Raw genomic sequence first — 70,572 nt, 5'->3', positions numbered from 1 at the left:
TATGGATCTTCACATTGTAAGTCCCTTGAAACTGGATATTCATTAATTAATATCACTAAGTCTTGAATCTAACTATGTTCTTATGTATAGACACTTAACGAAAGAAACAAAGATGAACAAGTGTAGGGAAAATGGACCTATTAGGCCATGTTTGTGATTTTGGTTATTAATGATAACATTGTCAATGGGACTAACATGTTTGTCACGAATATATATTAGTAGGTCTTATGGATGCCATATATGAAGAAGTCACCGAAGCAGAGACAAAGTTTGGTTGAATTGGAGAAGTCCCAGGAGTTTTGCTCTCACAGGATGGCCTAGTGTTGAATGTGTTGCACACACGGAACAATGAGTAGTATATACAGATAAAGGCAATTTTGCCTTATCAGATGGTCTGGTGTCAAATGGGTAGAAGCATCAGAGCAATTCCAGGAGAGGCAGTTTCAAGAGTTGAAGTTGAAGATCAACTGACTAGATGATCCGATGTTCAACAAGCAATACAGACCAGAGCATTTGGTTCTGCGTAGAAGATTTTGAAGGCATCAGATAGTCCGGTGATGAAGCAAGAGTACAGTGGATAAATACACCAAACAATGAACAGTACAAAGAGCAAAGCTCAAGCAATCGGATGGTCCAGTGATGAAGTCATGTGTAAACCAGAGTATATTTTCCAGAGAGGGTTGCATTTGGCTCGGATGGCTGAGGACTGTTGCATTAAGCACAAGATTAGAGAGTGATTAGTGCTTATAAGCCTAGAGTGTGTGTTGCTAGGTGATTGCTGCTTACAGAGTGGATCAAGGAGTGATCCAAGCTTGTACCTCTTTGTACTTTGACACCTTGGAGTCTTGGTGACTCGTTGGCAAACTTGTTGACCATTTATTTGATGTGGAGCGGCGACAAGAAGCGTGTACGGGGATACGGAGACCCTTATCTCGGTGGCTTAAGCTCCGAAGTGATCACAGCGGCAAGAAACTAGAAGAGATACTAGTGGTGAGACCTTACCTTGATGGCTTGGTGGCTCATCCAGGTGGAGACCTTGTCTTTATGACTTGGTGGCTCAAGAGCTGTGACTAGGTGCTGACCGGGAGTATATCCTTTGTGGAGCTCCAACATGGACTAGGGGTGGTATTCATGCCATCGATACCATCGAAAAAAATCTTTGTACCGAGTTTGCTCTCTCTACTTTATTTACGTTTCCGCATTTACTTACTTGCAATTTACCTTCTTAGATAGGTTACAAGCGCTTTGATCGGTAGAGTAGACACACTATATAAACCTAGAACATATTTAGATAGAAATTGATATAGATTTATCTTGTGTTGTTTTTAAGCCGAAATAGTTCTAAATGTCCTAATTCACACCCGCCTCTTAGGACATCACTGATCCCTACAACAAGAAGCCCATCACATTTCTTGACCGTGAGGCCATTAAATATCAATCATCTAACTTCACCCCGACTATGATGTGGACCATATGGCCACGACAATGGAACAATATTCCAAAATGCACTACCTACTAGACGCCCATAACCCCAGTAACCATTGCATCTTCCTGGTTATTTGTCTCAAGTGGAACTTGGTGTGGTATCTCGACTAGTCAAGACCAGTAGCACTAAAAGGCAAACTTAGACAACATGATTAAAACAATGTAAAAGGACTCATTGACATGTAAGTTCTGCCTGACTTAGTTTACATATTTAACTTTTCTAATATTTAAATGCTCTCTAATTGATTTCTCTTTATGAAGGGCTTTTGACAAGTACCTTCGAGCTCAACCAAAATACAACGTGAAAGACGGGCGCAGACTGACACACAAGACCAGGTTCACTGTAAGTGCTACCAAACAGATTACCAAATGCTCCCTTTTTTTTTTTTTTATCTAACAATAAATTTTCTTTTCAGCACTGCAACCAACAATCACCGGCAATGCCTGCAGATTCTGTGTTGCGTGGAACATGCTCCTCATGCTCCGTATGAAGGATATCAAATCCACTGATGTAAGTTCAATACGATATTATTCATAACTAATTTCAGTAATTAGTTTAATTCTATGATAATATGACATTGGTTATGCATCGAATTATGGAAGAATTTTTAGCTTCTTTTTTTGAAGACGGTGCACTCCTAAAGATTTGATGACGGATCGCCGAGTTCATGGTCTCTGAAGTCATCAGCCCACATGGTAAGTTCTATATAGAATCCCTAGGTTGTGAGGTCTTCTATAATATGAGTTGATCAGAACTTTGTAATATTTATGATTCTGTGATATAGCAAGTTCTTTTATAAGTATGTTTGTCCATATGGATTTAGATATATTGCTGTTATTTGCAAGGATAATACGGCTGCCAAATCCTACATATGCTCCATGACACAGCGAGAAAATAATAAAATTATGCCTGGTAAGCTACACATAAGTGATGTGTTCATATAAGTGACGGGTAACCTTGTTACCTTTACTTATGTGTTCGTATAAGTGATGGTTACCCAGCACTTATGTCTTTCTCCTCGGCACACGGGTGAAAGATATATATAACGGGTAACCTAGTTACCCATCACTTATGTTAGGACATAAGTGACAGGTGAAGAGACTACCCATCACTTATATCTTTCTCCCCAATACATGGGAGATGATGATAAATAACATGTCATGATTACGACCAATCACATATGACTTTATTGGTGACGGATTCTTACCCGTGACGGGTGAAAAGACTATCCATCACTTATATCTTCCACCTAGTACATGGGAGATGATAATAGATGATAAGTCACAGTTACCACCCATCACATATAACATCATTGGTGATAAATTTTTACCCGTCATCAATGACTAGTCATCAGTAACGTGTTTAGGAAGATAGATACTAGACTCATTATCCTTATCTGTAATGATCCGTCACCTTAATCTTTTTTCACGTAGTGCATATCCCGGCCGGCCTCTAGATGCATGTAGCTGTTAGGGGATCGCTATACAGCCCGTGCACTGTGCCACCGGTAGCAGCGAACGATGTCGGACACCAAAACGACGCTGTGAGCGTGCTCTCCGAACAGCTCCTCTCCTGCTCCCTCTTCTTTTTCCCTGGATCTCTCTTCTTTTTCCATGGATCCAGGGGTTAGCAACCGATTTCCAAATTGTTTTGATTGATCAAAAACTTTCGAACAACCGATCAGAACACTTTTTACATCCAATAAAAAACTTTGTACACCTCAATAAAAAATCCTATTTCACAGATAAGAAAACTTCAACAAAAAATCCCCAAAATATAGGGTTAGAGCAAAGTCCTTCCCGCCGGCGGCGGCGCACCCTCCTGGCAGCGCGAGCACCAGCTTCCTTGACATGTTTTTGTGTGTATGAGAGAGAGAGAGAGAGAGAGAGAGAGAGAGAGGAGGACCGTCGGCGAGCAAATGTCCACGGTTTCAGCTAGGAACTGCAATGAAGTGACATGATTAAATGCTTGTATCAATTTGCCAATTGCCATTTTGCCGGCAACTTCATGGACCACGTATCCTGCTCCTTACCTCCATCTGTTCTCTGAAGTGCCTAATGAGCACATCTAGCAAGCTTTATTAATCAGAGAATGATCCAGCCCAAGCAATAGTGCGTCTTAATTTTAATACACATTTACGTACATTACAAAGATCTAGCGCAGCTAAAACAGCTGTAGTAAATCTCATTGTTGCGGAAATTTCAATCCCTTGCAAGTCCATTTTGTCTCACTACTTTTATTTTGGCTTTCCAAGTGTGAACCAGATTTTTCAATCCCAACAGATATTTATCTTACAATTTTACTTTTCTTAATTATGTCACACAGTGAGAACAGTGGATCCCCCAAGATATAGATAGCCCAATTCAAATGAGTACTACATCTAACTGCATTTAGAAATCCGACAATGCACGGATAGGGGAAAATGATATATACTTTGTTAGTGGACCTTAAATTTGCAACTTGTTCTGAAGTCTCAACCACGAACGCATGTAAACCCACTGATACTTCAATAATGTCAATGCCCGGCTCCATTGGGATAGTAATCAAGTTGACAACGAGACGTAGCACCAGAGCTAACTCTTCTCCTTCCAATCCGAGCTAACAGCCAACTGTATCAGTGCACTTATTGAGCGTTGAAACATCTTGGCACGGCCCCGTCCATTTAATTATCTCGACGATAGGCTCGGATGCGAGCAATGTGCGTGCATGCGTTGCTGCCTCTATAGTCTATAAATAGCACGCTGCGGCAGTCCTATCTCTTCACTCAAAGCTAGTTTCAGCGAGAGGGGGAGAGAGAGGCGTAGAAATGGCGGTTAAGTCTGTAGTTCTTCTCTGTGTCGTCCTGGCCTCTCTCCTGCTCATCTTCCAGGATGTGGTGTATGCTAGAGAGCTCAGTGAAGCCAACGGTTGGTTTGCGCCTCTCTCTCTCTCTCTCTCTCCCCCCTAGCTAACTTATATTCAGCATTTGTGAAACTAATGCTATACAGTATATATGCAAATACTACAGTGTACAAAACATTGATCATTAAAAAACATCTTTTTGCATGTAGAGTCTGAGGGAAAGAATGTGAAACCAGCAGGAGGGGCTGGACTCAAGGATGAGAAGTGGGGAGGCGGATACAACCGTGGTGGAGGATATGGAAACGGCGGTGGTTACGGTGGAGGATATGGAAATGGCGGTGGGTATGGAGGAGGATATAATCAGCCTGGCTACAGTGGTGGATATGGGCCTAGATATGGTGGAGGATACAACCATGGCCATGGTGGTGGCTATGGAGCTGGATATGGTGGTGGGTATGGTGGCCCTGGATACGGTGGTGGGTATGGTCAACCTGGCTACGGCAATGGATATGGAGGTGGCTACGGAGGAGGTTATGGTAATGGTGGTGGTGGCTACGGCGGAGGTGGGGGTTATGGAGGAGGATACGGTGGTGGAGGACACCATGGTGGATGGAATTAAGAAGAACAACTACATATGTTTTTCTATGTCAAATAAGTCATGCTCAGTGACTGCTTGAAGAATGTTGTATAGTTTATTTATGGGAATGATGTCCGTGGGACCCTAAATATGGACTGTTCACTTGAATCAAAATATGGTAAGAAGAGCTGGCCTTGTATGGTATCTTATGCCTTAGCTTGCTTTTAGAATTTGTAATCATGATGTGTCAATCCATACATATAAATAAAAGGATATCCAATTAATTTTGGAAACAAAGACAGATGTCATGGACTCATGGTACATTGAAAATTAGCATTCTATGTCCATGGTATATATAAAATGATTACAGAAAGAAAGATGTTAGGCATTCGCGGCGCTGGTGGAGCAGCGGTAGGATAGCGGTGGAGGCAGAGCTCCAGAGGAGTGTCTAATACTCGACTCGGGTCTACGTAATCAGATCGAATGATTTCTGAGAAGATGCACCTGTAGGCTGAGTTAATTCTATTACTATAAATTAGGTTTATATATCGGTCCATCAGTGTCAATTTCTAATAGGCTGGCAGTGATGACATCACTGCCGGTTCGTAAGCCACGTGGGAAGAATCAACTATCGTGGCTTATAAACCGATGGTAATAAATTACATCACTACCGAACCATGGATTGAGCCGGCAGTGATGCCCTGCTCCCTTATCACTACCAGCTTAATCTACCAACCAGCAGTAATAGCATAACATCACTACCAGCTGATTAATTAGCCAGCAGTGATGCCCCCTTCCCCACCTTCTCAAAAGCTCAAGCTAACAGACAGTTTGATCAGAACTTTCTTTCCCCCTCACAAACTCTCACATGGCAGCATCCACTTCATTCCGTCTTCCTCTTTGATTCCCCCACCACTCAAGCTCATTTTTGGTCAAGAAAAAGGTCTAGATGAGCTCTCTCTAGCTATCCAAACAAAATCCATTCTTTCCTCTCCATTTGCTGATTTGTCTTTTCTTCGTTTTTTTTGGCAAGTGGACACTTGATTTTTCCCAAACAGCAAGGAAGCTTCTAAGAGCCTTTTGAGCTCAAGTATGTTGAAATCCCCAAATTAAATCCTATATTAGCATTTTAACTCAAAATATTACCTTAAAAACCAAAGTTGATATTATCCCTTATTTTGATTTTTAATGAATTAGAAAATTTTGTCATGATATTGAGGTATGTAGAAAGATTCAATTGTATTTTTGATATTTTATTTAATTAGCAAGCCCCAATATAGAAACTTTATGTATGAGTGTATTTATTTTTCATATTTTCTTAATGAGTCATAGATAAGGGGCTGAATAATAATAAAATTCTAGGGATGACACCAGCAAATACATATCAGAAGCGGACGTGAAAGCATGCAAAAGGCGGTTCCTCCAACCCGGGCCAATTGTAAGTAGGAGATGACGACATAATTTATTTGTTGGTGATCGTAAAATCTTCTTGATGTTATGAATTTGGATGTACAATAATGAAATAATTGTAGATGGACAGAAGATGGATGTACGATCTGAGCCGTGTGAGCGTAGAGTATAAAAATGGCGTGGATTGTTTCCTAGTACAAACCGCGGCGCACAAGTCAAATACACAGTCTCAATATATGTGTTGTCCATATGTTGATTGCGAGAACAAGAAGTAATTTTCCATCACCCAACAGACACATTCCCACTTGATGCCAAGGGGCTTTATGCCTGGCTATTCCAGTTGGACTGAGCACGATGAAGCCTTGTGCACCAACATGCCAGTCAATGAATATACCGATATGCCGCCTGTTGAAGATATATGCTAAAAACTAAAAGCTGATAAATTGATTAAAAGTGACTTTTCTAAAAAGCTATATGCTAAGAGCTAAAAATTAAAACCATAAACTAACAACTTTTCTCAAAAACTATAAACAACTTTTAAAAAAATAGCTTTTTAAAAATACCTATAAATTTCAGTTATACCCAATATATAGAACACTAATCTTGTCTACACTCTCTCTGCTCCCTCCCAAAATTATTAGTCCTTCCTCCCCTGCCATTCATGTGCCCCCGACCTTCCTTCTCTTTTTGGTTCCTTGCGCCCTCCCTGCCTCTCTCCGGATCTTATTTTACTACTCCATCTCCTCTCCTGTTTGGTCTCCGAGCACATTGCATCTCTCCTTTTGATGCATCTCGGCATCGGCGCCAGCTCACCCGTTATCTAACTTGGTCTCTATGCCTCTGAGCTTCCTGGTTAATTAGATTCTTGGCAGAGGCAGTCGCGAGATGTCGTCTGACCTGTGCACCATCCCTTGCTCCGCCAAGGAGGAACCACCGGCCCCCGAGGGGAGGGAGACGGAGCTGGAGGCCGCGGAGGAGCACATGGAGGCGATAGACCGGAAGCTCAGCGAGGTGTCTCTGTGCCGCCACACAGAGGAGGAGGAAGCGGAGGACGACGTGTAACACCCTACTTCACAACTAAGTCTATTCATAAGAAAATAGGAAATTTTGGCAGCATTTCCTCTATAGAGAGGTATAACTGATCAAAGAAAAGTTTACAGGCAGCCAAAAACAGATATAACCAGTATATATAAAAACCGTCCGGACGCTACCAGCGTCTACCACAATATAAACAAAAACAAACGACAGACCACCACAAGCACATCTTTTAAACACCGGCTGAGCTATCAACATGGTGATGAGGTAGTGTGTGCAGCTACCCAAAATCATCCCCAACAAGTACGTCAGCATCTAAACATACCTGTAAAAGATTTAACAGGGGATGAGATGAGCTCAGCAAGTAACAGCTATGAATATAAACACATCTCACTTAGCTCAAGAGTATTTGGGAATAAAACATTCTTCTCACATCAACAAGCAAAACACATGGTTTTAAAGAGATTATCATTTCAGAATATTTGTCGAGGAAACAACGACAAACTCCAACCCGTTCTCCCACACAATATGGCATTCAGCCCCTAGAATTCTGTATTCTCCAGATTTCATAAAAAGAAATGTATGAATGCCATGATGCAACTCCATTTGAGAGCTGGACGATGCCAACATCTCATGCAACTCCATTTGAGAGCTGGACGATGCCAACATCTCATGCAACTCCATGTACCGATACGAATCACGCGCGATGGTAGTGATCGGCCTTTTATCACCATATGAAGTGCATAAATGCATATGTATGCATGTGAATTGACGTCAATTCTTTATTCTTTTTTAATAGCTCATGATAAAAACCACAACCGATTCATGAAGATAAACTGATTCATGAAGACAAAGGTACAATCCAAATCAATAAGAAAAGCATTGATTTAAATAATTGAATGCAACGACATCCATGATTTAAATGGATCAGAAAAGAAAACCATATACTTCAATTTTATTTGCAAAAGAAGTAAGACATGAATATAAACATAGCATGAAATCACACCCCCACGTTACTTGCCTTTTACCAAAAGCGACAAAGCAAAATCGATCACGGACGCCCAGAAGTGGTACCACCTGTACAGGTATGCTATTAGCACTAAAACACATTTAAAGCACATAAAATATGAAGCGTCAACCCTACGTCGGAAAACGTCGCGTCTACGCCGATATTCCGAAAAACTGAACAGAGAATTGTATCACATGAAATGATACACTATTTCCAATTCAGAGTCGAACTAAACTTCGCACTAATTAGACTTCACTTCGATGAATTGAATACTTCAACTCGGATGTTGTATCTTCGAATCAACAACGATTATCAAAACGAAACAGACTATTGATCACATGAAATGATACGACACGAATTGCTTGATTTGATTTAATCCAACCACAAACATCCAGAAAATTACCGAGAATTCGCCTTCGAAAGGTTGACGACGAATCCGACGAAATTCCGAAATTTCCAACTTTTTCCCTTTTCTTCTTTTTTCTTTCTTTTTTCTTTTCTTCTCTTTTTCCTTCTTCTTCTTCTTTTTTTTTTCTCTTTTCTTTCCTTTTCTCTTTCTTCCTTTCTTCTTCCTGGCTCCTTTGCTCGGCGCTAGCTGTTGCTTGCTCGGTCGGATGGAGCTGCTGGCCTGCTCTCCGGCCAGGCCATAGAGAGAGAGGGAGAGCGGCAGCCGGCGGCGGCGCACGGCAGCCGGCGGCGGCGCACGGTGTTAGCATAAGCCCTGAGCTGTTTTTCTTTCCCGTTTTTTGCTCTTGACAGGAGTAGATCACGGCATGGCCCAGGGAGCTGGGATGGCAGCCCCCAATCACGAGCATGCCAAGTTTAGCATTGCCTAGTTTAGCGATTGCTTTGTTTCCTAGAATAGCTTTGTAATCCTCTTTATAATGATTATCAATCAAAGGAAAAGCTGCCGCTTTGCAGCACCCAAAACCAGTGTGTCCACTTCGTGATCGCGTGTGTTTTCTTCCTCCTCTCGTTCGGAAGTCTATCAACTGGTATCAGAGCTCAGTTCCACCGTAGCCATGGCATCAAGGTCGCCTTCCACGAAGGGAGAGACCGGTGATGGCTCCGGCGAGAAGAAGGTCCAGCCATCTCACTCTCCACCACGTCGCCGTGGCCGCTCCAACGACCGACGCCGTCGTTCGCACACCCGAGACGCCGGGTCGCGCGTCGTCGAGCGCGTCATCGAGCGGCCGTCCGCGAACGTCGCGTGGCCGATGCTAACCCGGATAAATTATCCGGAGTGGGCGTTGGTCATGGAGGTGAACTTCCAGACCCTCCGTGTCTGGGACGTCATCTGCGACGGCGCTGGTGACGATCCGGACGAGGAAGAGTACCACGACGATCGAGTAGCGATGGCGGGGCTTCTGCGCTCGGTCCCGTCCGAGCTCTGGAGTACACTCGCCGTCAAGCGCACGGCCAAGGAGGCGTGGGACGCAGTCAAGGCACTGCGGATCGGCGACGAACGCGCGCGCGACGCAAGCGCGCAGCAGCTTCGCCGAGAATTCGGCAACCTCACCTTCAAGGAGGGCGAGGGTGTCACCGAGTTCGGCATCCGCATCACGACGCTCGCCACCAACCTCCGCACCCTCGGTGATGACATCACGGACGCCGAGGTAGTGAAGAAATTGCTGCAGGTGGTCCCAGATCGGCTGTCCCAGGCCGCTGTCTCCCTCGAGATGTTTCTCGATCTGAACAACGTCACCATTGAGGAGGTGATCGGGCGGCTGCGGGTGTTCGAGGAACGCTCCAAGCCCAAGCAGATCACGGACGCCATGGGGCGCCTGATGCTCTGCGAGGAAGACTGGGAGGCCCGCCGAAAAGCACGCCGTGAGGACGAGAACCCCGGCGGCAGCACGGGATCCAGTGGTCAGGGAAGGCGCCGAGGGCGCGGCCGCGGCCGTGGCGGCGCAGGCTCCTCATCGCGTGATGGTCGCGATGGCCAGAGCGCGGGCGCCGGGAACGCTGGTGGCGGGAGGCCACCACCTGGCGATCGCTGCAAGAGCTGCGGCAAAACTGGCCACTGGGCCAAGGATTGCCGCGGGAAGAAGAAGGGCGCGGCCCATGTCGCTCAGGCTGAAGAAGAGGAACGGGCGCTAATGTACATCGCTGCGGAAACAGAGGTAACCGCACCGCCCGTGCCATCCTCATCCCCAAGGTCGCCGCCGCCTGCTGTCATTCCGCATCCTCCGGTCCACCTCGTCGAACGGAAGGTCCTCCTCCACCTCAACAGTGAGGAAGCAAAGGAGGCCGTGGGTCCTCGCCGCTGGGTGCTCGACACCGGCGCGACGAACCATATGACGGGCACGCGCAGCGTCTTCGCCGAGCTGAACACCAGCGTGACCGGCACCGTCAGATTCGGCGACGGGTCGGTGGTCAACATCGAGGGCAAAGGCACCGTCCTCTTCGCCTGCAGATCAGGTGAACATCGTCGACTAGACGGGGTGTACTACATCCCGCGCCTCACCACCAACATTGTGAGCCTCGGTCAGATGGACGAGGATGACTTCAAGGTCGACATCGAGTCTGGCATCCTGCGCCCCTTCGACCTGCGTCGACAACTGCTCGCCAAGGTTCACCGCTCACCAAGTCGCCTCTACTACCTTGACATGACGATCGCCGCCCCGGTGTGTCTCACCGCGCGCGTCGGCGACGTTGCCTGGCGGTGGCACGAGCGCTATGGGCACTTGAACTTCCAGTCGCTGCGCAAGCTGGGGCGTGGTGAGATGGTGAAGGGGCTACCGGCGATCGACCACATCGAGCAAGTCTGCGAGGACTGCGTCCTCGCAAAACAGAAAAGGACGCCGTTCCCGCAGGCTACCAAGTTCCGGGCTCAGGAGGAGCTCGAATTGGTACATGGTGACCTCTGCGGCCCGATCTCGCCATCGACACCGGCCGGCAACATCTACTTCTTGCTGCTGGTCGACGACATGAGTCGGTACATGTGGCTCACGCTGCTGCGCTCGAAGGCAGACGCACCGGCGGCAATCATGACGTTCCAGGCGCGAGTGGAACGTGAGACCGGCAAGAAGCTGAAAGTGCTCCGCACTGACAATGGTGGTGAGTTCACGTCGGTGCAATTTGGTGACTATTGCGCAGGAGAAGGCATACAGCGTCACCATTCTGCGCCGTACTCGCCACAACAAAATGGTGTCGTGGAACGCCGGAACCAGATGATCGTGAACACGGCAAGGAGCATCCTGCGTGCACGGGGCATGCCTGGTTATTTTTGGGGAGAGGCAGTGCACACCGCTGTGTTCCTCCTCAACCGATCGCCTACAAGTGCGCTCGATGGCGTGACTCCGTTCCAGGCATGGTATGGCAAGAAGCCTCCCGTGCATTTTCTCAGGGTGTTCGGGTGCATTGCCTACATCAAGCACCTCCGTCCACACCAAGGCAAGCTGGAAGACCGTGGGCTGAAGGTTGTCTTCATCGGCTACGAGAGCACATCGAAGGCATACCGCTTCTACGACCCCACGACAGGGCGCGTCCATGTCTCTCGCGACGTCGTCTTCGACGAGAGCGCGCACTGGGACTGGGGGGAGGTCTCGGCGGTCGACAACGAGCACCCCTTCACCGTGGAGAACGACTACGACCTGCGGCGCCATGTCGAGGTGGCCGTACCAGAGCCGCCGTCTCCTACGCCATCTTCACCAGCCACACCGTCGCCCACACCACGAACTGCGACTCCACCGGTCACCTCTCCGCCACTTGCGACGCCAGCTGCAGGGACGCACATCGAGTTCGCGACGCCACTCAGCAGCGATCCGAACCTCGACGCTGATGACGATGAAGGGGAGGAGCACCGGTACCGGACACTGGACAACATCCTTGGCATGGATGCAGTGCCCGGGCTGGCGCACCGCGACGCCGAGGAGGCTGAGCTGCACGCCGTGAGCGTGGAAGAGCCCCGAACACTGAAGGAGGCTGACGGTGACCCAAACTGGGTCGCTGCGATGGAGGAGGAGCTGTCTTCGATTCGCGAGAACAAGACATGGTCACTGGCTGAGCTCCCGCGCGGACACCACGCCATCGGCTTGAAGTGGGTGTACAAAGTCAAACGTGACGAGAACGGCGACATCGTCAGGTATAAAGCTCGCCTCGTCACCAAGGGCTACGTGCAGCGTCCCGGGATCGACTTCGAAGAAGTGTTCGCTCCCGTCGCTCGGCTGGAGTCGGTGCGGCTGCTCCTCGCCATAGCGGCGCACTACGGGTGGGGCGTCCATCACATGGACGTGAAATCAGCGTTCTTGAACGGGGAGCTCCAGGAGGAAGTGTACGTTCAGCAACCCCCTGGCTTCGTTGACGACAAGCACAAGTACAAGGTGCTCCGGCTTCACAAGGCGCTGTACGGACTTCGCCAAGCTCCACGCGCTTGGAACCAGAAGCTCGACGCCGAGCTGCTGTCGCTCGGGTTCACGCGCTGCGTCGACGAGCACGGGATGTACACCCGTGGCAAAGGAGGAGGACGCCTGATCGTAGGCGTGTACGTCGACGATCTAATTATCACTGGTGGTGATGTAGGTACTGTGGCGAAATTCAAGCTGCAAATGCAGAACATCTTCCGCATGAGTGATCTTGGTCTCCTCTCCTACTACCTTGGCCTCGAGGTCACTCAGGGAGCCCAAGGGATCACGCTGCGCCAAAGTGCCTACGCCACCAAAGTCCTTGAAAAGGCGGAGCTGGCTGGATGCAACGCCAGCGCCACGCCCATGGAGCCAAAGCTGAAGCTGCTGAAGGATGGCACGACGCCGAGCGTGGACGCCACCGAGTACCGTAGCCTAATTGGCAGCCTGAGGTACCTGTGCAACTCCAGGCCGGACTTGGCGTACGCGGTGGGATATCTCAGCCGGTTCATGGAAGGGCCGCGTCAAGAACATCTTGCAGCTGTCAAGCGTGTCCTCCGCTATGTGGCGGGCACGGTGCACTGGGGCTTGCACTATCATCCAGGGAGGAAGAATGAAGGCACTCCCAAGCTGCTGGGCTACTCCGATAGTGATCTGGCCGGAGACGTCAACGACCGGAAGAGCACCAGCGGCCTCATCTTCTTCCTTGCAAGCGGGCCGGTTGCGTGGCAATCGGCGAAGCAGAAGGTGGTCGCGTTGTCTTCCTGCGAGGCTGAATACATTGCGGCTGCTGGAGCTGCGGGCGAGGCAGTTTGGCTGGCACGCTTGCTGGCAGAGCTCGTCGGAGGAGCAATTCTCGCGCCCAAGCTCAAGGTGGACAACAAGTCCGCCATCGCTTTGATGAAGAATCCTGTGCACCATGACCGGAGCAAGCACATAGACGTGAAGTTTCACTTCATCCGGGAATGCTGCGACAGGAAGCTGATCGACGTCGAGTTCGTCGGGACTGAGCTGCAGCTGGGCGACATTCTCACGAAGGCGCTCGGTCGTACTCGGTTTCAAGAACTCTGTGGTATGATCGGCATGAAGAGTTTAGCTTAGATGCTCACGGGCTTAGGAGGAGAATGTTAGCATAAGCCCTGAGCTGTTTTTCTTTCCCGTTTTTTGCTCTTGACAGGAGTAGATCACGGCATGGCCCAGGGAGCTGGGATGGCAGCCCCCAATCACGAGCATGCCAAGTTTAGCATTGCCTAGTTTAGCGATTGCTTTGTTTCCTAGAATAGCTTTGTAATCCTCTTTATAATGATTATCAATCAAAGGAAAAGCTGCCGCTTTGCAGCACCCAAAACCAGTGTGTCCACTTCGTGATCGCGTGTGTTTTCTTCCTCCTCTCGTTCGGAAGTCTATCACACGGCAGCCGGCTCAGCGCGACGTCGGGCGGTGGCGCGGCGCAGCGGCGCGCGCAGCAGCAGCAGCAGCACGGCGTGGTGGAGGTGCTGTGCGGCGTAGCCGGCGGCAGCAGGGGCGCGGCGGCCGGCGGCGGCGACGCGCGCTGGTCCGGCGCGGCGGCGGGGGTTGCGGCGGTGGGAGCTGCGGCGGCGACAGCAGGTGCGGGGGCGACGGCAGCCGGCGCTCGGCGCGACGCGGCGGCGTGCTGGTCCGGTGGAGGAGACGGCGGCCGGCGCCGCAGCACTGCACAGCAGCGGCAGGACAGAGCGCACGGCGGTGGGAGAGAGAGAAACGCGAATATGAGCGAAGAGTCTGGATGGTCCAGTACTTATCTCTCCTTCTTTTTTTTAAAAACGGACGATCTAAATTTATTAGACTCGCTACATGTCTCAAAGTGCCCGGAACGGACGTATAAATAGTAAAATGGGTTCGTCTCGACGAGATGAACGCAACCACGGTCTCCGATCGTCGATACGAGCCACGGATCAAAAAATCAAAATTTGGTCAACATCTTCTCTTTTTTTTTCAGAAATTCAGTATTACACAACGACGATGAGGATGATGAGAAGGAGGACGGGAAGGCGGCCGAGGCCATCGAACTCGGGCCCAGGGTCAGCATGAAGGACCAGCTGGGGAAGGACAAGGTGACCTCGCTCCTTTCTTGCTTCTCCTGTTCTTGATTTGTTTCGTTCTTCCAGGTTACTGTTTAACTATGCAGTAGTATAATTTAGTTAGTTTCACGTAAATATTAGTTCTTTCTCCCGTTCAGTTTCAGGTTACTGCTTAATTATGCAGCACTAGTTAGTGAATACTCTGCTTAATTAGTTCCCGAACAAAAATACTCTGCTTAGTTGCGTCGTCAATTTCTCACAATCTCCTTGGCGTTGTCTTGTTGATTAGGATGCTGAGAGCCTGAGGAGATGGAAGGAGCAGCTCCTGGGCAGCGTCGATTTGAACTCCATTGGAGGTAAACCGAAAGCTGCGCACACTTCTGGCATTGCTTTTCGATCCTTTTTCATGTCTGTTCTTTTGTCTGTTCCTTCAATTTGGATGGAGTACGTGCTTGTTGCTGATGCATGACCGATAGTGCATAGGACGCGGACGCAAACGCACACGCACTCAAGAGTTTGAATCGCATGCGATCACATACCTGATCTTTCCGTGGTCTGGTGAACTGCTTGCTTGATGCTTCCCTCATTTCTTCGTTTCTCGTTACGACCCTTTTCTTGGGCTCCCGTCGTCGGTGCGGTTGGTGCGTGAGAACACGCTCCCTCAATTTGCTTCGCAAAGAAACTGAAGAGCGAGCACATTCTGAAATCCTAGACGGATGGCTGCCATTATCGCGAGGATACACTGTCGAGGACTTGTTCGGAACATGGCAATTTCGCGGCAGGAGTCCTATGAAACTCCAAACGATCGCTTAATCAGTCAGGAGGTTCTCGTCACCCGGACGGTGCGGAAAAGTGAAATGTGCGTTGCGTCGGGTAGCACGGAAAAGACCGTGGGGCGTGCCACGGCGGCGACCTTTTATGCCAATCATTTGCAACGAAACATTTCAGGCCAAGTTTGTAACTAAAAATGCCTTCCGTCGGCACTTTGCAGTGCCGTCTTCATTCTGATGCCTTGGTATGTTATACTGTACTAGTATATCTATATAGATTGGTGGTCAATGACAATGTTCAAGGCATCAGCGCTGTGAAGGGCAATGATACAATGTCTTCCAGCAGTGGCAGAGGAGAGGACGCACGCAGCATAATGATAAACTACCTTTCTCTCATCAGGGTTCAGTGCCTGTATCCATCCACAGAAACCATCCATGGTTTTCATCTCATCTAAGCTTTCTGCATTACTGAATTCTTCTTTATCTGATTTGTGCCCTTAATGAAATGAGTGCTGTCGCATCTTTACAAGGACATAGGATATATATAATTGAAACATATTGAGCTCACATTTTGTCACGCGCCAAACGGGATGCAGAGACGCTGAGCCAGACGTGAGGATCACGAGCCTCTCCATCCTGTCGCCCGCCTGGCCGGACATCGTCCTGCCGCTGCCTGCGGAGCCCAACGGCAAGGGGCCGTGGTTCACGCTCAAGGAAGGCAGCGCCTACAGGCTCAAGTGTATCTTCTCCGTCCGCGCCAACATCGTCTCCGGCCTCTGCTACACCAACACCGTCTGGAAGACAGGCATCAGAGGTACATGCCCTGTCTTGATCACAGTTTCTTCTTGGCATGGCTACATGGTTCCTTTCACCGTATCAGGTTTAGGCGAATAGTCCTGAATCCTGACCACTGACTTTTTTCTTTTTTTTTCTGATATTCGTGCTAGTTTTATACTTGCCTCTGCACGATGTGCTGGGGATCAAAGGAACTCAACTATCTCTGATTTCAAATTGCTACTTCTATTTAATTTTGGGAGGAAAGAAATATGAAGGGGAGAAACCAATGGAGTTACAAACTAGTGTAGCTTTTCATTCATTTCACAAAGGTTGTATTACAAAGAGATATACAAGCCCTTATATAGGCTCGTGAACCGTCCTAAACAAAACCGACTAAAAGCTAACACACAGCTAGCAGCTAGCCGAGTCAAGCATATACGAACTAGCACACTCTAAATCTTGTACTACTCGTGCTGCCCTACATGCTGGATAATTCTAGCTGAGCAAACTACTTTTACAGCTAGTAGTAAAAATCAAGTAGGCTCCTCTTTCTTTACCGCCATTGGCTGAAGTTCATCTCATTCTGCCGACTTGACCCACCGACGTAAGCTACAAGAAGCTACTGCCAAGTTCCACTGCCGACATGCATGCATGCAAAATCTATTTCTACTTTTACAGTCAAGAAAGCAAATTTATATCCAGCACGATGCTGGAGAGTGCCCTGCATCTGAGCCGAACTTGTTCTTCTCTCATGATTGCGATATGGTTTGATTTATTTGGATCAAAGGTCAATTGATCGTCTTTACAGTGGACAGCAGCAAGGAGATGCTTGGCACGTTCAGTCCTCAGACCGAGCCCTATACCTACCTGACGCCCGAGGAAACCACCCCATCCGGAATATTTGCTCGGGGATCGTACTCTGCAAGGACAAAAGTAAGCAAATCTGGAACATTGATACACGACCCAGCAATGTTCACTTCACCTGCATCTGCATAATATTGAGTTCAATGAACGATATGTTCTGTTTTCTAACTTCACCAGTTTCTCGACGATGACCGGAAGTGCTACGTGGAGATGAACTACACATTCGACATCCGCCGGGAGTGGCTGTGGAGCTGACGAGCAGCGTGCTTCGGAGTCCTGACTGATTCATCTGTTCAACACGGGCATGGACGCTTCTGCTCACTTTCTTCAGGTAGTTTCAGACTTTCTGAGTGTAGCACTGCAGCCTTATTCTTTTCGTTCCATTCATCAAGTCAGTACGCTAGTGTGAGGTGCATCTTGTTTCCCTGTGAACTTCGTATTGATTCAGAGAAATGTAGCTGGATTTCCTCGCAATGCATTCTAATTCCAATATACCAATGTGTAAAGTGATCGGTTGGGGTAATGAGTTGACAACATGCACAACGGTATCTGAGTCAATTCACAATAAGAGAAATTATCATAAGGAGGTTCATTAATAAATGTCATTATGTTATTACCCTTTCTTGTGAGTCACTTTAGGAAATCAGCACAGTCTCTCTCTTAATGTCCTTTCTTATGACAGAAGTGGCATTCGTCATCCTCAATTTCTTCAGTGTCAGAAGCAGAAGGAGTAGGTGCCTGGGGCGCCCTCTGCACTATCTTGTCGTGCTTGGCCACGAAATGCAACATCTTCTTAGACTTATAATACGCTTGTTTCTTTTTGTTCCTATGGCTGCTTACTTGATTAATAAAAATTTTATTTTTAGCCTTACCTCTCTTCCTCTTTGGCACACATCATGATCAAGTCACTTATGATCCATTTCTTCTTATGAGTATTGTAGTTGATCTTGAAGGGAGACAACTCAGGAGGGAGAAAAGTCATAATGAAGTGGACAAGAAAACTCTTAGAGATTTTCATATTCATACCCTTTAGCTTGGTAGCCATGTCTGTCATCACCATGTTGTGCTCTCTTATATTGTCGGACCCATTATACTTAGTGTTGAGAAGTTTCTAAATAAGTGTACTAATATAAACCTTAGAGGTGCCTTCGAATTGCTCATCCACAAACGCCAAATATGTCTTAGCTTTCTCTAAGTTAGAGATTGCTTCCCTTATATCAGCTGATATCGAGTTCTCATTATCATTAGTGGCATGTAGCTGGATCACTCCCACTTCTTAGAAAGTGCATCATAATTGTTCTTAAGTTCTTTATAATTCTTCGCGCCAACGACGGGAGCAGTGAGAGTGTCAACCCTGAGTGCACAGTCAAGATCTAAAATGCTAAGGACAACTATCATTTTAGCTTTCCAAACGGGAAAGTTGTTCCCCGTAAGTTGATCGATACCATCAATTGTGGTGGCAGGGGTGGAAGCTTTAAGAGCCGAGGAAAAGATTTGGCAAAATTAAAGAATCATCATTAAATAATATTTGTATGAAATTAATCTATATTGGTCTGATTAAAAACATGCAAAACTCAATTTTAATCCATATCACCGTAGGGCAGAAGACGAAAAAGAATTTAATAAATACATAAATGACACATAATTATAATCAACATTGGTTACAAAGTAATTATTGACCTTCATAAAAATAATCGTAAAATTTAGCATATGATTACAAACAACGTTGGTTAGTATGCAACCACGGCCAAAAAGACATCAAAATTCTCTAAATAAATTTTCCCGAGGTTCCAATTTATCCAGAGAAATTTTCATAAATTTTAGAGCATAAAATTTCATAATTTTGGGCCACATTGTTCAACTAAACCAGTTCATAAAAGAAAAGCATTAAGTTCACTAGAAAAATCACTTTAGAGAAATAATCATGAATTTTGTACATTAAACATTATTCATTTGGGGGCACAAACCGATGCACAAAAGGTTAGAGATTAAAAAACCAATGGATAACCTAATAAAATGAAAATGACCCATAATCCTCAGGGAAAATCGACCCACCCGACATCGATCTCTTTCAGCCCATAAGCATGCCCGCGTGGCAGTTCAGCCTGTTGGCACCACGCCGGCCTGCGACCATCGAGGTAGATACGATGAGTGCCTGGACGTTGGATGCGGCCCGGCCATCTCTCATGCGCGCTAGGTTGATTTGCCAGCCAGCCCTTCTAATCTAGCCCATAACTGATGTTGAACACGACGAGTTCCTGGCTGTTGATCTCGATCGACAGTTCATCGCCGTTCTCTCTGGGACAAAACCACCACTCGCTCTGGAACCTTAACCCTCACTCCTTCGTCTCTCTCCAAAAAAAACCGTGGCCACAACGAGAGCGAGAGAGCGAGAGAGGTAGCCGCCATGAGAGGGGAGAGGTCGCCAGAGCTAGATTTGGCGAGAGAGAAGAGTAGCAAGGCAGGGTGCCGCCATGGGTCGGCTCAACAGCATGCACGTGCGATAACAGTTGTGCGAGGCTCCATCAAGCCGGTCTGTGGAGGTCTCATGAAGGCGACGTGTGCACGCGGTGTAAAGGCGACATTCTCTGGCAGATCAACGATGCACGCAAGAAGACGGTGATGGCATGAGGAGGGTCTAACCGGAAGATTCATGCACGCGTGACTGAAGAAGAGGAGTGGGGGTCCCGCCGAAGAAGAACATGAGGCTCTGACGGGCGTAATGGCGATGAGGAGCACAAAAACCCGTAAGTCTTTCTCCCACTCGCTTGCTTATTCTAGGGTTCTAAATGGGAATTTTGCTTTTGGCTTTCGGATTGGGGAATAGGGACTTTCTTTAGAGTTTACATTAGGGTTTCTCTGATTTCCCCCGATTCCCCTCCTTCTAAGTGCTTTCCCAAGCTAACTACGCCCAAACCGATCCTATTTGGTCCACACAAACACACATACATGCATAAGTATCATCTATCCAAGCCTAATTCTCATAAACATGTACATAAACACAAGATATAAGCCTAATTCATGAATACATAAGCATAAGAGCCGCCTAATTGAATTGACCAAAGATCAATTAGTGCTAAACCATATTGATCCTAAACTAATTCACCTTGATCTCATACCAACAATGCTAACTAATGACCAATTAAGGCTCAAAATATTATAAATTGTCACCAATTGTTCCGACCCAAGCTGAATTGATCTAATTCATGAACATGTATACATGAATTCATCTTGATTTGATTAATCCGAGCCATAAACACACATGCATGTCATCAACCATCAATATTAAGCATAAACCGAAAAGAAATTGGGCTTAATGGCATCTAATTCGAGCCTTAATTGATTATGAAAATAGCTAATTCATCTAAACCGACACTAATTAGGCCCTAAAATCAAACACACATTAGATGCAGAACCATGAAGACTGACCTAAGCCCACAAATGCCATGAAGAGGTTGATGATGGCTTAGTGCATGTGAAGATCATGATCGGCATCGGCGCTAAGTTGTGATGTGATCGTCGTAGGTGTAGCAGTGGCGACGATGATCTTCACCTAGTCTCAGTACCTTAAAGATTGGATTAGGGTTTTAGATATGAGGAGAGGCGGCTTAAACTTGCGTAAGTTGATTGTCATCCCGTCGGACCCCTTGTCTATTTATATTGTTTTACATGGGGTGATATTGTAACCAATGTGTTAGTTACACCCTCATCAGAGCCCTTACGCGAGGAACGGGCTTCCCTACTTCTCTCGGTTCTGTTAGGGTAATCATCATGTAACTGAGATCAAATCCAACATGTATGTACCCAGCTTTTAGATTATTAGGATCACGATGAAATTCTGTGCAACGAAGGGGACCCGTGGAAGTCTCTGCTACTCTTTGTTCTGTGTAGAGAATAGATATTAAGTTCTTGTCAACTTCTGTTTGATGTTTGTACAACAAAATCTAAACATGTAATTCACAAAAAACTCACTCAGTGGAGACTACCAAAACAGCGCTGCACAAGAAGGTACTTGTTCTAGCTCAAACTGGAATCAAGTGTCGTCTTCATCGGCTTCTTTCTCCGCAACAAGCATAAGCGCCTCCAACCGCTTGTCGAACAGAGCTGCACTCTCATCCCTCTCGTCTAGCTCAGAACCCTCTGCTATCAACCACTTCTCGCGCAAATCATCAAGAATGTTGCCTTGGTCAGTGTTGCCTGCAGTCCCAGGTGCACTGGGACGACTAGTACGCAATGAGTCGTCTCCGGATGGTGGTGGAAGTGTCAAAAGCAAGGCTCTGAACTCCCGTGTGTCTGCGAACATCTCGAAGTTGCAAGCGATGATATCCAAGCAATACTCCCTTATTTTCACAACACCATATCTGCATTCCAAAGCAAAATATTGAGATTCAGTAGCATACTAAATAATCTATTCGCAAACAAAAACAAGAATGGAGAGCACATACATATCTGACAACATTAACCAGTGGCACAATTCTTCAGGAGAAGCACATTCGAGATGTGGCAACAGCATATCAGCTACAACTCGCTTAAGGGGAAACAGCAAGTATCTAGATGCAACATCAAATAATTCTTCAGCCTGGAATAGTTGTACTTGAATTTAGTTTCATCAAAAAGGGAATATATTCAATATACATCAAGTATCTAGATGCAACATCAAATAGTTCTTCAGCCTGGAATAGTTGTACTTCAATTTAGTTTCATCAAAAAGGGGATCTATTCAATATACAACAAGCATCTAGATGCAACATCAAATAGTTCTTCAGCCTGGAATAGTTGTACATGAATTTAGTTTCATCAGAAAGGGAATCTATTCAATATTTATCACAAGAAGAGGTGACTAACTCATGTTTTGTACACTTACCTGATCAGGATCCAAATGCTCTAGCTTATCGGTATACCTAAAATCAACACAAAACCCAAATAAGCCCGAAAATGGCAATAGCAAGAACATAGTGGTCAAGGAAGTAAACTGCAGTGGGATCTTACATGTATTCAAGCATATTTTCAAATGCTTCCGCACTCAAGTCATGCTCCTCAAGAAGTGGAAGATTCTGAGCTGCTTGAAATCCACAGTTACCTTCAAGGAAATCAATAGCTCGAGATAGCCTGGCTCTAAAGTACTCCGATCTCGAGGCTAAAATGACCTGATGACAATGGAAAAGCTTATCACCTACTTTTATATAAAGATCGGCAAGATCATCATTCTTCAAGTTTCTACACTTCTCAATTGATTCCTCATTATAATAGTCTTCTTCTCTTGAGTTAGCTAGACAGTCTTGTAGAATACGCTGCAGCGCTGATGGAAGGCGATCTCCCTCCGGCAAGGACTGCGCTTGTACAATGAATCGTTTCTGTGAATTGTCCAAATCCAGTTCTCTCGCTGACTTGTACTCCGCATACTTCTGATGCACAACTTCTTTTTCCAGTATCTTTTGCAACTCCTCACAGTTGCAACTTTTGCACATCCGCGCCAGATTTTCCATGTCATCCACAGCTACCTCGAGTCTATCAGAATAGAAGAAATGGATGAGGCTGTACAAAGCGCCAAAAGACAACTTTTGGTTAGAAAATCTCACTTCCTTCCTGTCTTTCCAGTCTGTCTTGAATTTTATTTGAAAGAAAAGAGATCGAGCACAAAGAATGACCCGATGAGCTTCAATAGGTTTTCCATCCACGTAGAATGTAATGTCAGGAGGAAACAGACAAGCACTTGATGGATCATCCTTTGGCCCAAATCCTGCTTATTCAGAATATATGTTACCACAAAACTCCACAATGTACCTCCTGTCTACACTAAAGCTTGAAACAAGCCACAAAATAACAACTCAGAATTACAAAAAAAACATGGCAGAACTACTACCTTAATCATATCTTCTATCTAACTTTTGAACATTATGCTAGACCAAATAACCTAAGCAGACATATCACCTCACATTGGCATTTGAATATAGATAGATGAACTCGCATTGTTAGACTCTGAAACCCTTGATTATGCGCAGCGCAGCAGCCCCCAGATACGGATATGATATCGTGAGTAGCTCACTGAGTGTGCACAATATCAAGAACGATGTAGATGGATCTTGTAGAAGAACCCAAATAATGGAGTTCGCATCATGCATTTCAGTAGGTACGAATACAAGCTACAGAAATTCAGGTTTTTTCTACTCCCAATCATCCCATACTGACATTTGCATGTACACGAGATGAATGGCTAGCATTAGGAACATTAAGAAAATGAAGTATCCTTCCTATGATCAATTTATACGAGTAATAATACCCCAATTGATAATCCTATTTCAAGCATCCCAAAAATCACAATTGCACCAAAAAATCCGATCTTTCCACCTGCAATCAACATAGCTCAAGAACGAGCAATCAAAGAAATGCGAGCAAGCATCACTCACCGGCGGCCGCGGCGAGGTCAGCGGCTTCGGCGCCGGCGCTCCCCTGGAGCATCTCGAGGAAGGCGGCGCGGTTGGCGGTGCACGCGAGGAAGGTGGCCCGGAGCGCGGCGGGGAGCGGCGCGAGCGGCGGCGGCCTTGCCTCGAAGCTCTTGAGGAGCCAGCGGAGGCGCAGATTGAGGGCGGCGTAGTGGCACCGGTCGCCGTCAAAGGTGCGCTCGGCGCAGACAGCGCCAGCCTCCAGCAGCATCCGCGCGGCCTCGGCGTGGCCCGCGAGGCAGGCGTAGTAGAGCGCGACGGAGTCCCAGCGGTCTCGCGCGTTGACATTGGCGCCGGCCTCGAGGAGGATCGCAAGGCGGTCGCAGTCCCCGGCGCGCGCCGCCTCGAAGAGGTCGCCGCCGGGGACTTTCTTGAGGGGCACCGACGGCTGGAGGTCCTCCGGGTCGAGGTCAACGTCGATGTCGAGGCCACGGAGCTCAACGTCCGGGTCTGAGTCCATGTCTGTCGGGATTGGCAGCGTGGCGGCGGCCGGCGGTGAAGGGTAGCCGACGGAACGGGTACGCAAAAATATCTCTATGCGAACCGAAGGCCTGGAGCCGAAGGCGAAATTTCTTACAATTGGAAAAAATAAGTCCTTGAATGTCACTCAGGCCTTGTTTGCATGGGCCGATGTCGAATTTCGGCCCATCCTCGTTATGGGCTGGGGATTCAGTAAGCAAAAAGTAAAATTTTCCTTCCTCTAAAAAAGTAATTTTTTTCTGGAAGTCTATTTCTTTTCAGGTGTTAGGCTGCAACAAATTAGATGTAGGTAGATAAGTGAAAACACCCGAGTTGCAGACAATTTTTTGCAATTTTCTCTTACAGACGGAGACAAATACAGTGACAGGGGAAGGAAAAGATGAATGGTTGCTTCGTTCGGCGGTGGCAGCTGCTAAGACTGAAAGACGACTATGATCCAAAAGAAAGAAATTTGCAAGAGGACTGAAGGGTTTGATGAAATAAAATTAACTATTGTCATAAATTTGTAGAATTTTGGGAGTTTTTCTTATTTTTGCATAAATTAGTATGTTTTTTGCATAAGTCGGTATAGAACAGTCGCAGTATACTTCAACAAAAGAGAAACAAAAACCAGGTTCTACGAAAGATCTCTTTCCTTATAATGACATGTGTTCTTTCTCTACTCTTCAGCCCAGTCGTTAGATCAGAGGACATATGGTTAGATTAGTATCTCACATAAAATCTTTCATAAAAAGATCCTATAGAATTTGCTTTCTAGCAAAAGACTCGCCTAGTTATGATTCGAGAGTCTGAATGAACTATCAAACACACTGCATACCTTTTTATTTTTTCTATTAGTTGAACGTGTGAGCGCACACCTCAAACTAGATTTGAATCATCTTACAGTTTTCAGGTTGAATTTGAGTTACTCTCTTCTTTTCAATTAAACAAACTACATGGCTCCTGCCTTCTAGCCAACTAGTTAATTAACAACCATCGGAACAGATCAAAACAATTTTGACAACAATGAAGAGCAGAAAAATATAGTCTTCCCACTTTGTTTATTTAATTTCACGCAAAGAAAAAGAAAAGATACATTTGGCACAACATATAAAAGCCAATTATTCTTGACATACACATGGTGCTATCTTCTCTAATTTCTCAACCACGAGATAAATGCTTCACACTAACAAATAAGACAGTTTTAGGCTAAGACACACAACACATATCTTATTTTACACATATAACTGTTATGTAATTTTATGATTTAGTGCCATCCTTCATAGTATCCACCACCGCCGTATCCTCTGTATCCACCACCGCCACCATATCCGTTTCCGTTAACGTATCCACCACCATGGCCAGGGTAATGACCATATCCGCCACCATACCAGCCATGTCCTGGTACGTAGCCACCATAGCCACCACCGTATCCACCCCAATACCCGCCACCACCATATCCCCCTCCATATCCACCACCACCGTAGTATCCATGCCCATGTCCCCACTTCTCGTCACTGAGTTCAGCCCCACCGGCAGGTTTCACATTCTTCTTCCCGTCGGATTCTGCATGCAAGCTAAGCTTTGAGTCACCAATTCACACCACACCGACGTATATAGGCCTACTTGTCAAACAAATCTGAAACAACGAGTCAGAGAGATGTGCATACCATTTGGTTCAGTGAGCTGATCTCTAGCAGCAGCAGCAGAGACATCGTTGGAGATGAGCAGGAGAGAGGTCAGGACGACACCAAGCAAAAGTGACGACCTAAAAGCCATGCTTGTTTATGGAATTTCTTGAGCTAGATGGGTTTGAGGCAGCACTGCATCTTGTGCTGTATTTATAGCAGCTGCGGGAAAATAGGCATGCACGCACGCGTATACACTATCACTGCGCTGATACACTTTTGGTCGTTGGATGTCAGGATTGTAGCAGATCGAGCTTGTTAGGTTTCCTTGTCGCCGTTATTAGCCGTGTGGGATGCCGGTATGGACCTTCAACCGTGTGGATTTCTGTGGGACTGGGAGTTGGGAGTGCATGATAAAAGCTAATTAAGATCAACTAACAAAGTTGAGTGTTGTTGTGCATGCTTGTCAGATTTTTTTTATAGGTGTTTCATGGCCCGTTTGTTATTAGCCCGTTTATTTTAATTTGAAATTCTGAAAAATATTTTACAGATTGTAGATTTTAAAATACTAAATTGTAAAAAACTGATGATTGTTTGACATCTTGGATTATATGGTGAGTTAAATGTTTGTTTTGGTTGTGTAATATCCGTAGTACTTTTATTTTTTTAAGTACATATTTATATCTATTTAACCTTTTATTTCATTGTTTTTCATAATTAATTCTAATTATATAATAATTAAGCTGTGCGGTGTGTCTGTATTAGTAACTACAATATGTTTTCCTTGTGGAAAGTAGATGACCCGGCTCCCAACCACAGGTAGAAAGTAGAGTTCATGTGAAGCTACTATTTATACTTGACTACAGACAAGAGGAGGTTCAGTGAATATCAATAATGCTATAACATGTGAGCAATGACTGGAACATTCCCGCGAGACCTCTGGCATCTTGGATGCGGAGAGCTTCATCTCCCAGCACCGACACAACCCACGCCAAGAACACCAAGCTCGATCCGTTGCAGCTCGAAGGACTGACTACGGGAGCCGCTCCTCTTCAGCACATCACCATGCTCCAACAGCAATGCCTGCCTGCTTCCCCTGCGCCCAGAATATCTCTTCCTCTGTTGCTGCAGCCGCCTCCTCCAGCTAGCGTTCCCCTTCCCACGAAGCAGCAGCCAGCTCCGCTTGAAGAAACCCCTACCCGAACCCCGGACCATCGCGGCAAAGATGCGCCATCGCCGACCTCATCCTGCCCGAATCCTGAGCTAAGCACTCTCGCCAAGCACCACTTCAAAGTTCCAACCTTTCCCCCAAGAACCAACGAAAAGTGCCGAAATGTGCATGGCTTGATCCAAGAAGCTGTGTTTTTGGCAGTCGACCGAGCAAACACGCGGAGAAACCGAGGCAGGCGGCTGGCCCCGAGCTCATCATATCAAGAAGCAGCTTGCCGTAGCAGCCCCTCGAGCTTAGCGCTAGCACTCACGCCACCGAGACCGCCGTAGGGACACACCGGAACCGTCCACAAATCGACATTGCACAGCCGACCCAAACCAAGCACGCGCCCAGAACTTCCCACTCCAGGCAGCGCCACGACGGCAACGTGAGCCTTAGGGTTTAGGGTTTAGGGTTTCGAGAACCCGCCCGCCGAGCTCAGGGAACCTCCCACTCTAAGCCGCCCCAAACCAAGCACAAGCTCAGAACCTCCCACTCCAGGCAGCCACGACGGCAATGCGAGCCCCACAAGGTCGAGAACCCGCCCGCTGAGCTCAGGGAACCGCTGACCGCGGCACCGGGGGATGGTCATGTCCAGCTCCGCACCGAGCGGCCTCCCATTCGCCAATGGTGGCCGAATCGGGCGACGCGACCACTAGGCGGGAGCTGAGAGCGGGGCGGAGGAAGCGGCAGGAGGCGCCTGGTGGGGGCGGCGGGGAGGTGGCTGCGGCGGCGACCGGCGTGTGGAGGGGCGCCAGCGGCGGAGAAGGGGCAGCGGGGAGGGGAGCCGCGTCGGATATGGATAAAAAATGGATAGCATATAATATGTCAAAATATGAATATGGTTATCCGTATCGTTTCTAAAACAGGTAATAAAGAAATGTTTATTTAGATTTCTGTTTTTGACTTTTTTTAAAAACTGTGATTTTAGTTGTTTTAAAAACTATTTTTAATTTTAGCTGTTGGATTTTACAATAACTTTTTTAACTTTTTAACATATTACTTAAAAAAGCTACTCTCAGCTAATTTTTTAGCTTCTAGTTTATTTTCTCAGAAGTAAACTTCTGATTTCTCCAGAAACTATTTTTTAGTAAACTCGTTTGTTTGGGTTTCTGGCTTCAGGGCTTTTGACAAAAGCAAAAGTTAGAAGCAGTCTGAAATAAACAGACCCTAAAATAGATGTATCTGAATTGCTTTAAATTCAGATGTGAAAATGGATAATATCTGTATCCATCAACCATGAAACCAAATTTTACTAATATTTTAGAAATTTCAGAGGTGAATAAATTTTATATATTCAGACCCAATCAAAGTGGAACAAATTCACTCAAATTTGAATAAATTTCAGTCAAATTTGACCAAAAAATTAAATTTCCGACATAAATTTCAAATGAAATTTCTAAAATTTCATAATTCCAAATGTAAATGAACTTTTTGCGCACCAAAATAAAAATTCTTGTCGTTAAACGTGTAGGATATTTGTATACAATCTGATCGATTAGATATTCGAATGCGGATTCAGATTTGAATTATCCGATTTGTATTTGCATTCGAGGATATTCATATTTGTATTTGTATTCGTATTAAAATATGGATAATAATATGAAAAGTAGACTATTCGATTCGTATTTGAACTGTTTTCATCCCTTATGTTGGGGTATAGAGACACCTGGGAGGAGTGACGGCTGGGAGGAGAATGAATAGAATAGAAGGATAGGGAGGAAAAAAAAAGAATGATTCAAGGATAGTAATGCTATTGGTAGTCTAATTATCTTAGATTTGTGTCGTCACTTTTATTTTCTTATGGTTGGTAGGAGACAGTTTGTGGATTGTAAGTAGAAACGGAGACTATTTTTTAAAAATCATATTGTACAATCTACTCATTTATTTTTATTGAAATTTTTTTAAAAAAAATTTCAAAATCCCAAGCTAAAATAAATATGCCCTCGGTAGTCAGTAATACTAATTTATCGTGCAGCGTACTGTTTCAAAGAGCTTCGCTATTCTTAAGTAGTCGAGAATCCAAAATATCCAATATTCCCCAGATTGTTATATACTGCGTTGCCATCATACACATGCAATAAAAAAACAATCAGAAGATTCTAGAGAGAGATATTTTTTCATGCATCAAATGTTTCCTGATATATATTAGAAGAGTTTTATAAGCAAGTGGTGCACTAGGTTATAAATATGCAACTGGCCAGCAATGATTTTGATAACTATGGCATGGCTATGTTGCTATTCTCTAGTGTTGTAGTGTTTCATAACTTCCCCTTTGGGATATAGGAAAAATTTATGTTCTTGCAGCAGTTGAATCTTTTTCCCATTAAATTCCTATGAAATTATTTGAATATCCTCTTCTACGAGTAAATGTACATCTTTTTCCTATTCTAATGTGAAGCTTCTATGTTTTCAAAGTCTTTTTTCTCTTCTATCATGCTCAAGTTCAAACTGAAAGGGAAGAATACAGATAAATATGTTGCACCTCAAAAATGAGTATGCTGACTTTATGCATGTCACTGCAATTGCTATGGGTCTCATGGCCGTCTCAGACAATTGTTGGGCCCTTTGCTAATTTTTGTAAATGTGACCTTCAAACCAATTAAAAAAGACTTAATTTAACACTAATTAAAGTACACATTTTTCTTTATAGTATTAAGGACATTAGACTAAAAAAACATGTCTTCAGTGACCACGGAACAAAGAAGATGAAACACCTCGACTAATGCGGCAAATATAGCCATCAAAATTCTTTTTGAGACAGAAAAGTCATGCTTTGACAACAAGGCCACACAACTCAGAGCCAAATTCATCAATTGATACACGAGATAAGAGGAGCCACAAGATTGCGTGAAAAATAAATATACTCTTAAGCTCAAAAGAAGTGCAAAATAAATAGATGAGTGTGGAAGTAACTGATTCATTATTTTGAGAAATCTCACATTTGTTGCGAGGGGGAAAATGCTCAGCTTAGAGGGAGGTCTGGATTAAAAAATAGAATTATGAGGACCACTCAATACTTAACCAAATTGCAAGTGACTAACTCTTGTTTGTCAAAGCTAATTTCTAGCAGCAGTAATCAACATACACGTCAAATCTAGGCTCTAGCTAATTTTTTATGGGCTGTGTGGGGCTGCTTAGCTCGCACATGGCTATTGATGACCTGATGGGCCTATGTTTTGGATGACTTAGTTCGGTGCCTAGGCAACCGGCCGGGTAGGGAGGCCGAGTTTTTTTTTTATTAAAAATTTAAATAAATAGATTCTTAGTGGAAAAAATTACAAAACTAGTCATCTGCAGCCCTGCAGCCCTGCAGCCCCCTGAGAGGGCGATTAGGCTAACTGCCCTCTCAGGGGGCGGGTAGGGCTTGGGAGGGCGGTTAGCAACCTAGCCGCTCTCTGAGGGGGTGCTAATGGTAATTTTTTTTCTCAAAAATTACAATTTTTTTTGTATTTTATCATATATTAAAATAGATCATTAAGAAAATTTGGAATTAAAAATATTGAAGAGGAGTGAAAACGGTATACTGAGGAAGCGAGAATTTGGAGTAGGTTATGTAATAGTTGGAGAATAAAAAATCAGTAATTAGCACTCGCAGCATATTACGTGGGTATGCGGTGCGAACAACGACAAACATAGTATTAAACATAGGGTGAAAACATTACATAAGACTGTAACCATGACGACACAGCGAAAAAACGAAGGTGGCATGTACAATTCGCACTAAGACCTACTTATTAGTGCGTCGCTCCTAATCATAACATGCCTTAGGGAGTGGAAGTATGTCGGGTTACATTAGATACTCTCTACTGAGTACATCTAGGATATTTTTCCTTTCGGATGGCATCGGGACCTACCGCCTTAGCACAGTGGGCTCTCTCCCGTTTCCTTACTCTCTCAGCCTTCCGAGGTTGAGCCACGGTATTGTCGTGCGCTGCCTTCCTCATGCGCTCTTCTTCCTCCTGCTTTAGGCGAAGTTTCTCTTGCTGTTGCTCGTACTTCCGACGTGCGTACGCTTCCCTTCTCCACCTCATGTTCATGTCGACCCACTGCTTCTGTTCCTCATTTTGCTCATTGTCAAGCCATTGAATAAAATCACAGAGCGGTGGAGGGGACTGAACAAATAAAACAAGATGAACGGTTTAGTAAAACAGGGTGCGAAATCGACAGAGATATGGCTGATATCTGTTGTTATACCGGTGGATACTCATATGTTCCATGTTGAGGCTTGTCATATTCGTAGTTGGCACACATGAAGAAACGCAGCCCATAGGTGTATGAGATGTCCTGCGACTCGCGAAGCCTGCAAAGGTCACCACAGAAGCACATCGGTGGTTCGATACCTTGAGGGATGAAAATCCCCCAATGTTTCTTTGGTGGGCTTGGTGGAGCTGAGGAATACATTGCACTTGAGAGATATGAGAAATGAGTGATGCATCAACGTATGGAGGTTCGGCTATTTATGGTTGGGGGAGGCAGGAGCATTGGATTCACTCTTGAAGAAAGGAGTGAGTGCAAGGGCTTAGATGGTGGCAGGAGCATTGGATTCTATCTTGAAGAATGAGAAAGTTGTGTCATTGATGATGGGCAGAGATTCTATGTTTATTGGTACCTATGTTGTCATTTATTGTGTGGTAAAAGCTGTCCGGTGTTGTCACTTCTTGTCTAAAGCCTGCTTAAGGAGGCATGTGTTGTCATGTCATGGTTAAAGTTCAGTAGTATAGTCACTTCGTGATTAAAGTTACACTCCTGATAGAGTAAGCGAGGTGTCACTTGTTGCATAAGTAGCTTTGTAAGATATACATTGGTGAGGATGATACACTGTAGCGTGAGGTCATGTCGGATTAAGAAATGCAACTAGGATGCCATTGTTTTGGAATAAGAAATGCAGTTACGACATGCTAAGTGGACCATAAAGAGTACACGTGTCTGAATACGTAGGAGTACATCGCGAATCGAATATGCATATGTAAGTTACAAAAACAAATCTAAAATTCTACTGCTGTCTCCCCCGCTATCGCCGGCCATGCCCCCCATCATGGTCCTGATGCCCCTGGTTGACCCTCACGTGGCCCCTGGAGTAGGTGAGGGGGTCGGGTGGACCAACCTGTCTGGTAGGCCTAGTAGGGAGCACTGGTGTCGAGGCCTCGTCCTGCGTGGGCTGTGTCCGAAGGGGAGCACTGGGTATCTGGGACAGCTGGAGGACGTTGTAATCAGGTGTGCCCCCGAAGAAGTCACGAACGAGGTCGTACGCGGGGTTCGGGCCAGCCTCATCCTCCTGACTAGGGTACGAGGACTGTGAAGGCTCTCCTGGCGTTCATGTGTACAGGTTGGAGGGGCCTACGAACAAATAATTATGTTAGATATGAACAATGTGGAAATGAAAGTAGTAGTAAAAAATGTACAATTGTACCTGCGTGGTATGCCGGTGCAACAGAAGATGGCCAGGCAGGCGTGCCATAGTATGGCTCGAACGGTGCTGGTGCGGTAGGGTGTGGGGCCGCTGAAGACGGACCGGCCTCATCACTGAAGTAACATGTGCACAATATTAGCTTAATTTGCTGAATATATTAAAAACGGGGATGAAGGTGGCGCCCAATACCTGAGGGTAGACGCACAGGGCTCGGTCTACGAGGTTGTGTCGAGGCTTGTGTAGGTGCACCTAATGAAAGTTTAATAATCAATGCACTAGTAAGAAACAAATATATTTGAATGTCGTGCGAATTAAAAATTCGTACCTATTTGCTCCGAGCCTGCATGACGTGGTAAAAGGAGTCGTGTGGGTGCCGACACTGATGAATGGCGGTGTACATCTGACTGCCGAGACAACTCGGTGTGGACCCCACTAGACCTAAGAGGCACTCCAGCTACATCTGTGGTGGATCGGTAGAAGGTAAGCTTCAAGGCGTGCGCGGTCTTGTCGAAAACCCGCTTGATGAAGCCTGCAATATCCGACACACTGAGGTGCTGGCCTTGCCGGAGGCGGTCCATGGCACCAACTGCATCCCTATGGACATCGTAAATGATATCGGCATGCGGATACGAACAAGAAAAAAATAATTAAGCTCACAAAAGTATCCATGACTAGCACGGCTGAGGACAGCTTTCAGCTTCAGCTCATGTTGCTGCGGATCCAGTTAGAAAAACCGCATGAGCCATTTGCACACACCCACAATGGTCCTCTCATTAGCTTTACTAAGACCCTTCATGACATGACGAAATTCAGACAGATTTACACCGTTAGGACCGTACCTAATTTCACCCTCACCATAATATATCCGAAAAATTAATTTATCTGCCATCCCTGAAAACACTCGCAAACATAACCAATGTTAAGACCGACAAACTATATTTCTTATTATCGGAGAAAATAATTTACCGACACCAATTCATACATAAGAATAGGTTTTCAACAATAGTCCTACCCAAACTTACCTACAAATATTACTCTATACAATCTACATTTACTAGCTATTCTACCGTGTGGAAATTAAACGCTACCATTTTCTAAACGCTACATCCTAGGTTCGCCTATTATCATACAGTGCTAGCTCCTAGGTCGCACAATACAACCTTACAATTATTATTCTATAAAATCTACATTTCCAAAACTAGCATAGTAAAAATAATATTCTATATTTCACTACTATCATACCATGTTCTAAGTAAATTTGACAATTTTCTACTAAAAATAGTATTTTTTAAACCCTAGGTCATACATGTCTAAAACCTATGTCATACATGTCTAAAACCTACTACTGCACTAATTAACAACAATAAAAAGAAAAAAAAGGACTTACCGAAAAGTGATCTTCAAATCCGTGGATCAAATGCAGCAGGGCTTCGCTGGGCTCTCTTCCTCCCCCCCTCATCTCCTCTCTTCTCCTCCCTCTTCACAATTTTTTTCTTTTTTCTGAATAAAATATGATTTTGGGCTATTTTTAGCCCCTTTTATAGAGGATGGCGGAGGGGTGGAGGCCGTTTGGTGCGGGCGGGCATGCCCCCTAACCGCCCCCTGAGAGGGTAGCAAGGAGTCGTACCCGCCCCCTCAGGGGGTGGTAAGGACTGGGTACAGGCGGGCACCCCCTTGCCGCCCTCCAAGGGGGCGGTTAGCAGGCCTAACCGCCCTCTCAGAGGGCTGCAGCCCTCTTAGGGGGCTGCAGACGCCTAGTTTTGTAATTTTTTCTATGAGGAATCTATTTATTTAAATTTTTAATTCAAAAAATATAAAAATAAAAAACTCTAGGGAGGCCAAGGTGCCTTTAGATAAATATGGACAATATAATGTACTTTATCTTTATGCACAACTAAGGAGAAAGGTTCTAAATGAAGAGAAGCACAGGTCAGTTGCTATGTTGGCTCTTATGTTATCAAAACGGTTCACTCCATCCATATTCATCTTGATCCGTATATTCTTTATTTCATTTCCGAAGTTTGGAAAGGCTACGTCTATGTTCCTCCACTAAATGCATTAAAGTGTCTTAGCTTTCTATCCTAATTACGCTTATCCGAATACCAACACCATTATTTGGCCTCCTTTGGGTTAGCAAACAGATGCTCAAAACAAGGTATTATTGGCATATACCACATCACCTTAGCAGGAATTTCTTTTTCAACTCAATTTCCTCACTGCCATCAGATTCTTTCTTAGGCTTGTATTGGGGTGCTTCGCACACAAGACATTCAGTAAAGTCAGCATACTTTTTACGATAAAGAAAACAACCACTTGGATCTTATGGAGCAAAGGATCTTCTTCGTTTGGTATGTGGTTTTGGGCAACACATGTCCCTTTGAAAGTAAGTCTCCTAAGAGACATAACATATCCATAAAACTCTTGTCGGACCAACAGTTGCTTGCCTTCAATCTCAGTAGTTCAATCAAAGTATACAAGCAGTTGTATCCTCCTGGCAGTCCAGGAACAAAGGTGTCTTCAAGTCATTCTTCATGTAATTGAATTTACCAAACTCTATCAAAGTTTCATAGTTAATTCACTCCTCCATGGTGAAGTATTTTGTCCATATTGCCAAAAATCATATAATCAGGATCATCCTCATCCTCATGAGAAGGATAATCGCCGTTGTCGAGCCCATAGTCCTCTACATCATGGTCAGCCTATGCGACTTCCTCTTTACCATGCTCGGTCCAACATATATAACTTATGTGAAGCCCTTTTGAATCAAGTGTTCTTGTACCGGTGATGACACCTTCCACAACATTTTGTTGTCAATATCAATGCATGGACAACACATAAATTTCTTTGGAGTAAATTTCTCAAAACTACAGATACTTTGACAAAATTATCACAAAACTATAGACTTAAGTAATAGTTTAATAAAGCTACATATTTAATGCCAATTTTATCGCAAAACTTCAGATACTTTGACAAAATTATCGCAAAACCACATATTTAAGCAATACTTTCACAAAACTATAGATTTAGTGCCGATTTTATGGCAGTAAGCTTTTCGGCTTAAGGTATCTGCCACAACATTAGCCTTGCCTAGGTAATAATCAATTTTCAAGTCATAATTCTTAATTAGTTCCAACCTTCTCCTTTGCCTTAAGTTCAAGTCTAGTTGAGTGAAGAAGTATTTCAAGCTCTTATGATATATATAAATCTCACACTTGTTTCTAATCTAGTGGTGCCTCCAAATCTTGTGGGCATGAACTGTTGCTGCTGGCTCCATGTCATGGGTCAGGTAGTTCTGCTCATGGGGTTTAAGCTACCAAGAGGCATATACTACTACCTTGTCATCTTGCATTAGGACACATCCCAGGCCGTGTCTTGATACATCACAATAAACTACAAAGTCTTGGTGGATGTTGGGTAAGACTAGCACTAGGGTGGTTGTCAGTTTATCCTTTACCTGAAAACTCTTTTCACATGATTGTGTCCATTCAAACTTCTTTCCTTTCTGAGTAGCTCGATCATAGGTCTAGCTATCTTGGAGAACCCTTCAACGAATCTACGGTAATACCATGCTAAACCAAGAAAGCTTCTGATCTTTGACACATTGGTCAGTTGCGGTCAGTGGGCAACTGCTCCTACCTTCTCTAGGTCTACAACAACTCCTTCTGCTATCATGATATTGCCAAAGAAAGCAACTCTAACATCCCAAAATTCTTAAACATATCATTAAGCATGCATGAGCATCATTAGCATCATGTTTAATTGTTTGAGCAATTTTTTCATGCAATTAAAATTAAACATAAATTGTTAAGTTTAATAGGAAGTGATGCATTCTAAAGGAACTCACAAATTTTCTGTGTAACTTAGGGCTTGAAATAATTTCAGAAATTATTCCATGGCATATGAAGAGTATTAGTGATTTTTCCAAGAGTTTTAGGATTTCATTTGAGGCCTTAAGAATTAGAGCAAGCTAGAAAAGGTTGCAAATTTGAAGACTTTTATTTCAATTTTGGCTCAACCTTTTTGGGCCAAACTAGTTAAAATGGGTTGCTCATGATTTATAGTATCCTACAAAAATTCTTCTAAGAATGTTGGAGCATGGGAAGACCTGCCATTGAACCAAAGAAGGGAAGGGGAAGGGATATTTGATTCATGTTAGTCACTGTTCATGGTGGGTCCACATATCATCTTCTCCACTGACCTCCCTCTCTCTGTTCACCATTGGACTTTCACGCTACTCATCGAGCCACATCGCCAGCCACCGAGCTGCTTCTAGACGGCGTTGAATTCCTTGACCAAGCAAGGTTAGCACTGCCTTATCTCTCTCTCCCCTTCACTTGTCTCTCACTACCGTCGAGAGAAACCGAGTGCACACACTGCCACCTCCCAAGCTCTATGCCATCAAGCTTGAATCTGCCTAGCCATATCCCACGAAGCCAGAAGGAGAGCCACCAAGAGTCGTCACCGACAATTCACGTGCGAGCCCCCTCCTTTTTCAGCCAAATCAAGCCTCTTGGCCCTCTCTTCCCCAACTCTAGCGGCTCTTTTTGCCCCTCCGCCATCAAACCACCACCACGCCACTTCTTTGGCCCAACTAAGAACTCGATGAGCTTCACCTCAAATCGAGCATGCGTTTGCACGCGCCATTTTTGCTTTGGCCTAGTGCTAGCATGGCTCTCCATGGGAGCCAAGCGCCGCCGCCGCCTCTAGCCGCCAACCATGCCACGACCAAGCACTTGGCCTAAGGACCGCCTGCTAGTTTTGCCTTAGCACACAACAACTCCCCTTGTTTTTAGCCGGCCAAAACACATGCCGCTTCGGCCTGTTCCCATGCGCGCGCTGCTGCCATGTGCGTCGCGGGCCGCCTTCCGATCATCGCTGTCAGCCATGTGTTCCTTGAATGGGCACATGTGTGTGTGCCTCGGCTACCCTCCCTATCCGAGCTCCGCCACTCCCACGCCGTCGACGTGCCGGACTGCACCCACCATGCAAGCCACCCTATGCACGACGCTGTGTAACCATGGCCTCAAGGCCATTTGACCGGAGTCAAAAGCCCGGTCCCATCAACCCATGGGTGTGGCTAGCTAAGCCTTGGTACAAAAAGATTTGGTGCATTTAGATTTTTGTCAATTCAGTTATTTTAGAAAATGCGAAATATAATTATTGTTGCACCATTAACTCAGCTAAAGCTTGTAAAATTCGTAGGAAAATGAATATAGCTCCAAAAATAGTGAAACCAATTTTGTTAACTTTGTATGATTATGCTATACTTACTAAAAAAATGCTACATGAAATATATACTAAATTTCCATTAAATTCATGAAATGTGTTTAAGCTTTAATAATTGATAATTAATTATTGGTAAGTCCAAAATTGGTGAAACCAATTTTGTTAATATTATTATATTATGCTCACCCTCATGATACAAATAATTAACTTTCTATTAGGATTAAGCTTTGGTTTAAAGCTTAAGTCATCCAGGAAAATTGTAAAATGATAAACCAAATTAAAAAATCATTGATAATATAAAACTCATGACATGATGCATTGCATCTCCACTGTTGTCCTACACTATGAAGCATCTCTCATCGCATATCATCCTTACTCATTGCGATGCATCGTTCTTTTAATTAGAAAATATTGTTTCGGAGAGTCGTGTGCTTGAGCCCGAGGACGAACTAGTGGAAGTTGTGAGTGAAGAACAAGAAGCACCACTCAAGCATCTATCGTCTTTCTCCTATATTTCAGTGAATTGTCGGTCAATTTGCTAGATATGCTATAAGTCCTATATTAATGTTTTAGCAAGTCGATGTCGCGAATCGGGTAGAACCTATTTGATGCATGTGTCCCTACCTTGATATATTGATGATCTTCGTCCTTGTAACCTGGGTATAACCATGTTAATGTCTAATTTAAAAGAAGTTTGGAATGCATAGCAATTCATAGGTCACCAGTAGAAGTCGAGTGGTAGTACATCCATCGTTCGTGAGCTATTAGGCCTTCGATTACTGTTTTAAAGGAACGACAAGTTGGGATGATGAGTTGGTGAATTGGAGATGAGATGTGGGTAGTGTTAGGGCAGTTCGGGAGAGGAGACCCAGGTATCATAGAGTTTGAGACAAGATGTGGGCGGTGTCAGGGGCAGCTCGGGAGAGGAGACCTGGATGCCATAGACCACTTGCATCACTTAAGCACCGATCGTTGGTGCCGTTGGCTTAAGTACTTTTTTGTACTAACAACATATCCGAATATGGTAAAGATGAGCCGAATACCTTATGTTGATGTAACCCTTTGGCTTGAATGTCTACAGTTTTGTGGGCTGGCGGGTTTGTAGAGGTATCTAGGTTGCTCTGGGAGTGGATCTATTTGACCTCCGCACCAAGAGGTGCATGTCCCAATAGGTTGGGGCTTATTTGTGATAGGTTGTCACGGGTACCCCCTTGTGTAGCTAGTAGGTTGCACAAGCTGAATGGTCTCATTTGTGTGGGTAAAGAAGCACTCCTTTGTAAGGGGTAAGAACAATTTGAATTGCCATACCCCATCAATCGTAGAATTTCGTTTAGGTTGGGAAAATGAAAAGTATATGGGCATTTAGGAGAAGTATATGCTAATGCTTATTTGAGTTGAGCAAGTTTACATTCTTGGAGGTTTTGGTTATTATCGATTAATAATAGTTGATCATGTCATTATATTGATCAAAGTGCTTTTTGCTGAATCAACTTAACTCTATAGCCATTTCCTTGTTATTCATCCAAATGTATTATCCTTGGAGTCGGGACTAGTATATACCCATATTGTGTAAGTCTTGCGAGTACCTTCGTACTCAGGGTGCTGCTCTTAAGTTGATGCAGGTAACAATTAATTAGTGTACGGATATTTCTAACCTACCGATGCCGACGATGGGCAGGAGTAGAGGAGGTATAATCAAGTTAATCTCGGTGGTGCCTTTTGGGCAATAGCGCCACTGATCTTTTGTTTTTAATACTATCCACTGTGTATGAAAACTCTGATATTAAGTAGAAACTGGTATGATGAATAAGGTATGTAATAAAAGTTTAATCTTTGCACTCTATTTATATCTTGTGATGAAACTATGTTGTAAATGGTACATGATATGATATTATGCTTTGTTGAGCATATATCGGGACTGTAACACCCTGAATTTTAGCATATAAAAATATAGCAAAATTGCTCCAAATTAAAACTTTTTCTAGTTATTAAACTAGTATAAAACCAAGGAAGTGTATATTTGATGTATATATACTTGTATGTATATATTCAAATATATTATTTTGGCTAAGTATTCCAGAAAGCATCAAGTTGATTTCTAAATTAATCATTGCATTGAATTGATCATATGCATTTTGATTTATTGGTTCTTATGGTTCATTGTGTGGCGATTCAATATTGAGGTTCTCTCAAATTCGAATCCATTTTAGTTATCTTGGCAATTCCCTAATCCAATTTCAGATCTGAATTCAAATACTCCTATTTGAATTTAATCCCAAATATCTCCGAGCCAAATTCATATTTAAATCCTCATTCTGAAATCATGTCAATTGAATCTCATTTTGATTTACTCCGATCCATATTCATCTAAATCCTAATCGAATTGCATTCACATGCAATTCGAATCATTCGAGTTATAGTCCAATTCAATTTCTCAATTCATTGATTTACCCAAATCCCGATGCTTCCCGTTCAAATATTATTCCTAATTCAAATACCCTTATTTTAATTATGCCAAACTCCATTTCAAAGCCAAATTCGATTACTCTTTTTTTTAATCAATCTCAAATCCGGATTCATCAATCATTATCGATTTCGTACCCGCATGCAATTCGAATAATTCGCGTTATATTCAATTCATGCCAAGTTCAATCATTCGCAATTTCAACTCAATTCTATTCAATTGCATTCAAATTGAATCACTCAATCTCAATTTGAATATTTCCAAATCCTATTACCAATTCAAACTATTCAATTGATTCCTTGCAAATACAAATACAATTCAAATACATCCATTTGAATTATCACACATTTCATTTACAAATTCTAATACATCTTTTGCAATTCAAATACACAAATATCTCTCACCATCTCTCCCTCTCTCAGATCTTTCCCTCTCTCTCTGTTCTTCTCATGCCCATCCCCTCCCTCTGTGCTCTCTCTCCCTCTGATCTTTCCACTGCGTCGGCCACCCAGGGCAGGCCCATGCTCCTCTCTCTCTCTTCCTCTGATCTTTTCACCACCATGCCCCATGCCCTCACTGATCTTTTCGTCTGGATGGCAACAGCCATTTGCTCTCCTCCCTCTTGCCTTCACCTGCAAGCCATCCTCCACACCGAACAACTACATACATACACTCCAGCCTACACAACACAACAGCAGCAGCTCTCCGTTGCTTCTCCTCTCCCTGCAAGCATACACACACGCAGGCATACACATCACAGCACAAGCACAGCCGCCCACGAGCTCCTCCGGCGCCGTTCTCTCCTCTTCGCGCCATGTTGCAGTTCCCACGTGCTCGTCGTCCCATGCCGGCCTTCGCTGTTCCTCTCCGCCGCCATGACCTCCTCCTGCGTGCGCCGCCCATGCCGGTGAGCCCCTCTCCTTTCCCTGCCCTCCTCTGTTCGGCACCGCCGCCCAGCTCAGCCGCCGTGCGCGCCACACTCCTGGTCGCGCCGCGTCGTGCCGCCTCCGACCCGCGCCGCCGCGCCGCGCAGCCTGACCGCCCAGTCCACCGCGTAGCCGGCCACCCCTCCCCGTTGTGCGCGCCATCGTCGTGCAAGCATAGCCGCCGCTCGGCCCACGTCGCGTCAAGCCGTCCTGGCCACTGCCGCACGCGGGCCGCCGCCCTCTATGCCGCGCTCTTGCGTTTCCCGCGTGTGCCGCCATCTCCTCCGGTGCCGCCTACATTGCCTCGGCCGGCCACCATCCGTCCGGCAAGCTCCAGCCTCAACCCCCCGGCGTCCTCTCTCTCCGCCGGCCTCACATCTCCGGCTCCTCCTCCCTCTCCGACGCCACCAACTCCACCGGCGCGTGCCGCACAGCTCCGCCGTGTGCCGTCGCCGGTGAGTTCCACCGCCGCCTCCGTCTCCTCTCCAGCCGACTTCTACTCTCTCCCCGGCCGCTCCCCTTCTCCCTTCTCCCCGGCTGACCGCCCTCCGCGCTCGCCTCCCTCCACCTCTCTCTGTGAGCCGCTCGGGCAAAAAGGCCGGGAGGCCTTATCCCTTCAGCCCTCCCCTCTCTGCCGTGTGGGCCCACGGACCGGTCCACCGGCCTGGTTCACGGTGGACCGCACACCCGCAGCCCACACCGGTCCACGGACCATGAACCGAGTCCATCCAAGTCCGGTCCACGGTGCACCACCCTCACACCCACTCTAGTCCACAAATTCCGTAGACCGAGTTCGCGAAACAGTAGTCCTTTTTAATTTCCAGATTTATCTTTTCGGTAAATCTTCCGATAGCCATATCTCCTCCAATTCAACTCCGATTTCGGCGATTCTTTCGCCAATGTTCCTCTAAAATCATAATCTACCTCCATGCCAAATCTTGTAAATTTTGGAGTTCGTTTAATTTTCTCGTTTGGTAATTATTTGTATTGCGGCATTTGATCTAGATTTAGATTTTCTCCTTTAACAAATAAAGTCGAGTTTAGATAATTCCATAAGTGTGTTTGAGATATAATCATATTTAAGTTGCTTATATTAATCTCGCTTAAGTGTAGGTTAATCATCATATGAGTTAAAGGGTAGGTTTTAGATTAATCTTTTAATCAATGTTGCAATGTATTGTTATTTCATGTGATATTTCATGTGATGGCTTACAATTAATCTTAGCTCAATTAAGGTAATCAATTAACTCGTGTAAATGATAGATAAATAGATATTAGTCATTAGAATGTGATAGAATAATTTAACATTGGTAATTAATTAATTGAATAACCTTTTGATAATTAATTAATTAGATTCAAAGAATAGATTAGCCTAATTAATTAATTGCTTGTATGCTTTTATGATAGCATTAGAGTATAACTTAATTAGTGTGGCAATTAAACAACACTAGGTAATTAAGGTTAGTTGCTAAACGACCATGTTTTAGTGCTATAAATTAGAGTGTTTAATCTTCACACTTAAGCACTTATAATTGTCTAGAGTTATACTTATGTATATATGTATACATACTCACATACATATAGACATGAGTATTACACATATATTCATGTCGATACACGTGCACTCACCTACACGTAGAATCTTTAGTTGTTGTCCTTCGACAGTTAATCTAATAAGAGTTCACCTAGTTAATCGTGATTTGTTCAGGTTTTCTCTTAAGTTGATAAAACAACTAGGTTAATAGCTTAGCCTAGCTTCGCTAGATTATCCCGTTATTCTCTGTGTACTAGCTTCGTTTTGATTAGAGTTGCCGATCGTCTTCCGCTAGGTTTAGCTTTTGTCGTTTTCTTCGTCGTTCTTCTTCCGCTTTGATATTTCATTTGGTTTTATTCTGGTGTTCAACTGCTTAGTCGTTGTGCGCTTTTTGTCGTTAATCTGCGTAGACTCGAAGTCGAGGTTCTAAGCAAGAACGCGAGGAAGGAACTGAAGGAAAGATCCAATGATGAAGAAGAACCCTGGGAAATTCAAGAGACAAGACCAATCTTGAATTGACCCTTCAAGAAGGTAAGTCCTATTTCCTTGATCATACTGAACCTATGTTTTCAAATAATATATATGATCAACTAAAATCGGACTTATTATCGCATGTGCTATATATTGCATTTCTTTCAAACTACTTGTAGTAGTTAACCCTATCAACACTGCCATGCCATACATGTTATCATCCAGAATACATATCACCCTAGGAATACCTGTTGTTACATATATTAACAATAGACGACACCTTGATATCTAGCATGCTTAGGATTGAATACATCTCCTCGGAGATGTCGCTTTTAAAATACGTCTCCTCGGAGATATTGCTTTTAAAACACTTCTCTTGGAGACCAATTTGCTATTATCAACAATAACTCATATACCATGATTCCTTGATGGTTGTGAATTCCGTGATTGTGGTGAAATCCTTGATGTCGTGTGGGACATGGAAGGTGATGTGTAAAAATGGGTGAAAACTGTTTTGGCGTGGGCAGGTAGAGTAGTCCTCCGGGGAGGATGCTCATAGGGGCTTGAGTTACATGATGGTATTCATTGCCCATGAAGATGCCTAGCCCGGCCGCTTAAGGACCGAGTCTTGCGCCGTCATGCTTAGTCACCCCGTGCAACCATACGTCCTGTATGGGCAGGACTTGATTTTCCTTCACTGGACTGAGTTGGGCATCATACCAGGAGGCTGAGAGCAACGAGCAGCCAGGGGTCTATCTGTCCCGCTGTTTGGAGGTTCAGGGACCGGCTTAGGCTTAAAAATGGAGGCTGGCCTTCGGAACATGCAGCTCTGGAACTTGGCGTGTCTCGTGGAAAAGTCCGGCAGGAAAGGTGTTTGGAGAGTCTCGGTATGATTCGCTCCTCCGCTTGCAACGGTTGGAGGCTGAGCATATCGTATAGGTAAAGCTGTACAACCTCTGCAGAGTGTAAACCTATTCGAATAGCCGTGTCCACGGTCATGGACATGCAAAGCATTGACCTCACTTGAATAGACTCCGGGTGCGTGCGTCTTGATGTGTGAGTGTGTGGACTAGATGTCCGTGTGATGTGGTTCCTGGCTCGATCCGCCAGAAGCTGTGTGGTACTAGAGGTACACCAGATGTGATAAAAAGGACTGCGGAGTGAGGTATAGCCCCTCCCAGGACTGAAAACCCCCAGATACAACTTGTTACCTTGGTTTTGGTTTTTAAAACTATTTCGACAGTTTTGCTATCAGGTCACCTTCTAATGCGTTGGGGACTTGAGGTGATACTCAGTACCAACAGAAGTTGCCTGATCCGTTTTACTTCTAAACCGTTTTGAAAGCTTTGTTATCAGGTTACCTTCTATTGCGTTGGGGACTTGAGGTGATACTCAGTACCAACAGAAGATGCCTGCCTTTGTTTTCAAAAGCTTTGTTACATTTATTTCAAAAAGGTTAACAATGGAGAATATAACTGGATACCTGCATAAAACCTGCTTTACGCTTAAAACTATGCCGTAAAGCCTTGTCCTTGAAATATTCATTATGCATCTATCAACCCTTTTGAAGTAGTATAGGACTTGTTGAGTACCTTCCGTACTCAGTCTTGTTGCTTTCAGATTGTTGAGTTGGAGATCAACCTCAATCCAGATGAATTCGAAGAGAAGAAGTCTAAGGTCGTGTCCGCACCCGAGTTGCCTGTGGCATTGGGTTGCATCGCCGTTTCGCTCCGCTGCGCTGTAGGCTCTTCTGCCTGGCTGGTCTGCTGTGGATTCTTCTCCACCAGACCATCTTTTCTCTTTTCAGGTATTTATTTTACTTATTTGTATTCGAAGTATGTATTTGATATCATTCTGTTGAATTCTGTGCGTATCAGCTACTTGATCCAGGGACTGATACAGGAGGTACAGGGGAACCCGGGTTCGGGGTCCTGACAGGGACTGCTAGAGTTACTCTTATTTTAATCAAATAGTGATTGTGATGGATGTTTTTAGATAATTGTTAGTGCTCAACACGTCAAATGATGGGTGTCTGCTAGCTCTTATCTTTATAGACAGATGTCACTATCGATTAAGCTGAGTGTGACTTGGACGGGTCTGACAACATGGTATTAGAGCTAAGGTTGATAGAGTTAACCATAGCTTAGTTAGTAAGTGGGTAATTAAAAAGTTGATAACTTTAAATTAAAAAGTTGATAACTTTATTAATTAATTTCAAGCTAAAACTCAAAATTTAGTATGGTTGCTCTATTTTATTCCTCCTCTATCCTAGAGCTATTCTCGTCTTGATGTTGAACCATTAAAATTGGAGAAAATTTGCTCTCTAACTTGCCTCATTCTTTCATGGGTTGAGGATGGATATATGCATGTGAGCATGTCTTCCACGTTAAGGAAGTTGGACCGATTAGTGAAGCTAGTCAAACTTATGGAATAGGAGTTAGGAAATAGTTCAGTGGATGTAAGCTCGTAGAACGACTACTCTAATATATTATGCCCTACAGGTGATGATGTAAGGCTTATTAGGTTTTGTAATGATTGTCGAAATGTGAGTGACATATCAATTAGGGTCATAAGCATCTTCATGTTTTTCCTTGTGCATGCATATCTATTGTGTTAGAATGATTCTTCCATACACATCCATGTCATTATATTCATCCCCCCTTGCTATCCGGAATTCCTTATCTATGTTACATACTTTTCATCACAAACTTTGGATGGATGATAATATGAGGACCCGTAACCATCTCGGGAATGATGACTCAGAAAGCTCAGGTGAATGGGACCCACCCCCGGCACCGACCATGGCGGAGCTACTGATGCCAATTGAGCAGAATCATCAAGACCAAACCCAACTCCTCTAAGCTTTGGTGCAAAATACGGCTCCTCATGGTGGAGGTGGAGCAAATCATCATGATGACTACTCCGATTTTCTTCGTACTCATTTGCTCATCTTCACTTGAGCTGAGGACCTCCTCGATGATGATGACTGGCTTTGTACCATTGAATAAAAGCTTGCTCTTATTTGGTTTGAGGATCATGAGAGGACCCTCTATGCTGCGGACCAATTTCAAGGAGCAGCTGGGGCATAGTGGACGAACTTCCTCACCATGCAACGGGTCAATCATCGCATGTCTTGGACAGAGTTCCGTGAAGCTTTTCACACCTATCACATCCCTACATGTGTGATGGATATCAAGAGGTGAGAATTCGTGGATCTTAAACAAAGGGGCAAGTTCATGATGGACTACGGTCAAGAGTTCAACTATTTGGTCCAATATTCCCCTAAGGAAGTCAACATCGATGTCAAGAAACAAGATCACTTCATAAATGGGCTGTCCTGCAAGATGAAAGATAGACTTGCAGCTCTTGAGTTCATCGACTTCAACAAGCTAGTAAACATGGCTATCACAGTGGAACACAAAATGAAGACCCATTAAGAGGAGAAGAAGTGCAAGAGAGCTCCGTGATGGGAGTATGCCAGATCTTCCAAAGGTAATATGATAAGTCGATTGGTGGACTTTCGATATTGATGATCCAAAGGCTCCGATCAGAATAGATCGAAACCCTCGTAACCACTACACCACTACTTCATGGTTATCAACCACGTCAATACATGGTTGACCTTATAAAGAAGGCTTTTCCTGCAAGTGAATCGAGAATACAAGCAAGAATAGGTAGATGCAATCTGAATATTGCTAATTACCAATGAAATACATGAGCTGGGGTTCCACAAACCTAAGCCATAGAAAGAGACGCACACATCCTGGACTCCGACCACGACACGCTTATAAGACCTGACAAGGCCCACAACGGTAACATAGCACTTATTTCATCAACTCTGACTAAACTATAAGAATCTATAGTTGATACTAGATCCATTGGAAAGGTCTCAATTGGACTCCGTATGTAAAAATTATGTCCGTTTAATTGACGTGGTGTCTTGGGACTCGACCTTGAGCTTGAGTCCCACTAGACTTCTAGTAAACTTTGAAGTTCGACTAGGACTTGACTTGGTGTGCGAGTAGACCTGACCTTCAAGTGATGACGTACAAACAAGCTTGAGATGCTTCTCCCATATTCCTAAGCAATAAAACATCAAAAGAATTTAGTAGCAACCCATCTAAGAAAGTATGAACAACGAGGAACAAGTTCATTTGGTGGTTTAATTGTTGTGCACGTGCTCTTGTAATTGGTACTTGTATCTCTTAAGGAGTAACATTGCATGTATCTGAAAGAGTGATGTCCACATCATCCTCCCCCTCTTGAATTGGAGTCGTCCTTGACTCTAGTTCATCTTCTTCTCCCAAGTAGGACTTTAAATCTGAAATGTTAAACATGGGTCTCAATGCAAAATCTGCAGGTAGGTCCAATTTGTATGCATTGTCATTTAGTTTCTCAAGTATCTTAAATGGACCATCAGCTCTAGGCATCAACTTTGATTTTCTTAATTCTGGAAACCTATGTTTTCACAAATACAGCCAAACTAAATCACCCAGGTCAAATATTTCTTTCCTACCTTTACTTCCAACAATCCTATACTTTTCAGTCATGCTCTTTATATTCCTTTTAGTTGTCTCATGCAGCTTGAGAATAAATTCAGCATATTTCTTGACATCAAAATTAAGTCTTCCAGAAGTAGGCAAAGGTAGTAAATCAATAGGAGCACGGGGATTAAGTCCATACATTACCTGAAATGAACTTACATTGGAAGTGGATTCTACCAACCTGTTGTAAGCAAATTCAATATGCGGTAAACACTCTTCCCACATATTCAAATTATTCTTTAAAATAGCCCACAACAATGTCGATAATGTGCGGTTGACGATCTCTGTTTGTCTATTAGTTTGGGGAAGACATGTAGTAGAAAACATCAGCTTTATTCCAAATTTGTTACAAAGTGATCTCCAAAAGTGGCTCAAAAACTTTGCGTCACAATCATAAATGATAGTATTAGGCACTTCATGTAGTCGAACGATTTTGCTAAAAAACAAATCAACTATATTTGTAGCATCATCGCTCTTGTGACAAGGTATAAAATATGCCATTTTAGAAAATCGATCCACAACTATAAATATACTATCCCTCCCCTTCTTTGTTCTAGGCAAACCTAAAATAAAATCCATAGAAATATCCTCCCATTGTACACTAGGAACATGAAGAGGCATGTAAAAACCATGTGGATTTAAGCGAGACTTAGCTTTATTGCAAGTAGTGTACCGAGAAACGTAGTGTTCGACATGGCGTCTTATCTTTTGTCAAAAGAAATGGGATACCAACGCATCTTTAGTCTTCTTTGCTTCAAAATGTGTCATCAATCCTCCACTATGCGCCTCCTGTAACAACAAAAGACGAACGGAGTTAGATGAAATGCATAACTTGTTAGCACAATAAAGCAAACCATCATTCAACACATATTTATTCCATGTTCCCTTCTTTACAATGTTCAATTACTTCTTTAAAGTCTAAATCAGCATCATATAAGTTCTTAATGGTCTCTAAACCAAAAATATTATGATCAACTTGATAAACACGGTATAACACCTAGAAAGCGCATTAACAATATCATTGTCCTTTCTTTTCTTATGTTTTGTGACATATGAAAATGACTCAATATTTTCTACCCATTTAGCATGTCACCTCAGTTTAGCATTACTTCTAATAATGTTGCAACGATTCATTATCAGAATGTATAACAATTTTTTTGGCCATAGATAATGTTGTTAAGTTTCAATTACACAAATTAAAGTATAGAATTCTTTATCATAGGTAAAATAATTCAGACTTGGTCCACTAAATTTCTCATTGAATAAGCAACATAAACAACCTTCTTTAATAAGCACACATCCAATTCAAATCCCGCTAGCATCACTTTTTAGCTCAAAAGTCATACCATAATCTGGGAGTTGTAGCAATTGAGCATGGGTGAGATTCTCTGTCAACAACTTAAATATTTTTTCTTGTGTAGGTCCCCATTTGAAAACTACACATTTCTTTGTCAATTCGTTCAATGGGTAGCAATGGTGGTGAAATCCCACACAAAACATCGATAGAATCCCACAAGATCATGAAAGCTTGTCACCTGTGTGACAGTCTCATGGGTTGGCTAGCTCTTTATGGCTTTGATTTTTGCCCCATCCACCTCTGTCCCCTGTGAAGTAACAACATAGCTAAGAAAAGAGGCTCGATCCATGCAAAAGGTGCACTTTTTGAGGTTACTGAACAAATATGCATATCTCAAAGCCTTAAAAACAACACGTAAATGATCAAAGTGGAGTTCATGTGATTTGCTGTAAATCAAAATATCATCAAAATGAACCACCACTGATCTTCCAATGAAAGCACATAAAAATTTGTTCATCAATCGCATGAAAGTACTAGGTGCATTAGTTAACCAAAAGGCATTACTAACCACTCATACAAGCCAAACTTAGTTTTAAATGCAGTTTTCCATTCATGTCTAAGTTTCATTCTATTCTGGTGATATCCACTTTGCAAATCAATTTTAGTGAAAATTATAGAACCACTCAACTCATCAGGCATGTCATCTAGCCTAGGGATAGGATGTTGATATCTTATGGTAATATTATTGATGGCTCTACAATCAACACACATACGCAAACTACCATCTTTCTTAGGAAAAAGAATAGGAACAACACAAGGACTAAGGCTTTCTCGTATGTACCCGCTGAAAGGTCTTGGACTTGTCGACTGAAATTCCTTAGTCTCCTCTGGGTTGGTCCTATATGCAGCACAGTTTGGCAAGGTCGCTCCCAGAATCAAATATGTTTTTTTACACAAAACTGTAGGAAAAATACCCATAGTGCAAATTTTCTATTAAGGGTTAGAGCGGGTTAGAGGTACAGATTACATTAGTTAAGAAGACCTTACCTAAAAAGCAAACCTAAACAAGAGTCTAACAAAGAGACAATAGAAGGCCGAATTACATGTTTTACATGAACTAGATCTAAGCTATTTCCCTGAACTTCAAGAGCTAGTGGTTGTGGGAAAGAGTCACATTCTCAAACATGAGACCATTTGTTTGTTTCCAAATCTCCCAAGATGCTATCATGAAAACTTCCATAAAGAATTGAAAATAGAATCTTTGTTTGCCCCAAAGGATCTTGATGCTGATGTCACAATGTGAGCACCATTCTATGCCCAAGGCATGCTAGCATCTCCTGTAAAAGGGCAATGAAAGAAGAGATGGTCTCTTGTTTTTTCAGTTCTGCAAAAACATAGCACACAGTTGTAGTCCGATGTACCAAAAAATTTTCTTCTCAGGATACTTCTTGTATTGAGTCTGTCCATGAGCAAAAGCCAAGAAAAAAAATTGATTCGAGGAATGCATATAGACTCCCATATCTAGAGGAAAGGCTTGGGTGGACTTAAGTGTTGATAGACTAGGGTATAAAATTTACTCGTGGAATATGTCTGATTGCCCCATAGGAAGAACTGATTGTCATGTTGCCGACTATCTAAATGTACCTGTTGCAACTCCTATAGGAGGCTGTCCAGCTCGTCATAAGATTGTAGTGTGAGGGGAATATTAAATAATGAAATGATGTCATCCTTATCAAGCACAACTTTAATAGAGAGTCTATCATCCTTTACAAAAGAGTGTAGTCAAGGGAATTTCTGTTGCATGGGTTCATTGAGCCAGACATCTTGCCAAAATAGAACTTTGTTTCCTGCACCCACTTCACATCGAGCAATACCTTGGTAGATGACATTTAGTCTTAAGACATCTTTCCACTAGAAAGGTCCAACCTCTCTAGATGCATGTGGAACTTCTGATTGGTAATATTTGTGCCATATAAGATGAACCCATGGGATGTTTTCCTTTTGATAGAATTTGTGCAAATGCTTCAAAAGAAGGGCATCATTCTTCAACCTAATATTGACGACTCCAAGGGCACCTTTCTGTTTTGGCAGGCACACTTTGTTCCATGCTGTAAGATTGCCACTTTTCTTATTAATAACATTTCCCCTCCACAAATAGTGCTTTCGTGTGTTATCTATATATTCAATGACCCGAGCTGGCAATTTCAAAGTGCACATAGCATATGTTGGCAGCGATGATAAGGAGGTGTTGACTACTTCCAGTATCCTAGGATACGAGAGAAGAGTTGTTGTCAGAGTTAATCTCCTTTTCCACCATGGCCATGATACGTGTTAAGCTTTGCATTCTTGGCTTTGTTGTTCCCATGGGAAGACCAAGATATGTGAAAGGAAGTGAGCCTACTGTGCAGCCAAAGGTCAAAGCGAGCCTCTGATTTTTATCTTCAGGCACGTTTATAGGGATCATGAGAGACTTATGATAATTCACCTTCAACCTTGCTGACTCCGAGAAAGAGTGTAGTAAAGCCTTAACGTGAAAGAGCAATGGAGCGTCAGCCTGCATAATCACTAGAGTATCATCTGCATATTGAACAATTGGAAAGTCCACTTCACTTGGCTGAGGTATTGGAGCTTTTAGCAGATCCTGCCTAAATGCCTTGTTCACAATGCTTTGCAGTAAGTCAGCTGCAATGACAGATAGAAGAGGAGATAGTGGATCTCCTTGTTCTCACCCTCCTTTTGCAGTGAAATTTCTTGCCAGGTACTCCATTTAACAGAACACTTGAAGTGCCAGTGCTCAGAACGTTAGTAATCCACTATAACCATTTTATAGAGAAGCCCATATGTTGCATAACTTGCAAGATGGCACTGTGCTCAACAATATCAAAAGCTTCGGCAAAATCTAGATTTAAAATGATAATCTCTCTTTTCGATTAGTGACATTAGTGAATAAATTCAAAAGGCCAAGCCAGGCAATCTTGAATTGACCTTGATTTGTTGAAGCCATATTGATTAATGTGGATCAGTTGTAAGATCAGTCTTTGTAATCTATTAGAGAAAATTTTTGTCAACAACTTGAGACTGCAATTGAGGAGGGAAAGGGGTCTGAAGTCATTCACTGTTTTAGGATTATGCATCTTGGGCACTAGGACAATAAAGGAATTGTTGATGCTCTCTAGACTGATTTTCACATCATAAAAATCTTGACATAGATTATAGAAATCCTCTTTGATGATATCCCATCACTTTTTTATGAAAAGCCCATTGAATCCATCCGGGCCAGATGCTTTATCAGAAGGCATGTGTTTGACAATGGCATCAATTTCCTCCTTGGTAAAAGGCTCAATGAGACAATCTAGATTCTGATGAGAGCACCCAATTTAGTGTGCATTTAGTTGTGACACTGTCTTTCTCCTATAGGACTTTGTTGCCATTGCATGAAAGAATTTTGTGCATTCATCACCAAATACCACCCAATTTAGTGTGCATTAGTTCTTCCAATATATCTTCTGATAATGCAGGAGTAATAGCAGATGATTTTTAATAATTGTTCTGAAATTCAATTCTGGCCGTAAATAGCATTTTCATCTGTAAATAGCATTTTCACCTTCTGCGATGATGTCATCTTGTAAATAGCATTTTCACCAAGAGTATTACTCCCTCCCATCCAAAATAAGTGTCGTTTTGGGTTTCATACAATGAACTATTTCAACACGCAAACTAGATAGAGGTTTACTTTAAACTAACAAATTGATTCTATTCATTAAAGCAATTGCTTAGAAGGCTAAGATTATTGACGGTTATGATTGTATTTAAACACAATTATTACAGAACATAAAGATATCCAAGCCTTAGCTAGATATACAATAAGTACTATCTTAGTAGCAAATAATTATGGTTCATAGAATAAAGATATCACTGCATAATATACAATTAGCTTCTTTAAACCCATTAATTCCATTCGATTATCACCTACTAAGCCCTTGTGGTTTGCCTCACCAGGGTGCACATAGGTAGTGTATACACATCCTCAGTTATTCGTTGAATATGACCTTGAGAATGACCATCGTGTGTCAAGTTTACCTAGCTTAGCTCATACCTTAACTACCATGCTATTTTCAACTAATAGATATAATCACCATGATTATATCTACCCGCTAATCTTCTAGTCATGAACTAGACAAAGGATAAAGAACACATATGATAATCAGGACCAAAATAATATATGATTGTAGATCTTTAATATAAAAGCTATTGATACTTCATAAAGCATAAGATGCAATCACCATCGTAGCATACCTTGATGGCAGCAGTTCTAACTCTGAACCCAATCTAATTAGAGCTTCGCAGTCTGATTAGATTGTCTAAACTATCCTAAACTAGTCTAGATAACTAAAACTAAAGTTAAATGCATTTCTCTGAGATTGGCTCTGGACTCGGGATCTTCGATGTTGAAAACATTGAGAGGGCCATCTATATATACCGCTACAAGCTCAAGAAAAAGAACAATAGCAAAGTGGTTGCACACATGGTTGGGAGAAAGGATCAGGGGTGGAACCAACCTATTTGGGTGTCGAAGGAAGTCTTCACCAATATGAAAGGGTCTCAATCGGTTTGGGTTCCAAAGAAGACTTAAAATCCACAGGTCTTCGGGGATTTGGAGACTTGGCACACAAGATTAAGTGTACAAGATTGGACGCATTGATCATCATATACCCAAATCCCCATCCAAAGGTGAAAGGTACTAGATATAAAATGTTTTCAATTGGTATCTTTGCCTTGCCTAGGATTGCATGTGGTTAATTCGCTTCATTGCAATGCTTAGTGTAGGTTTTTATATGGTAGGTTGCTTGTATTTCTCTCTCTCTCTCTCTCTCTCTCTCTCTCTCTCTCTCTCTCTCTCTCTCTCCTATGAGAAACCTACATGCTTTATTAGTTGTAGGTTTCTTTTATGGCACTAGTCCTTCAGTTGATAATCACTAGCTCTTCAATTAGTATTCCTTATGTGCCATGAACCAATCCATTGGATAAATTTTCCATTGTTATCAATAGTAAGTGCATATCTCTTACAAGTATTCAACACTTGTATGCACACTTTTAGAGGGAGTATATCTTATGGGTTGTGATTTTGAGACTAATATGTGTTTCAAGTGATATCTTTTGTAGTCACATGAAGTGATCAACAAGTCCCCAGAGGTATGCAATGCCTAAAAGATTCAATTGGTATCATTGTCAATTCATTTTCTACATTTAAGCTACATCCATGCATGATATGTCTTAAACTTCCTATCTTATCATATTGTCTAGTTGTGCATATGTTTTATTCTCATCATATGAATGCACACATATAGGGGGAGTTTAGATTATGTCATGTGAGTTTCATGATTTGTGATCCTTGTTTGTCTTTTGTAATTGGTATCAATGCATCTTATTTTTTCAATTGGTATATCTTTTCAATTGGTATCACTACCTCATATCTTAAGTAGTATCATTCATATGGATCATATTTTATGAAACTCTCTCCCAAATGCTCTAAAGCTTTCCCTTGAGTTCAACATGTGTTTGTAGCCTTTTTGAGATTATTGATAAAGGGGGAGAATTTTGAGACCAAAGCAAGGAGCAAGAACTATCTCGAGTAGATTGTTGACAAAGGGGATGCATCTTGGGTTGACAAAGGAGATGAAGAAGCTCTTTCATGGGTTGATTAAGGGAGATATAAAAAGATGGGAGATTGTAGCAAAAATAGGAGTATAAATTGGTAAGAACATGATTGCCTTACAATTAGTATCATAATTTGTTCTTACCATGCATCCAAGCAAAGAGATATGGCCTTATGAACTTTTGAAATCATGTATTCTCTTAATTGGTCTAAATTGGTATCATTTGCCTCTTACTTTGGTTGTGTTGTCATCAATCACCAAAAAGGGGGAGATTGTAGCAAAAATGGCCCTATTAGGCAATGATTGTGATTTTAGTGATTAATAAAATATAGTCATTGGGACTAACATGTTTGTCAAGAATATATATTAGTAGGTTTCATGGATGCAATACATCAAGAAGCCATCGCAGCTGGGATAAAGTTTGATTGAATTGGGAAAAGTCCTAAAGAAATTGACCTCACCGGATTGTCTGGTGATGGGAGGAATTTTGCACTGGAGTATTTAACTGAAGAGTCATTTTTCAAAGAAATTTGAAGTTACATGCACCGGATTGTCCGGTGATCTGAAGGATGCATACACCAGACTATTTAACAGAAGGATTGTTTTTCTGGAGAAAATCTGAGTTGAACTGACCGGATTGTTCGGTGACTTAAAGGAGTTATCACCAGACTATTTAACAGAAGCTTGGTATTATCGGAGGAAATGGATTATAAGGCACTGGATGATCCGGTGATGAGATGGATATCACACCAGACCATTTTGTGACTTGTGTCACGGTGCAGACGACTATAACTCACCGGATTGTCTGGTGATACTATGTGGATGAACACCAGAGCAATTTACACAGAGGTTGTCGAAGATGAGAAGGCTCAAGTGTACACATCGGCTAGTCCGGTGATGGATTGAAGATTACATCGGACAATCCAATGGTCAGAAGAACTCTGAGTGGAGTTCTAACGACAAGTTTCTGATGGTCAGAAGAACTCTGAGTGGAGTTCTAACGGCAAGTTTCTAAGAATGTACACACCGGATGATCCGGTGCTTGTACCTCTGTTAACACCAAATCATCCGGTGTTCACAGAATATGTGAGCCGTTGGGAAGCTAGTTCACGGGGTTGAGGCTATAATACCCTTCCATTCATTCATTTGAAGTTGCTGGAGTCTAGAGAAACCCTTGTACACCTAAGAAGACATCTAAGCCATCCAAGAGCATAAAGTGTTAATCCAAGATGATTAAGCACATCATTAGTGAGTGATTAGTGCTTATAGGTCTAGAGAGAAGAGTTGCTAGGTGTTGCAACCTACAGTGTGGATCAAGGAGTGATCCAAAAGTGTACCCGAGAAGTACGCCGACACGAGTCTTTGTGACTTGCCAGTAACTTGTTGAACCTCCGACTTGGTGTGGAGCGGCGACAAGAGGATTGTGTGGGGACGCGTAGACCCTTGTCTTTGTGACTAAAGCTCTGAAGTGAAGATGACGTTCAAATGACTAGAAGAGAGGTTAGTGGTGAGACCTCGCCTTGGTGGCTTAGTGGCTCATCGTTCTTGAGGCTTTATCTTGGTGACTTGGTATCTCAAGAGTTGTGACCAAAAGAGACTTAGCCACCGGGAGCATATCCTTTGTGGAGCTCCAACGTGCACTAGGGGTTGCTTGTGTGCCACCGATACCACGGGATAAAAATCTCTCATGCTGAGTTTGTCTCTCTACCTTATTTACGTTTTTGCATTTACATACTTGCAATTTACATTGCAATCCTTATGAACGGTAGAAGTAGACACATTAGATAAGCTTAGAGCACATTTAGATAGAAATTGATATAGACTTATCTTGTGAAAATTTTGGAGCCAATAGTTATAAGTGTCCTAATTCACCCCCTCTCTTAGGATGTCCTCGATTCCCTTCATTGGGGAAGGACCTCAGAATCATATCATCACCCTGGACGTTAGCTTCCGGGGTACTGAAAATACCATTGCCCAAACTTGGTTATGGTCGAGATGATGTTGCTCCTTGTTCGCTATGTTGAGGGAGTTTGTTCCTTGATCTTTGAATCATTGCGGGTGGAGGCACCACCTAAATAGTAGGCGTTCCCAGGCTAAGTTGACGTCGAATATCAGGGTTCCCCTGATTTTCCTCTGCCCATTGATGATGGGCAGTACCCAGGGCCTGTAGAGCCCCAGTTGCTACTACTGGGTCCTTGGGGGATTTTTCCACCATCATTCATCATGGTGCCCGGATCCTCCAAGTTTTGCTCAATGGGTGTGTCACTGGCTCCGATCATAAACACGAGTTAATCTGTTCGGCTCTTTTGGTCATCAATGGAGCCGTCATCACCACTGTCAACTCCCACTTTTGTTGTCAGTATCCATGAAATGAAGAACATTAGGCTCCTTAGGATCCCACTCGAGGTGTCCCACCTCGCGGTATGTGTCTAATGGACTGGACTCGATGGTAACGGTGTCGATCAGTTCACCTTGATCGTCCCAGCGGTACGCCCTCATTCCGAAGGTGATCTCTGAACTGGTAGGAGGTGGTACAAAGATGACTACCGTGGACTCAAAGTGATCGTAAAAGCTGGTGTCAGAGAATCTAACACGAATGTGCACTTGAGACATGATCGATCCTGAAAAACAGATGAAGGCCCCTACCTGGCGCGCCAACTGTCGAAGATTAGCTCCTGACAATATGTTCGTAATTGAACTGGGGTACCTTCGAGATCAGGGATCAAGTAAGAAACAAGACATGCGATGTATACAAGTTCAGGCTCTAGAGAGGAGTAATACCCTACGTCCTGTGTGGATGATGTCGTATATAGATAGTCTCAAGTACAAGCAAGGTGGACAAACCTATTACAATGGAGTAGATCGGATAAAAACTAATCTAGGGTTAAAGTCATCAAGTATCTCCAAAGATAAGGTCTTGGTGTTTGCGTCGAGTTGTGTAGACATGGATCTGTTATCCGTTGTATTTTCTCTGGGGGTTAAGGTCACCGCCTTATAAAGGGGTCCTGGCGCCATCTTAGTCCTAGCCGTAATTGATATGGAGTCATTCATCTTATCAGTCAAGGCAAGGTAGTCAAATCCAGCTTAGGTACTAGTCATACTTGAGTCGTTCCCGATCGAGACCTTCCTAGTACATGTCTTTGTGATCTCCAGTTATATCAGGTCCCGCAGATTCGAGTCCACAATATCTAGAGTTGTCCATTAGATATATTGTGTACCCTATCCGTGTATAGTATACTCCTTATGCGCATATACCATATAGTTAGATATTTGATAACTATCTCTTGGTTATTCTAAATAACATTTTGAGAAGAGCATGCCACTAGATTGTTGTCAAATTGTTCATTGCAGTGAGCTGCAAACTTATCCATATGAACTTGTTTTTCTTTTCTAATAGATTTGAGGTATAGATCAACCAAATGCTTAGAGGTACGATTTTTATTCATACGATGATTTATAAATCCACACTTATGACAATTTATGAGTTATCATTGTGGTCATTTTTCTTGAAATTGTCTTTGTCCTTGTTAGATCCATTGAATTTTTGCTTATTATTGTGTTTCCACTGTCCTTTGATTTTCTTTTGGTGCCTTTTGTGACCATCAAATTTGTTTGTATTCTGAATGTTTGAATGCACTTCAAGCAGTGGTGCTGCACCTGTTGGGCGATTTTGATGATTCTTCATTAGAAGTTGATCATGTTTTTCTTCCTAGAGTAGAGTGTAGATCAATTCAAAATACTTTGTATACTTCTGGGTGCGGTATTGCTGATGCAATACCCTATTATCCAAAAGAAAAGTGGACAAAGTCTTCTTGACAATGTCTGCATCTGAGACAGGTTGATTAGAGAAACACAATTTGAAGCAGATTTTATGAACAACAAAGTTATAATCTGCCATAGACTTAAAGTTCTGAAGATGAATGAGTGACCATTCATGTGTTGCTTCAGGCATAATTATAACCTTTTGCTGATCATAACGCTATTTGAGTGATAAAGAGCAAGTGGATTCTCTTTCGTTAGATATTCATTTTTTAGACCAAGATGGAGCTGATGCATTGAAAAATATAAGGCAACATATTTGAGTTGGTTAGATACCTCTAGAGCTTTAAGTTGAGGTTCATTTATTGTTGCAATAAGACCTCGGGATGTTGAATAGATTTTTACGTCTATAACCCAAGTTAGACAGTTGCTACCATCTAATGCGAGTTCATTGAAATCTTTGTTGGAGATATGAGCCATGTCCTATATGAAATAATCATGTATTCAATTAATTTACCATGATAGTAAATTAAATAGCATGGAATATTGTAACCATGAAAAATATAAATTCAAGAAAATTCTTGAATAATCATAGGTGTATACCTTCAATTCAAGACTAATGAAAAATTCGCTGCTAATATCTTTGGACTCCACTTCTGAAAAAATGGGTGCCTATAGTCACCGCCGAAGATAGACTATGTACTGTTAAATATTGGTAAAACATGATAAAGGTAATCACCATGTCATTATAAAACACAGTGTAGACTTCGCAGCAGTGGGCGAGAAACTCACTGCTATGCACATGAACTCCAATACCTTGTGTTTTGCCAAGATAATTGAAAGTAATCACCAATAAGATTTTTCATAATTTTCAACAAATTATTTAAGCTAATATGATGCTTAAATAATTAAGAAATGCAAAAATAAATAAATAATTAATTCCAATAAAGCAATTAAAGAATGTAACAAACTACAAATATAGTAAATAATATAGTATTACTGAGATAATACATGTATAGTGCAATTGTACATAATATTATGCACTTCTTGATGACCTGAGGGTCTGAAATGTATATAAAGCATAACATAGTTTATGCAAAATATTAGAACTTAAACAAAAATAATAGTAAACTATTATTATATTTTTAATGTTGACGTGTAATTTTCTAGAAACCCAATGGTTTTTTTGTAAAATTTATGTCACCAACTTGATTATTGGACCGAATGGGCTTGACGCCTATTGAATCTTTTTGGCCCATGTGGTTCGTTGACCCGGTCGGAGCAAGGCATATGAGACTACGGGGGTGGTTAAGGTTAGGGTTTCAATCCCCATCTCCTCTAGCGATGCCACCTACCGCCTTGAAAGGCCGTCATCGGCTTACTGTGCCGAGTGCTGCCGTCTGATAGGGCAACCACCGCGGGAGGATGGGGTTCGCATGACATGGTTGGCCAACAACCATGAGGACGAGCTTCGCTAATATGGGGTTGGTGCGCCGCCACCAGCCTTAGGGTCGCGCTACTGGCTTATGTAGCTATCAGGAGGAGCGTGACCGGTCGCCTGCCTAGGACACATCATCCTAACGGACACGCACAACCGTCATTGGTGATTATTGATTATTTAGTTTGCAACAATTCACTTCTGGCCCGCTCATGGAGCCGGCGCGTCACATGTCGTGACCCAAAGTGGCTGAGGATGCCACACGTTAGGAGAAGAAAGCTGACCGCGGGATCAGGAGTTAGCCATTAATCACAAATTAAGAGTCTATTTTGCATAGTTTCATGTCTAAAAATTCTTAGAACTGGTCATCCCTAACTCTAGAAATTTTTAGAGTGGTAGTTATGAGCAGATTAAGGGTATTTGATTTAGGTATGTTTTGGTAGAAATTTTTAGAGCTAAAGCTATAGACAGATTGATGATATTTAATTTAGGTATCTTGTTCTTATTTTTGATTGAGAATAGATATTTAAATTATATTATTTTATCGTACAAATTTCCAAACCTGCATGAATTTAGAAGTTAGAGTTCTACCAGGTCTAAGAAACCCGTAGAGTATCTGATTGGCGCACCACCAACTCACCAACCAATCGCCCGACCGGAGATACTTGTGCGAACCTGAATCCGCTACGTGGATGCGGGGAAGATCCCTCGACACGGATCTCCTCCCGTCCACCAGACCGGCTACTCCATTGAGACGGCACAGCCAAAAGATTCTCGTGGACGTCTCCGGTGGCCAGTTATATCCGGCACGCTCGCAAGAACCGTGAACACACCGCTGCCGCATCGCGTCCATGGAAATGGTGGAGTGCTCCCTACCGGCCGCTGCCGCGCGCGCCCCGCGCCCGCTCCCTCGCCGGGTCCGCAGGCCCACGACGGCGGCGGTTCTTGCGGGGAGAGCGAGGCTCCGGGTGCGGTCGGAGAGGCGAGAACAGCCGCCGCCGCCGCCGACAGTCCGGGCTTCCGGGCTGGAGCACGGCGGCCGGGCACTGGGGCAGGCGGCAGCGGGGCTCGCCGCCGCTGCCGTGGTGTCGTTGACCGGGTTCATCGGGGACGTGTCTCCGCTATCGCCGGCGGTGGCCCAGGCCGAGTCGCTCACCGTTGCCTTCCCCGTCTCCAAGGCGCGCGAGGTGGGTTCCCCCAATGCAGACGCGTGTTTCCAAGAAAGGTGGATTCTTTTTGTGATGTTGTTTGAGTTCTTGGTAGGTGAACCGGGTGCAGAGGACGCTGGTGGAGGCGTGGGGCCTCATCCGCGAGACGTTCGTCGATCCCACATTCAACCACCAAGGTATGCCTGATTTTGCGTTTTTAGCGGCGAAATGGTGCAGTTTTCAATTGATAACTTTGATAAGTGAAGTGAAATTAGTATTTAGTGCTGTAATCATATTGAAGTTGCATTTACAAGAGTAAAAAGGCAAGTTACAAAGTTCCTGCAACACCAAAGTCTCCGCCTGAACACAAACATAATAAAAGAAGTTATTTTCGATGTGCGTGATTTTGCTGGCTGTGCAGATTGGGACCAGAAACTGCAGCAAACCATGGTGGAGATGTTTCCACTGAAATCGGCGGATGCCGCTTACAGTAAGATCAGTGGGATGCTGTCCACGCTTGGCGACCCATTTACAAAGATCATCAGCCCAAAGGTATGCATGTATTGGAATGGTCGACGGCATTTACTATGTGACCTGACTTATGACAAGTCTATGATTGTTCGCATGCAGGAGTATCAGAGTTTCAGGATAGGAAGCGATGGGAATGTGCAAGGTGTTGGAGTGTTTATAAACAGGGAGCCAAGCTCTGGACGCTTGGTAAGTTTGTTTCTTTTCTCCAGTAAGAGGACTTCAGAAGAGAGTGTTTCAATTCCTCACCCATAATTGCTGCAGCTTGTTATGGACTGCATTCAGGGAGGCCCAGCAGATCGAGCTGGCATACACGAAGGCGATGAGCTAGTTGAGATAGATGGTATTTACTTTCTGTACTATTAATCCTTTGTAGTAATTGCATTAGACATACTCCATATTTACACATGAATTCAGTTTTATCTGTGGCACGTTTGCGGAATTGTTATCTGTTATTATTTGTCCCTGAGACATCTATTTGTCTAATCCTGCCATTCCTTCCATTTTCAGTGCCCTGAGACATCTATTTGTTTTATCAGTACGACATCTATTTGACTTCAGTATTATATTTTTTAACACTGAATTATTAGAAGGGTAAGAAAAGAATAATACAGTTTCATACTATGGGCAATCATTATAGATGATGGAATGCTAGATAATCAGCTGTAGTGTTGATTTACGTTTACCCGTTTACTTTTTACACTATTTTGTGTTGGTTGACAACTGTCAAAGGTGGTTGAAAGTTGTTGAGTTATGATTTGGACAAATAATCTCAATCTTTTATTTGTTGCCAAACTAAAATATTCAAATTCTATGGCAATGCTTTGGAAAGAGTAGAAGTGGATCTTTTGCAATTTACCCTTCATCATCAGTCAAAAGTGAAAGCAATTTGTTCCATCATTGGGCAACCAAGTTGTTCCAGAATTAGATTCCATGCCCATGATATTTTTCTGATTTTATAGGGAAGAGTGTTCTTGGGTTGGATGGAGAGGCTGCGGCTCAGAGGCTGAGAGGCCGTGTAGGAACAACTGTGAAAGTGAAACTGTTGGATGTATTTCCTGATACTCAACTTCATTTATTTCCTTATACTTGGTTTCGTTTATTTCTCCTTTCTTGGGCATAAGATGTATTCAACTTGACAAGTACACATTCAACCTTTTAACTTTGTAATGATAAAATTCCCATGGTTTTGGTCTAGAATTAAAAGCATGTTCTCATAGTTCACCTTACTCGCTAGCATACTGGACTCAAATTACATTATCAAATCCCTAATTCCCGTCAACCTAGACGTGGAAATATTTTTCCTCATCTTACTGTGTTTGTTTCCTAATTGATGCATAACCATATCTCCAGGGCACTGAAAATAGAAGGAGTGGCAGGATAAGACAAAAAGAGGTAAATGCCTAACTTATTTCCTGCACAACTTTAAAAGCTGAAAGATTTTTACATCTGTCCAATTTGAAAGGCATGATTTTGTCCAATTTAGTCAGAGATGTGTTCTATGGCCACATGAGAATTGTTCTATTATGAATATGATTGGGTGTTTCCTAATTACAACCAACACCTTTCTTTCCCAAAGGTTCAGATATCTCGTGAGGTTATCAACCTTTCACCTCTATCAACTTCAATTATCTCTCATAGGTCGGACGATGGCCATGAGTGCAAGACAGGGTATGTCAGACTAGCTGCCTTTTCTCAGGTGGATACTTTTCATATTTTGGATTTATCATGTTTGCACCTAAACCATACATTATCTATAAAAAAAAGTTAGATTATTTTTCTGAGCATGGAGTAATCAACTCAATTCTTTCACAAATTTCCCAGTGATATGATTATATTGAGGGCAATGTAAATATTTAGAGGCTTTCATTAGCCAGTTATGCTAAAAAATGATATCTATTCCAAGTGATAGATGCTAATACAGATGCTTACATTATGTTTTCCAAGTGAGTTATTGAATTTCAGATTACTTTATTTATGGTTCATATTCAAGATGAGATCGAAATCCCTGAACTGTTTTTCCGGTTAACTTATCTTTTCTTATTTTAATTCTCAATAGTATGCTGAAGTACTGCTGTACGATTTTTTTGAGACCTGATGCCCTTTTCTTTTAAACCAGACTGCTGCAGCTGAAATGGAAAATGCCATAAAAAGGATGGAGGATGAGGGTGTTCAGTCGTATATCCTAGATCTGCGGAACAATCCAGTCAGTCTATTTTAACCCAATTCGTCTGCAGGATGGATATATTTTTCTTGTATTAATCTTCTATTTTGAACAGGGCGGTTTAGTAAAAGCTGGTCTTGATGTGGCTCAAATTTGGTTAGATGGAGATGAAACTCTTGTCAACACTGTTGACCGCGACGGGAACGTGCTACCAATAAATCTGATCCAAGGGCATTCTTTAACACGTGATCCTCTTGTAGTGCTTGTGAGTTTTCTGTTCCATGCACCTTGGACTATGTTTCTTTTCTATTCAACATGGGTACGAAATTTGCCAAAAGAACCGCTATACAGCCATGCTTAATCATTTAATTAGTTCTACCTCTGCAAGATTGTTTGTATGGTTCACATTCTCAATCATATTGTAGTTCTTGTAAAAGATTACGGTACCAGAAGCCTTTTCTCAGTCTTCATGAAGTAGTCCTCGAACCTACAAACTGAAACATGATTTTTAGTTCAAGATGACATAGGAACTTTTAGTTAGTTGTTTTACGTTTTTTTTTCTCATGGACAAAATAGAACAGGTAAAAATATTTCATTTTCTACTGCAGTATGTATCTGTGATGACTTCCATTTATTAAATTGACATAAATCTTTTTTCTTTATTTGATGCCTGCACTGTGTTCATGTGTACAAACATAGGTCAATGAAGGAAGCGCCAGTGCAAGTGAAATCTTGGCAGGGGCATTACATGACAATGGACGTGCTATTCTGGTCGGCCACAAAACCTTTGGTAAAGGAAGAATTCAGGCAAGAACGATTTCACTACATGTTTGTGCTATTTGTGGGGTGTAAAATGCTTGAATGTGGTATGTTTTACAATTATGTATAATTGCGCAGAGTGTGACTGAGTTGGACGATGGCTCTGCTCTGTTTATCACGGTCGCAAAGTATCTTTCTCCAGCACTGCATGAAATCGACCAAGTGGGAATCCAGCCTGACATACAATGCAGCCCTGATATTCTGTCTTTGCCGAGAGCGCCTTCGCTAAGAGAAAACAGCGAGGCCACAAGTTTGGAGATGGATTCATGTATCATGATTGCGGAGCAAGCATTGGAAATTGAGCAAACGAAGGGGTCCGCTTCATAGATGGACTTCTTCTGGAAGACAGGAACTAAAACCTTCTCGTCTTCGTGGGTTGCTCGGATTGATGACCCATGAGATTCAATTCAGCTTGTTGGCTCTCTGTATATTGTTGTATTTTACATTAGATAGTATAGCTGATAGTATAGACTTAAATAGTGCTTTAGGGTATATATATAGGCTGATCCTGACATGTTCGAGTTTGGGTAAAAAGGCACCGGAGATTAGCTCAGTGGTTCATGGAAATATGGCATATGCCAGTGTCATTGATTCTCGGCATTTACGATTAGAAATTCAGAATTGTAACATGTAAGGCGTATAATTGGGATTGTTGACTATTCTGTAATCTGGCATCGAAGGATTGCGGGATTAAATATTAGAAAATCGAGACTTGAATAAGGACCTTTGGACAAAAGCCATAATGTTTCCATACAGGTTGTATTAGGGTAGTAGCCATTTGTCAGCATGGGAAGGGATGGTGACGTCTTAAAAAAGAGGTGAATTAGGACATTTAAAATCTATTCGGTTCTAAAAACTATATAACATAAATCTATATCAATTTTTATCTAGATGTGCTCTGTGTTTATCTAGTGCATCTACTCTACCGATTAATTCGTTTGTAACTTATTTAAAAGGGTAAATTGTAAGAATGTAAATATAGAAACGTAAATGTGTTACAAAAAGAAGCGCTATAGAAACACATAATATGCAGAAAAGCTATAGAAAATATGTTTCAAAAAGGACTATGGGAACACGTAATATGTAGGAAAGCTATAGAAAATGTGTTAAAAAAGAAACGCTATAGAAACACATCTTATGCAGGAAAGCTATAGGAAAGATTTTACAAAAAGAAGCACTATAGGTACATATAATATGCAAGAAAGCTATATGAAAAAATAGGAAAAATAATTCATGATAAGACATAATAGTACAATGATAGTACACTTTGCTTGCTAGAGAGGCATCTTGGATCGATTTTCACAAGGTGCTTTTTTCCTAAAAAATGAATGCTATATGAAAAATGTTACTACTACCTATGATAACATATATCATACGTGTTACTATAGCTTAGTTGTAGCACATTTTATTACATATAGGAACAACTATTATGTGCAACAATAAAACCCTACCATAGTAACATAGGCAATAAAAACACATATCAAATATGTTACTACAAACCTCTATAACATATTTATTAATATATAGTAATACATATATGTGTTATTACATCCCAATCTTGACGTAGTAAAGAATTATGCCTAGTCAAAGCAGACTGTACCAACTAGAATCAAGTAGATCAAAACCTAGTCGAGTTGACCAAAAATCTACTAGAGACCAAATCAAAGCTACTCAAAATCGTCTCACATCAAACACTAGATATTCTAGCTAGGTTTTGGATAGATTAACTTGACAGGTTTCAACAATTTTGTTAGTCTCCAAAACAAACACATGATAGCCACAAGTATAAGCAGTATATCTAAGAAAAATACCATAAGTTGATCTGGACTCAAACTTATTTAAATTTCAAGATTTCAGCACAAATCACTTACAGCCAAAAACTCTAAAATAAGATGCACTAGTCCTATGTCCAAACCGTAGCTCATATGAAGTTTTACCCAATTTAGATCTCAAGAAAGCACGGTTTGAAACATAACAAGCAGTAGATAAAGCTTCAGCCCAAAATTTTCTAAGAGTAGAAAATTCATCTAACATGATCCTAGCCATCTCAACCAGAGTTCGATTCTTTCTTTCAACTACAACATTTTATTGAGGTACTCTAGGTGATAAAAATTGATGTTTAATCCCTTTTTCAGTACAAAAGTGATCAAAAGAAGAATTCTAAAATCCAGTTCCATTATCACTTCTAATCTCTCTCAAGGATCATTGGAAATCAACAAACAATCTAAGAACTAAACTTAAAAAATAACCAAAAGCTCCATCCTTAGATGCCATAAAGTAAACTTAAGAAAATCTAGACTAATCATCACCACTAACAAGCACATACCATTTACCTCCCAAAGATTGAATTCTAAAAGGTCCAATAGTATCAAGGTATAAAAGTTGACTTGGTGCATTTTTCATAACCATGGGAATAGGTAGGTCTGAACCTGAATGCATTTTACCATGTCTACAAGAAGAGCAAACTAACTCATTATCACCCTTAAGCTTAGGCAAACCACAAATAAAATCTAAACCACTAACTCGAGTGAGATGATATATACCAATATGACCAAGTCTACAATACCAAAAGAATAAATCATTAGAAACATTAGCAACAAGATATATAAGCTTAGAATAAGGTGATGCATCAAAATGAGCTTTAAAAACTCTTTCAAAACATGAGATCTAAAAAACAGATCACCTGAAGCATCTAAAATTTTACATTCATTTTTCTTAAAGCACACCTCAAGATCATCAATCATTTATGAGATAGAAAGCAAGTTAAATTTCAAGTTCTCAACTAGAGCAACATCCTTGAATATAAACTTGCCATTTACCTACACTGTACCATTTGCAACAACTGATGTAGAAGAAGCATCTCCAAAAGTAATACTTTTATCATGAGATGCATGTACAAGGGAGGAGAACCAATTCTTATCACTGGACATGTGGCATGAGCATCCGGAATTGACTAACCATATGTTCTCCTTCCTCGCTCGAGAAGCCTCATTACCGTCCCTGTCAAGTTCATCCTCGGTTGAGCTTTTTTTTTTGTTGCTTGCCATGAGACACAATCCAGCCAAATCACACAATATCTTGCTCTTGGATGTTGTGTCATCCTCGCTACTCTCTGAATCAATGTCACTCAAGTTGACTTGTTCGAGTGCCGAAAGAACTCAATGCACAACCTTACAGTTGAGAAAGCTCTTCTTCTTGTCATTGAACGAATGTTTCTTTTTTTCTTCTCCTCTTCTGATGCATTATCTGCAAGATAAGTATAATTAGAACGAATATGGTTGAGATCACTACATTCATAGCATATTTGAGGACCTCCACTTGCTCTCTTCTTCATACGCACATTATGCAATGCTTTAGAGAAACGAGTAGAGAGTAGTGTTAAATCTTCTTCAGGAATCAACTCATGCTGATCATCGATTAGTGAAGATATAGAAGAAAAAGAAAAAATTGATGCAGAAGATTCAAAATGAGTCATGCTAGGTTGAGAGACCAAAGAAATTGATTTATTAGCATTCTTCCTAGCAAAGACATCTAGCTCATGAGTTTTCAATTTAGAATAAAGAACATCTAATGTAAGTGTACTCATGACAATAGATTCTCTAATAGATGTCACCTTCATCTCCCATACCGACATGTCTCAAGCTCTTAACAGTTTTCGTGCATTTTTAGCATCAGTATATGTAATATTAATAACACGCAGATTGCTAAGAATCTTATTAAAGAAAGCAAAGAAATCATCAAGAGACTCATTGGGTTTCATCTCAAATTTTATGTATTCTTTCTTATATAAATCTTGACGTACCTCTTTAACAGTAGATGAACCTTCATGGTAATCGCAGAGTGCTTTCCATACCTTGTACGCTGATTTGAGATGTATCACTCGGTTAAAGTCGCTCCTTCCTGAGCCTTGGATGATCAAGTTCTTTACCTTGCTATTTACCTTAACTGCTGGTATGTTCTGTTCCATCACTTCATATTCTTCGGAATCACATATGGCTTGTAGACCTTCTCCCAAATTGCAGCTTGAATGTAAGCCTCCATTTTTGCCTTCAGTACTGAAAATCAGCTCCATAAAAAACACAAGGATTTGTAGAATACCTATCTGAAGCCATATTTCTAATTACCGATTAAGATCAATTGGAAAGAATATGGCTCTGATACCAATTGTAGGATCGAATATGCGTAAAATACCCAATCATAGGGGGGTGAATGATTGCGAAAACCAAATTCAAAGATTAACTCACTAAAATTGAAAATTGATTAAAACTCAATATTCCAGTCGAAACATATTGTACATGCTCTAGTAAAAAAGATGTAGAGAAAGATGCATTGGTCCGATTGCCCTAAAATTTGAATAGTAGAAACTAGATTCAAAGAGAAACTATTCCAAAAAGAATCAAGTCAATCGGATATGTGGATCAAGAATTATAACTAGCCTAAGCAGACCATATCAATCAGAATTGATTAGATCAAAACCTAGTCGAGTTGACTAAAAAGCTACTCGAGATCAAATCAAAGCTAATCGAAATTTTCTCAGATCAAACACTAGATATTCTAATTAGGTTTTGGATGGATTAAACCAAGATGAAAAGTCACTAAAAACATGAAATTAATTGAAAACCAAAACCAACACACTAATATAAGCAAACCGAACTACTGATAGCGCATCAAACCATCTATGCTATCCAAGCATATCTACGCAATATGTTAGCAACTCATGAACATCATCCTAATTTCATTATGCTAAATCACTTTGCTCTAAAAATTTCATTATTCAAACCAATTTTTCATCACATGATCTCACATTAGTAAATCGATGAAATTGTGTGAAGATGAGTTCTCCATCTGGGATATTCGTGTGGTTTGGTTATAGTGGATGATTGTGATGGATGGACTTGTAGACTTGCACAAGTAAGTGAATACCATTTCCATGAACTAACTCATGAGTTGGATTTAGAATGTCGTGAGGCAATATCAGAACTAATAGTGGAGGAAGAGACACTAGTAAGCCCTGTTATCCATGAGCTCAATCAAAAACTAATAGAAATGCTTTATAGTGCAAGTGTGTGATGATTATTTTGTTCAAAGACATAGGATATGATGTAACACCGTGTACCCTCTCCATGCATCCAATATTTTCCTGCAATTCTTGAGGTATATCTTTATCTTCAGAAAGGGGATCCCTGGAAGAAAGAAAACCACATATAGATAACCAAGGTGTCCCATAACCAGGAAGGTTTATCTCCAAGAATAGAAAGGAGGAGTCTAGAGGACGTACGACACCCCCATATATATACAGAGCCAAGAGACCCTACAGAAAGGATCAGCAGAAACAAGTCATTAGAGAGCACCACAAACAAGGCAAGCCAACAGAAGCCAAGGAGGAAGTCACGGACTAAGTTTAGATCCATCTAGGCTAGCTATACCCCATTATAACAGGCTCAGATAAATACAAGATAAATAGTACAAAGGGTTATTATCCTCAGGGAGGCCCAAACGTGTCTAAAAACCCATATGTGTTCCTCTTGCGATTCGCCTACTCAAAGCATCCCCCAATTTTTTAACAAGTTCATTAGATCAGCGGTTCACCAATCATCAATAGCTTGTGTCATCCATGAGGATCATGAAAAAAGGCATCAAAGAGTCTACAAATGACATGCCATCGACATCACGCAAAGTATTCAGATGAGGGGTTCTATGACAACTTTACCTCTCTTCCTGACGAACCGATGATCGCTCGAGTGGATTTCAGCGACGAAGTTTTTGGCAACAATTCAAGCAAAGAGGTGAGCCAATTTATGGATCAATGTGCCAAGGATTATGGCATCGAGTTAGAACCACTCGGTTGCCAAGACAATTGTGAATGTTCAATTCACAACAAGTTGGGATCAATCCCCGCAGTTTCTGACAACATGGATTGTCAAGATACCAATCTGGAGCAATCCGATGAAGCATCCATGATGGATCTGTATTGAGATCGGTTTAAGAAACAAACCAATCTCATCTATGTGATGAGCCTAGGAATCATACCCAATAAATAGCGTCTTCATTGATGATAATCATTATAATATCCATACCTTAATTGACAAATTGTCTTACAAAAGACCTTCAAGCGTTAAAGAACCAATTAATTGCAGTGGATCCTAAGCGTAGTCTTCATCTTCATTGATAACTCCACAGGAAAATCAACGAAGAACACCGCCCTAGAATGCACCTTCCACAAGGTCTTTGAATTCTTTTCCAACTGAGTGTTTGGTTATAGCAAGTGT

At 42.6% G+C, this 70,572-nt stretch overlaps 6 protein-coding genes across 10 annotated transcripts; 4 read left to right on the top strand and 2 right to left on the bottom strand.

Annotated features, from left to right (window-relative positions):
• The first annotated feature begins 4,227 nt into the window (after positions 1-4,227).
• LOC133930377 (glycine-rich cell wall structural protein 2-like) lies at positions 4,228-5,201 on the top strand. The gene is made up of 2 exons (XM_062377016.1): positions 4,228-4,392; positions 4,537-5,201. The coding sequence occupies exons 1-2, from the start codon at positions 4,293-4,295 to the stop codon at positions 4,944-4,946; spliced, it is 510 nt and encodes a 169-aa protein (XP_062233000.1). The 5' UTR covers positions 4,228-4,292; the 3' UTR covers positions 4,947-5,201.
• A 9,495-nt stretch (positions 5,202-14,696) lies between these two features.
• On the top strand, positions 14,697-18,335 carry LOC133930376 (rho GDP-dissociation inhibitor 1-like). 4 transcript variants are annotated; one of them, XM_062377015.1, is made up of 6 exons: positions 14,697-14,797; positions 15,054-15,120; positions 16,131-16,348; positions 17,120-17,244; positions 17,353-17,506; positions 18,117-18,335. In XM_062377015.1, the coding sequence occupies exons 2-5, from the start codon at positions 15,074-15,076 to the stop codon at positions 17,428-17,430; spliced, it is 468 nt and encodes a 155-aa protein (XP_062232999.1). In that variant the 5' UTR covers positions 14,697-14,797; positions 15,054-15,073; the 3' UTR covers positions 17,431-17,506; positions 18,117-18,335. The 4 variants fall into 4 exon arrangements, with proteins under 4 accessions (XP_062232999.1, XP_062232995.1, XP_062232996.1 ...); XM_062377011.1 differs by having other exon boundaries at positions 17,099-17,244; XM_062377012.1 differs by lacking the exon at positions 18,117-18,335 and adding an exon at positions 17,858-18,040 and having other exon boundaries at positions 17,099-17,244.
• Positions 18,336-21,063: 2,728 nt separating this feature from the next.
• Positions 21,064-24,188, bottom strand: LOC133930375 (BTB/POZ domain-containing protein At2g04740). The gene is made up of 5 exons (XM_062377010.1): positions 23,583-24,188; positions 22,165-22,915; positions 22,040-22,076; positions 21,621-21,754; positions 21,064-21,536 (listed from the first exon to the last, which is right to left on the bottom strand). The coding sequence occupies exons 1-5, from the start codon at positions 24,076-24,078 to the stop codon at positions 21,209-21,211; spliced, it is 1,746 nt and encodes a 581-aa protein (XP_062232994.1). The 5' UTR covers positions 24,079-24,188; the 3' UTR covers positions 21,064-21,208.
• Positions 24,189-25,106: 918 nt separating this feature from the next.
• On the bottom strand, positions 25,107-25,903 carry LOC133931259 (glycine-rich cell wall structural protein-like). The gene is made up of 2 exons (XM_062378108.1): positions 25,748-25,903; positions 25,107-25,643 (listed from the first exon to the last, which is right to left on the bottom strand). Exons 1-2 carry the CDS (start codon positions 25,854-25,856, stop codon positions 25,345-25,347), a joined length of 408 nt encoding a protein of 135 aa, XP_062234092.1. The 5' UTR covers positions 25,857-25,903; the 3' UTR covers positions 25,107-25,344.
• Positions 25,904-40,862: 14,959 nt separating this feature from the next.
• LOC133930164 (vegetative cell wall protein gp1-like) lies at positions 40,863-42,062 on the top strand. The gene is made up of 2 exons (XM_062376847.1): positions 40,863-41,520; positions 42,058-42,062. Exons 1-2 carry the CDS (start codon positions 40,863-40,865, stop codon positions 42,060-42,062), a joined length of 663 nt encoding a protein of 220 aa, XP_062232831.1.
• Positions 42,063-60,351: 18,289 nt separating this feature from the next.
• On the top strand, positions 60,352-65,023 carry LOC133930373 (carboxyl-terminal-processing peptidase 3, chloroplastic). 2 transcript variants are annotated; one of them, XM_062377009.1, is made up of 12 exons: positions 60,356-60,831; positions 60,908-60,989; positions 61,214-61,344; positions 61,423-61,509; positions 61,585-61,663; positions 62,283-62,371; positions 62,674-62,715; positions 62,900-63,019; positions 63,440-63,526; positions 63,600-63,749; positions 64,184-64,291; positions 64,382-65,023. In XM_062377009.1, the coding sequence occupies exons 1-12, from the start codon at positions 60,496-60,498 to the stop codon at positions 64,628-64,630; spliced, it is 1,560 nt and encodes a 519-aa protein (XP_062232993.1). In that variant the 5' UTR covers positions 60,356-60,495; the 3' UTR covers positions 64,631-65,023. The 2 variants fall into 2 exon arrangements, with proteins under 2 accessions (XP_062232992.1, XP_062232993.1); XM_062377008.1 differs by having other exon boundaries at positions 60,352-60,831; positions 61,214-61,509.
• Positions 65,024-70,572: the final 5,549 nt, after the last annotated feature.

The sequence above is a fragment of the Phragmites australis genome, chromosome 10, assembly GCF_958298935.1.
Source record: "Phragmites australis chromosome 10, lpPhrAust1.1, whole genome shotgun sequence".
Taxonomy (NCBI): Eukaryota; Viridiplantae; Streptophyta; class Magnoliopsida; order Poales; family Poaceae; genus Phragmites; species Phragmites australis.
The sequence above is the reverse complement of the archived record's forward strand: the minus strand, read 5'-3'. Positions and strand labels throughout refer to the sequence as shown.

What these genes read in the sequence shown, in the direction of transcription:
- LOC133930375 (XM_062377010.1), bottom strand. Translation starts at nt 24,078, where the DNA reads ATGGACTCAGACCCGGACGTTGAGCTCCGTGGCCTCGACATCGACGTT. An exon ending in TGACCTCGCCGCGGCCGCCG is followed by an intron (nt 22,916 to 23,582) that starts GTGAGTGATGCT and finishes CTGAATAAGCAG; the next exon opens with GATTTGGGCCAAAGGATGAT. An exon ending in TGGTTAATGTTGTCAGATAT is followed by an intron (nt 21,537 to 21,620) that starts GTATGTGCTCTC and finishes TTTGGAATGCAG; the next exon opens with ATATGGTGTTGTGAAAATAA.
- LOC133930376 (XM_062377011.1), top strand. Translation starts at nt 15,074, where the DNA reads ATGGAAGGAGCAGCTCCTGGGCAGCGTCGATTTGAACTCCATTGGAG. An exon ending in CGATTTGAACTCCATTGGAG is followed by an intron (nt 15,121 to 16,130) that starts GTAAACCGAAAG and finishes AACGGGATGCAG; the next exon opens with AGACGCTGAGCCAGACGTGA. An exon ending in CTGGAAGACAGGCATCAGAG is followed by an intron (nt 16,349 to 17,098) that starts GTACATGCCCTG and finishes TTTGGATCAAAG; the next exon opens with GTCAATTGATCGTCTTTACA.
- LOC133930164 (XM_062376847.1), top strand. Translation starts at nt 40,863, where the DNA reads ATGCCGGCCTTCGCTGTTCCTCTCCGCCGCCATGACCTCCTCCTGCGT.
- LOC133930373 (XM_062377008.1), top strand. Translation starts at nt 60,496, where the DNA reads ATGGAAATGGTGGAGTGCTCCCTACCGGCCGCTGCCGCGCGCGCCCCG. An exon ending in TGAAAGTGAAACTGTTGGAT is followed by an intron (nt 62,372 to 62,673) that starts GTATTTCCTGAT and finishes CCATATCTCCAG; the next exon opens with GGCACTGAAAATAGAAGGAG. An exon ending in TAGATCTGCGGAACAATCCA is followed by an intron (nt 63,527 to 63,599) that starts GTCAGTCTATTT and finishes TATTTTGAACAG; the next exon opens with GGCGGTTTAGTAAAAGCTGG.
- LOC133930377 (XM_062377016.1), top strand. Translation starts at nt 4,293, where the DNA reads ATGGCGGTTAAGTCTGTAGTTCTTCTCTGTGTCGTCCTGGCCTCTCTC. An exon ending in AGAGCTCAGTGAAGCCAACG is followed by an intron (nt 4,393 to 4,536) that starts GTTGGTTTGCGC and finishes TTTTGCATGTAG; the next exon opens with AGTCTGAGGGAAAGAATGTG.
- LOC133931259 (XM_062378108.1), bottom strand. Translation starts at nt 25,856, where the DNA reads ATGGCTTTTAGGTCGTCACTTTTGCTTGGTGTCGTCCTGACCTCTCTC. An exon ending in TCAGCTCACTGAACCAAATG is followed by an intron (nt 25,644 to 25,747) that starts GTATGCACATCT and finishes GCTTGCATGCAG; the next exon opens with AATCCGACGGGAAGAAGAAT.